The 70,697-nt window shown below is 49.7% G+C and overlaps 1 protein-coding gene across 1 annotated transcript; it reads right to left on the bottom strand.

Annotated features, from left to right (window-relative positions):
- Nucleotides 1-43,367: 43,367 nt before the first annotated feature.
- On the bottom strand, nt 43,368-65,202 carry MEOX1 (mesenchyme homeobox 1). Its single transcript, XM_033182840.1, has 4 exons — nt 65,140-65,202; nt 64,336-64,829; nt 46,475-46,647; nt 43,368-45,003 (listed from the first exon to the last, which is right to left on the bottom strand). Exons 2-4 carry the CDS (start codon nt 64,802-64,804, stop codon nt 44,881-44,883), a joined length of 765 nt encoding a protein of 254 aa, XP_033038731.1. The 5' UTR covers nt 64,805-64,829; nt 65,140-65,202; the 3' UTR covers nt 43,368-44,880.
- Nucleotides 65,203-70,697: the final 5,495 nt, after the last annotated feature.

Here is a 70,697-nt window from a genome sequence, read left to right as displayed (position 1 = left end):
AGATGCCAGAAGGAGAAATGGGGAATCAGGATTTTAACTTGATTTTCTTCCTCCGAAACTTGGAAATGCCAAATGATGAAAGGATACCAGGGATACCAGGGACCCCGGCATTTCCTTTGAATTAGGTCTGGACCCCAGCCCCCTTTCCTGCCATCTTCTGCTCTGGCCACCCAGTAGGGCGAGATCTCAATCTCTGCCCAAACTATGAACTCCTTGACACAACCTAAGTCTTAATAATCTTGGGAACTACTCCTTCATCTTCCACATAAGGATCTGTGTTTTCTTCCCCCCTCTTTTTTTTTTTTGAGACAGGATTTCACTCTGTCCCCCAGTCTGGAGTGCAGTGGCCTGATCATGGCTCACTGCAGCCTTGACCTTTTTGAACTCACGTGATTCTTCCACCTCAGCCACCCAGGTATCTGGGACTACAGGCACGCACCACCATTCCCAGCTAATTTTTGTATTTTTTGTAGAGACAGGGTTTCGCCATGTTGGTCCCAAATTCCTGGTCTCAAATTCCTGGGCTCAAATAATCTGCCCACCTTGGCCTCCCAAGGTGCTGGGATTACAGGTGTGAGCCACCACACCCCACTGTCTGGATCTGTTTTCTATAGTTCCTTCAATGTATCATTTTGTTCACACCTCCACGCCTTTGATCATGCTGTTTCCCCTGCCCAGCATTCCTGTGTTGCTTCTTTGCAGGTGGACATCCAACTCACTGACTTCAGACCGAGTCCAAATGTGGCCACTTCTGGGCAGGCCTCAGAGGCTCGTTTGCCTCTCTGGGCTCTCACAGAGTAGCAGCTTTACTGCCATGGGTCTGGTTCCTGTACTAGACGGGTTGTCTCATTCATTCTTTGTGCCTGTTCTCCAGCCTCTAGCGCTGTGCCTGGTTGACAGTGGGTGTTCAGTTAGGGCATTTGGAAGTGAATCACATCTGCTCATCTTCCTTAGCAGCTCTTGTTTGAGGTAGATCAGGTTGGGGCATTGCTCCCACTCTGACTGCCGGAGCTGCTTGGCTGAGTAAGGAGTCTCCTTCCCCACTCCCCATTCCTGTCTACTAGCCACATGCTCAGCTGGAAGGGATAACTGGTTGGGGTGAAAGAGGGAAGAGCCAGGTAGTTGATGTTGCTCAGGGAGTGAGGCCTCTAGACCCCAGCCAGAGAGGGTTCAAAGCCTGGTTCTACTTCTGACCACCTGTGTCAATTTGAGCAAGTCATTTGTTGTTATTACCCTGAGTTTCTTCTTGTGTAAAACGGGGATAATTATGTGGCTTCCAAGGCTGTAGGAAGGAATAAAGATGACATACACGAAGCTTCAGGTACAGGCCTTGGCATAGGCCGCCTTTCCCTCTTCATCAAAGCTTCCGAACAAGGACTTTCAGCTTTCTCTTGTAAGTCTCAGCAGTGGTCAGCTTTTTTTTCTTTTCTTTTTTTTTTTTTTTTTTTTTTGAGATGGAGTCTTGCTCTGTCACCCAGACTGGAGTGCAGTGGTGCGATCTCAGCTCACTGTAAGCTCCACCTCCCGGATTCATGCCATTCTCCTGCCTCAGCCTCCCTAGCAGCTGGGACTACAGGTGCCCACCATCACGCCCGGCTAATTTTTTTGTGTTTTTAGTAGAGACGAGGTTTCACCGTGTTAGCCAGGATGGTCTCGATCTCCTGACCTCGTGATCTGCCCACCTCGGCCTCCCAAAGTGCTGGGATTACAGGTGTGAGCCACTGCGCCCGGCCAACTGCAATGGTCAGCTTTACACAGGGCCCTTCTTTAATTTTCTAGGAGTGACAGAGAACAGCCGTCTGAGAGGGGAGTCCATCAGGGCTAGAAACAAGCGGCTCCACCCAGGCCGAGTTCAGCTGGAAAACCAGACCTTAGATAGGAGGGAGGAAAAATTATTAAAGGATTAAATCCAAAATAATCCTATAAGCCCCAGGAGGCTCAGAAAGCAATAAGCCACAGACTTAAAATCTGATCTGTGAAATCACGGGGGCAGAATCAGCATCCGAAGGCAGGGACTGGGTTTCGAGTGTACACTGTGGTCAGATCTTTGCTAAAATATGGCCTCATTTTGGCCACTTGGACAGCGTTTTGTTGTTTTTTTTTCCCCCTCATCTTGTCATGGTTTTTAATAACAATGAGTGAGCTGCAGGAGTGGGGGAACTCTTGCTAAAATTACATAAAAATAAAAATTTAATTAAAATACACAAGTCGTGAAATTCCATCCTTGTAAAGTGAGACATCTCAAGACTCTGCCCTGAGCCGATCTCGGTCCCTGGGGCCCCAGGTTCACGCTGGCTCCTCCTTGGGCCCTGTTAGAGAAGACACAGCCTCACCCAGGATCCTTGTTGCCAGTAAAGGGAGGAGGCATCTTCCAGTTTCTCCTCGAAACTCTCTCCTGGGTGAAAGAGATCCCCAGTGTCCTGCCCGTAAAGGCCAGGAGGGTCACAGGGCTGAGATGAGGGGTATTTCATGGGACTGGAGGCAGACTCCTGCATGTGGGCTGTGGGAAGGACTGAGCACCTAGCCTTTAGGGGAGAAAGTGTGGTTTTCACCTTTTCCTAAGCAGAAGGAAGAGTGTAGACCTGGCCACTGGAGCCCAGGAGTCTTGCATTTCAGTCTCAATGTCATCACAATTAACTGGGCAACATGAGCAACTCACTTCTTCGTGGGCCTCACTTTCTCCATCTGTAAAATGGGTTAATTAGGCTAGCCCAGGGATTTTCCAAGGTGTACATTGAGGAGTTTTAAGGATTTCACAAAAGCCTCCTTAGCGCCTCCCAGGAGTCTTGGAGAGTCAAGGCTCTCCTCCTCCTGCCTCCTTCCCTGCCTCCTTTCTTCTGTTTCACAGATTGGGGTTTCCTGCAAGACTTTGTTTGAACAAAGGGTGCTGAGGCTGAAAACGCTCGAACACCTCCGAGGATCCTTCTGGCTGGAAGGATCTGTGATCTGCCCTTTAGTGTCTGAGGCTGCTTGTACCTGGCAGCTGTTTCCTGTTAGTGCAGGAGGGCCTCGCCCCTCCCACTCCCATCTTTTTTTTTGGTCTACTATTCTGAGCCATGGAACTCTGAGAATCTGATGAAAGCTACCAATCCTCTCCCTGGAAAAATATACACAGGAAAATATATATGCATACTGTGAAAATATAACTATTGGAGCATCGAGATCCCTTTTGAGTAAGAACCTGTCTTTGTGTGGGAAAATTACCTGATGGGGCTATGGGCCCCAGGGCAGGGTATGAAAGGCAGGAGCAGAACCAAGGGAGGACCCTGCTGCTCTGCGAAAGAAAACGGTTCACTTCACGGATTATCTCACCACCCTGCAGGCACTGCCCTTGCTCTGCTCTGGTTGGCCTAGACAGAAATCAGCTCCTCTCCATGACATCAATACCAGAAGCTGTGTTGTAGACTTGGCTAAAGGTTTGAGGGCCAGCAAGGCAGAGTAGACGGAACCTCCTCAGTATTTAGTCTTCTGGTAGTGAGTGATTGAATCTCAACTCGAATTTCTTGCAAGAGGCTGGGCGTGATGGCTCACACCTGTATCCCAAGCACTTTGGGAGGCTGAGGTGAGAGGATCACTTGAGCCCAGCAGTTTGAGGCCATCCTGGGCAAAATGGCAAAACTCCATCTCTACAGAAAAACAAATTTAAAAATTAGCAAGGCATGGTGGCATATACTTGTCCCAGCTACTTGGGAGGCTGAGGCAGGAGGATGGCTTGAGCCTGGGAGGTTGGGGCTGCAGTGAGCCATGATTGTGCTTACTGCACTCCAGCTTGGATGATAGCGTGAAACCCTGTATCTTAAAAAAAAAAAAAAGAAAGAAAGAAAGAAAAAAAAAAGAGGGCCGGGCGCGGTGGCTCAAGCCTGTAATCCCAGCACTTTGGGAGGCCGAGACGGGCGGATCACGAGGTCAGGAGATCGAGACCATCCTGGCTAACACGGTGAAACCCCGTCTCTACTAAAAAATACAAAAAAACTAGCCGGGCGAGGTGGCGGGCGCCTGTAGTCCCAGCTACTCCAGAGGCTGAGGCAGGAGAATAGCGTGAACCCGGGAGGCGGAGCTTGCAGTGAGCTGAGATCCGGCCACAGCACTCCAGCCTGGGCGACAGAGCAAGACTCCGTCTCAAAAAAAAAAAAAAAAAAAAAAAAAGAGGCCTGGTGCGGTGGCTCACGTCTGTGATCCCAGCACTTTGGGAGGCCGAGGAGGGTGGATCACCTGAGGTCAGGAGTTTGAGACCAGCCTGAGCAACATGGTGAAATCCCATCTCTACTAAAAATACAAAAATTAGCAGGGCGTGGTGGTGGGCGCCTGCTACTCAGGAGGCTAAGGTGGGAGAATTGCTTGAACCCGAGAGGCAGAGGTTACAGTGAGCCGAGATCACACCATTGCACTCCAGCCTGGGTGACAGAGCAAGACTCCATCTCAAAAGGAAAAAAAAAAGAAAGAAAGGCAGATGGAATAAGTTGACTTATCTAACTGGGAAATTGCCAGTGGAGCCATTATCGTGAGTTGCACAACTCAAAGGGAGCACCATTCCCATTTTGGCAGCACTCACATCTGGCTCAAGTGGATCTAGTGACTCAAAGGACACTTCTCTTCTTGTCCCCCCGTCTCTCTTGGCTCAGCTTCTTTTGGTCTTGGCTTCAGTCTCTTTCCCTGTAGAGAAGCCTCTTCTCTACAGTTGAGAAGATGGCCCCAATAACTCTAGGCCTACTGCACACCAGCCTAGTAACCCCTGTGGCTGGGTGGGCTCGGATATCATAGATGGCAAAACTTCCAGAAACATGGAATTGGGGAAAGGCAGTTCTCTGTTTTTACCAGATGGTGAAAGGGACACTGGGCAGGAAAAACAAACAAACACATCACACAAACACACACACACACACAAATGCAACATGAACGTCGACTCTGTCTTACTGATCTTGAACATTTGACCAAATCCTCAACACACTTGTATATGAGTGATTTTTTTTTTTTTCCCCCAAGGGAGTCATGGAGAAGAGAACAGAACACGAGTAGTACCTGCAAGGTGACAAGATGATTCACAAACTGAATTACTTTGGAAGATGGTAGAGCCAGTGGTAACCAGGAAGTCATTAGCCAGATCCCAAAATCCTGGGGGCCTGAGAGTGGGGTGCATGTGGGATGGAGTACATGCTGATTTTATTTGAACTCAAAGGATCAGGTGTAGGTGGCTTATGCTTGTAATCCCAGCACTTTGGGAGATCGAGGGGAGAGGATCAATCATTTGAGGCCAGGAGTTTGAGAACAGCCTGGGCAACATAAGGAGACCCTGTTTCTACAAAAATTAAAAAAAAAAAAAAAAACTAGCCAGTGTGGTGGCACATGCCTATAGTCTCAGATATTCAAGAGACTGAGGCGATATGATTGCTTGAGCCCAGGAGTTCAAAGCTGCAGTGAGCTATGGTTGCACCACTGCAATCCAACTTCGGTGACAGAATGAGACCCTTTCTTAAAAAAAAAAAAAGAAAAAAGGTTGGATGTTGTAGCTGATGTCTGGATTATACACACAGAATACTGCATACAATTCTGGGACTTCAGGATCTCCCAAAACTCATGCAGTGGAGAGCCCCCATCTTGGATCCTGTCTCTTTTTTTGGTTCTCACTTTTTTTTTTAACCACTCTCATCGGTGTACTTCCTCTCACGCCACAGATTCCAGGGCTGAGGTCCCCACCCCTAACACTCAGGCCCCTCTAGTTCTACTCTGAGATGTGATACATACACTCCCGTGGGAATTTTCTGGACTGTCCTCAAAGGACCACCGGGCAACCCTGGCATTCTGCATTTGTACCAGTTCTCCTCCCCCTCAGGATGATGCAGCAGGCCCAAGAGAATCAAAAGTCTCCTGCTACCCCTACTCCTCCCGTCCCCACTGCTGAGAACCTGTCCTTCCCGATGATGTCATATCTGGCACAATGGGCCTTAGCTAGAGCTAGCAGCTGTGGGTCACCCACTGCAGGCCGCTCCTGGCAGGGGAGCAGCAACAACTTGGTCCTGAGCCTGAGCTGCTGCAGGATTTACTACTACCTGCTTTTCTTGGATCTGACAACTGCAGAAAGGGTTGGAGAAAAGATTTTGAATTTGTCCCAAGAAAATAATTCAAAAGAAGAAAAGCACTACAGGCAAGAAGGTATCCACTAGTAGGGTAGTGACACTAATCCCAACAACCTAGAAGTCCAGTAATGAGAATAACCAACATTTGCCCTGCATTTCACATTACTCCGCCTGACTCCTTGCAATTACCCCGTGAGCTAGGTAGGCACTTGGTTCAAGTTTACACCATGAGTGAGTAGCCAAGCTAGACTTTAAGCCTGAGCTCTCTCAACTACGATACTCTGATGATATTCTCTCCCTCTGATTTAACCACTTGTTTTATGCAAGTTAAGTTAGTTACAAATGTCTTCTACTGATTGCTGGCTTACTCTGTGCAGGGCATTGTACCAGATGTGCTACAAACGGGCTCTCATCAAGTCTTTATCCAAACCCTGTGAGATGGATATTATTTTAAAGATGAAGAAACTGAGGCTCAGAGTGGATAAATTATTTGCCCAGATCACAGATGTGTTTTAGGTTTTGTCTGATTATTTTAACTATCACAATGATGATTACATTTTGATTCCACCTTTTTTCTTTTTCTTTCTTTCTTTCTTTTTTTTTTTTTTGAGGCGGAGTCTTGCTCTGTCGCCCAGGCTGGAGTGCAGTGGTGCGATCTTGGCTCACTGCAAGCTCTGCCTCCCAGGTTCACGCCATTGTCCTGCCTCAGCCTCCCAAATAACTGGGACTACAGGCATCCGCCACCAAGCCTGGCTAATTTTTTGTATTTTTAGTGGAGACGGGGTTTCACCGTGTTAGCCAGGATGGTCTCAATCTCCTGACCTCGTGACCTTCGGCCTCCCAAAGTGCTGGGATTACAAGTGTGAGCCACCAAGCTGGACCCTCTTTTTTTTTTGAGACAGAGTTTCGCTCTTGTTGCCCAGGCTGGAGTGCAATGGCACGATATCGGTTCACGGCAACCTCTGCCTCCCAGGTTCAAGCGATTCTCCTGCCTCAGCTTCCCGAGTAGCTGGGATTACAGGCATGCACCATCACTCCCAGTTAATTTTGTATGTTTAGTAGAGATGAGGCTTCTCCATGTTGGTCAGGCTGGTCTTGAACTCCAGACCTCAGGTGATCCACCTGCCTCAGCCTCCCAAAGTGCTGGGATTATAGGCATGAGCCACTGTGCCCCACCTCCAGCTTTTTTCTTTTCTTTTCTTTCTTTTTTTTTTTTTTTTGAGATGGACTCTCACTCTGTCGCCCAAGCTGCAGTGCGGTGTTGTGATCTCAGCTCACCGCAACATCTAACTCCCAGGTTCAAGTGATTATCCTGCCTAGCCTTCCAAGTAGCTGGGATTACAGGCACGTGCCGCCACACCCAGCTAATTTTTTTTTTTAGTAGAGACCAGGTTTCACCATGTTGGTCAGGCTGGTCTTGAACTCCTGACCTCAAGTGATCTGCCCGTCTTGGCTTCCCAAAGTGCTGGGATTACAGGTGTGAGCCACCGCACCTGGCTGGCTTTTTTCTTTTTAAAAATTATTTCTTTGGAATAAATGAAAATTATTTCTCCTCTCTGAGCCTCAGTCTATCTGCAAATTGTGACTACTCTGTAGGATTATAGTGAGAATGAGGTGAGGTACCCTATGTAAAAGGACCAGGGAAAGATTGGCATTTAATGAGTCTCCATCAGTGCGGGGTTCCTGCCTTCCTTTTGGGACCCTTGAGAGCAGCTTCTGTATTTGCTCATCATTTTAGTCAACAAGATAGTTCAGGGTTGGGTGGATGCTTGACCACGTATGCAGATGGCTCGGAGTTGGGAGAGTAAATGAATACAGCAGATGCAAAATAGAGTCTGCAGGGTCCTCACTTGGCCAGGGCAGGCAGAATGACTGCTTTCTAGAGCTACTGTAAAGTCCTACATTTGGGTTTTGAAAATCAGTGGCACCGCTGGGCAAGGTGGCTCACCCCTATAATCCCAACATTTTGGGAGGCCAAGGCAGGAGAATCACTTGAGGCCAAGAGTTTGAGACCAGCCTCGCCAACATGGTGAAACCCCATCTTTACTAAAAATACAAAAATTAGCTAGGTATGGTGGTGCACACCTGTAGTCCCAGCTACTGGGGAGGCTGAGGCAGGAGGATTGCTTGAATCTGGGAGGCGGAGGTTGCAGTGAGCTGAGATGGTGCCACTGCACTCCAGCCTGGGTAACAGAGAGAGACTCTGTCTTAAAAAAAAAAAAAAAAAAAAAGGGCTGGGCATGGTGGCTCACGCCTGTAATCCCAGTACTTTGGGAGGCTGAGGCGGGTGGATCACAAGGTCAGGAGATCGAGACCATCCTGGCTAACGCAGTGAAACCCCATCGCTACTAAAAATACAAAAAATTAGCCGGGCACAGTGGCGGGCGCCTGTAGTCCCAGCTACTCAGGAGGCTGAGGCAGGAGAATGGCGTGAACCCGGGAGGCGGAACTTGCAGTGAGCCGAGATCGCGCCACCGCACTCCAGCCTGGGTGACAGAGCAAGACTCCGTCTCAAAAAAAAAAAAAAAAAAGGCACAATTATGCAATGGTAGGTGACTAGGCTTTCCTTACAGTTCATGGGGCATAGACCTAGGGGTTTTAGTCAACCACAAGATCAAAAGAAAATCATCTGTGAGATACATCCATTAAAATGCTAATGGCATCTTGGGCAGGAATCAGGGTACAATGTCCATCATACAGGCAGAAATAGTCCTACTGCACAACCACATCTAGAGTGTTGTGACCCATTCTAGGGCCCATATTTTAGGAAGGACACTGATATATTGGAGTATATACAGAGAAAGGATGGGAAAGGTGACAGAGCAGGAGCACCGTCATTCTCAGACAAACACCATCACTTTAAGTTCCAGCTCCCTTTCTAGCCTCATGCATTTCAAGGAAATCACTTCTTTTCTAACTACAAACAGCCAGAAAGAGCAGACAGCAAAACAGATAAGACAGCTCGGGCACAGAGGAAGGTGGGGGAAAGTCTCTTGGGTAACTGCCAAACTTCACCCTCATACAATGGGACCCCAGTAAAACAGTGGGCCCTAATAAGCACATTCCTTTCCCTTCAGGTGTACTAAGATAGGGAAGTTAAAAGCAGACTCGGGGGTGTGCCTGCAGGTGCAGAAAGATATATGGGAACAGACACACAACTCTCCATCCAAGATAAGCACAACGAGACACAGAAGCAGTCCAAGCCTCTGATAAACTCTTCCACCCTGAATTCTTAAAAACTCTTGGTCTGTAAGAGAGTGTGTCTCCAACCTAACTCAGCCAGAAGCTTCTCTCAGGTTTGTTTTCTCTAAAATAAACCTGCCTTGACTGGTGAGCCACCTTTCATGTTGCCTTCTTCTTTCTTTAATTCTTACAGAAGGCTCTGGAAATAAATGGAGGCTGAAGGAACTGAGATGCTGAGCTGTGTATTAGTTATCAATTGCTGTGTAATGGATTATCCCCAAACTTAGTGGCTTAAGAAACCATACACATTTATTATCTCACAATGTCTGTGGGTCAGGATTCTGGTATGAGTGCTCTGCTCAGTGTCTCACAAGGCTGCAGTCAGGGCTTTGGTCAGGGCTTTGGTTCAGGGGAAGGATTCGCTTTGAAGCTCATTCTCGTGGCTGTTGACCAGAGACATTAGTTCCTGCCCTGTGCTCTCCATAGGGCAGCTCGACATGACAGTTGACTTCTTCCAGAGTGATGGCTCCGAGGGACAGGAAGAGAGAGTAAGCAAGATGGAAGTCACAGACTTCTGGTCACCTAATCTTGGCAGTGACAGCCCATCACTTTTACCCTGTTGTTTGTCAGAAGTGAGTCACTATGTCCAGCCCACACTCAAGAGGAGGGGGTACAAGAGGTTGGACTCCTTGGAAGCCACCTTAGAGGCTGCCTACCACAGGGGAGGAGGGAATACGAGGTGGGAGGGGAGGACAGAGAATAGACATGCTCTTTATTAAGAAGGGGCGCCTGTTGAATTGAATGTGGTTTGTGGACATAGAGGGGAGAACTCATGAGTGAGAAATGGCAAGGAGGCCTATTCAGCTGGTGTGTCAGTTAGAGCTGCCCAATAATGGAAAGGACTGCCTAGGTAGATAGTGAGCTCCCTGTTACTGGTTGTATCCAAGCAGAAGCCGATGCCCTGTCAGGGAAGTGGTGGAGAAGGTTCTGCTTTGGGTGGCAGGCCGGACTGTCAGGCAGGCCTCTGAATCAGGCAGGCCTCTAATTTTCTGCCGTTTGAACTTTCAGCTATTTGGAATTTAGGAATGATTACTGAAGCAATCTCTACCTAATCGTAGCAGAAGCTACTTAAATAGTAAGCTCTTTAACATGTTAAAAGTAGGATTTTCTACAAAGTGGTAGAAAGTGGGTGGGACTATCTTTTGAGCCTCTGTAATAGACCAGGTACTGTGTCACTTACTCCTGCTAACAACTCTCCCATCTCACAGTCAAGCTCCTGGGATTAACATGGTGGCTCCAGAGCGATGGGGCCCCAGGCTCCTTTTCTCTTGTTGCTCGGTCAGCCTTAGAGCATTGCCTTTGTCTGCATGGCCCAGGACAGCTCTCTACCACTTCTGTATTCCCACGCAAGGATAAAAGAAGGGTGTAGGAAAAAGTCTGACTCTATTTTTTTGTATTTGACTGCTGACAGCTCTTTTTTTTTTGAGATGAAGTCTCACTTTATCACCTAGGCTAGAGTGCAGTGGCACGATCTTGGCTCACTGCAACCACTGCCCTCCGAGTTCAAGTGATTCTCCTGCCTCAGCCTCCCAAGTAATTGGGATTACAGGCGCCTGCCACTGTACCCAGCTAATTTTTTCATATTTTTAGTAGAGATGGGGTTTCATCATCTAGGCCAGGCTGGTCTTGAACTCCTGACCTCGTGATCCACCCTCCTCGGCCTCCCAAAGTGCTGAGATTACAGGAATGAGCCATTGCACCCAGCCTTGGATAGCAACTTTTATTGAAGTGGTGGTGTACAGCAGCGGCAGAGAGACTGCTCCTTGCAGAGTAAGGCTACCCCGTAGGTAGTGTGCCCAGAGTGACAGCTCAAAGGCAGTTCTGCAGTCATATTTATAGCCACCTTAGTCATATGCAAATTAAGGGGCAGATTATGCAGAAATTTCTGGAAAATGGGTGGTAACTTCTAAGTTGTCAAGTTGTTACCATGGAAAGGGGCAGTAACTTCTGGGTGTTGCCATGGCAGTGGTAAAGTAACATGGCACAGTGGAGGCCATATCTTAAAGAGAGGTGCTTTCTCCTCCTTCCCTGTTTTAGCTAAATATTACTCAGTCTGATCCATCGCTGAGCCCCACCTCTGGAGTCAAGTCCCACCTCCTACCTCAACATGACCAAACCTAACTGCAAGCAAGGCTGGGAAATGTAGTCTGTCTTGGGCAGCCACATGCTCAGCTGAAATTCTAGTCTGTCGTTAATGGAAGAAGGGGAGGATGGATATTTAGGGGCCACATCACCCTTCTGTTTAGGCAGAAACTGAGACACAGAAAGGCTAAATAGGCTGGGCACAGTGGCTCACACCTGTAATCCCAGCACTTTGGGAGGTGGAAGTGGGCAGATCACTTGAGGCCAGGAGTTCAAGACCAGCGCAGCCACCATGGTGAAATCCCATCTCTATAAAAATACAGAAATTAGATGGATGTGGTGGTGTGCACCTGTAGTCCCAGTTACTCAGGAGACTGAGGCACAAGAATTTCTTGAACCTGGGAGGTGGAGGTTGCAGTGAGCTGAGATCACCCCAGCCTGGGTGACAGAGCAAGATGCTGTCTCCAAAAAAAAAAGAAAGAAAGAAAAGAAAAAGCCAGGTGCGGTGGCTCATGCCTGTAACTCCAGCACTTTGGGAGGCCAGGGTGGGTGGATCAGCTGAGATCAGGAGTTCGAAACCAGCCTGGCCTACATGGTGAAACCTCATCTCTACTAAAAATACAAAAAAAGGTAGCCAGGCGTGGTGGCGCATGCCTGTAGTCCCAGCTACTTGGGAGGCTGATGCAGGAGGATCACTTGAACCTGGGAGGCAGAGGTTGCAGTGAGCCAAGATCGTACCACTGCTCTCTAGCCTGGGTGACAGAGTGCGACTTTGTCTCAAAAAAAAAGCTAAATGAATTGCCCAAGGCCACAGAGTCAGAACTCCATGCCATCAGCCCTGGTGCCATTGCAGAGAGAAGTGCCACTGTTACCAAAACAACAGGCATTTCGTCTCGGTCCTGCTGTTCACCACACAGAAAGCCCATGACTGAGATGATGAGTATTACCAAGGAAGAAAGCTACAATCCACTGGAGTGCTACAGCTGAGAAGTTGAGAGCTCAGTCTCAAATCCATCTCCCTGGTGGACTAAAACTAGGGGTTTTTATAGCAGGGAAGAAATGTAACAATGTGCAAGATAACAGGAACTAGGGAGGAGCAAGGAAGCAATCATAATGAATAAGGGATAAGTATCTATCTCAATGTCTGGATGTGGCAATCTGGCAAGTTTCAGTTCTTTGATACTTTTTCTTTAGAGGCCTGAAGGTCTTTTCCTGAGGAAGGAACTCAGATAAAAACAAATGTAAGTTTCAGGTTTTAAAACCAGAAGGGGCAATTTCTATGTTTATCCAAAAAAACTGTTTATTGGGTAGGTCTCACCACTTTTTCTCCTGAATGTCTCCCCCAGGAGACTCTGATCTCCTTGAGGGCAGGGCATGTACCTTTCCTTTCTGGAAGGCACCTAGTAAATGCCCAATAAGCATTGATTGTTATTGTGAAAAAGCAGTAACTGATTCACAGCTGCTTCCATAGCACTTCCTGGAGTCCAGCACTCACTTGGAACCAGACTCAAGTTTCTGGATGGGTAGGAGCACTGGCTGGGAACAAAAGAAAACAAAGGGGCCGGGCGCGGTGGCTCAAGCCTGTAATCCCAGCACTTTGGGAGGCCGAGACGGGCGGATCACGAGGTCAGGAGATCGAGACCATCCTGGCGAACACAGTGAAACCCCGTCTCTACTAAAAATACAAAAAACTAGCCGGGCGAGGTGGCGGGCGCCTGTAGTCCCAGCTACTCGGGAGGCTGAGGCAGGAGAATGGCGTAAACCCGGGAGGCGGAGCTTGCAGTGAGCTGAGATCCGGCCACTGCACTCCAGCCTGGGCGACAGAGCAAGACTCCGTCTCAACAAAAAAAAAAAAAAAAAAAAAAAAAAACAAAGGAAAGCTGATTTGGTTCTTTGTTCTGTGTAGCCCTGTGCTAAGCTTCCCCCTCCCCCAGCAGCTTGCACAGACCCTGGTTCCAGCATTTGCTGTGTTAGAGTATTATTATGCATTTCCATGTCTGTCCCTCCCCCTAGACTGGAAATGCTTTAAGGTTCTTTAGTCCCAGCACCTAGATCAGTGCCTGGCACATAACAGGTGTCTTGTAAATGACCATTGACTTCATGAGTGGGTATTTTATCTTATTATTTTATTTTATTTTATTTTTGAGACAGCCTCACTCTGTCACCCAGGCTGGAGTGCAGTGGCATGATCTGAGCTCACTGCAACCTCCGCCTCCCAGGTTTAAGCGATTCTTGTGCCTCAGCTTCCCAACATAGCTGGGATTACAGGCGTGCACCACCACGCCCAGCTAATTTTTGTAAGTTTAGTAGAGATGGGGTTTCACCATGTTGGCCAGGCTGATCTCGAACTCCTGGCCTCAAGCAATCTGTCTGCCTCAGCCTCCCAAAGTGCTGGGATTGCAGGCATGAGCCACTACGCCCAGCCAAATTTTTGCATTTTTATAGAGATGGGGTTTTGCCATGTTGACAAGGCTGGGCTTGAACTCCTGGCCTGAAATGATCCACCTGCCTCGGCTTCCCAGAGTGCTGTGATTACAGGCATAAGCAACTGCACCCGGCCTGCCTGAGTGAAGGACTAAAGAAGTGAGGACAGAAGGAAGAATGGGGACAGGATCAAGGTTTAGCAGGGTATCAGAACCACCGTACTAGCCAGTTTTACTGCAATAATGCTCCATGACGAGCCCTCCCAAAACACTGGCTTACATCAACCAGTGTTTATTCACATATTTTCCCCACTCATGAATCTGTGAGTGGGGAGTCGCCACTTATAAGGCTGACTCTGCTGCAGCTCAGCTGTACTTGGCTCTGGGCTTAAGCTCAGGTATGCTCCGTGTGTTTCTTCCCTTTCTTGGGCAAGTTGCTGTTTGGCATGTGCCCTTCTCATGGTGAATGGCAGGAGTGGAAACAGAGTGCCGCTTCAGGCTTTACCTTGGAACTGGCATGCTATTGCTTCTCACATCCCATTGGCCCAAACTGGTCACATGGCCAAGCCCAGTGCTGCTGAGTGGGGAAGTATATTCCACCCACTCTCCTGCCCCAAGGTCACAAGGTAAGTCACATAAAGAGCTGAAGAACAATCTACCGCAGCTTCCCTGAAACAAAACCCAGAACCTCTTCTGTTCCTCCAGTGAGAATCTCTAGAAGAGTGGCTGCTGGTCCCTGAGTGCCACTTGTCCTGATAGCCCTTTCCTCCTGGGGTTTATGGCAGAAAGTGACAATTGTCCCCATTGCCCATTGCCCCTTTCTTCTTTTTAGTAATAGAACACCCCAGGTTTTAGTTGGGCATGTGGTGCCCACTAGGGGCCACATTTCCCAGACTCCTTTGCAGCTAGATGTGATCATGTGACTAAGCTGTGGCCAATGGGATGATGCACAAATGCCACAGGCACCTCCTGATGACAATTTGTATGAGGAAGCTGCATGTCTTCCTCTCCTCTGTCCTCCTTGCCTTGGGCTGGAATGTGGGCTCACACGGATGGTGAGGTAGCCTCAGCCATGAAGACAAGGACAATGCTCTAGGATGACAGAGTAAGACAGCAGAAGGAATCTGGGTGTCCACACAAGCTCTTGGTGTTTGCTCTGGTTGCCTGCCTAACTCTGGTCCCTAATGTGAGAGGAAAATAAAATTCTCTTCTGTGTTATATTTTTGTTTGTTTCAGCATCTTAGGCTGTATCTTAACTCACATAAAGTCCCTCACTTGTCATCCCTTTGCCGCCCCTGCTCTGGCACCTAAAGACCCCTTGCCTACCTTTTATCTCCTATTCACCAAAGTGTGGACCCAAATCTCTTTTCTTGATTTTCCTTAGCAAAATGGGGAAAGCATGGAGTTTTTAAAACATCGTGAACTACAAAGAGTAGTCAACGGAGAAATAGAACCCAAGAAATGAAGCAGAAAACAATCAAATTTCCATCACAGAGATACCTCGCCCCATCATGGCCATTACCCAGGGCAGTCCGATTGGGCTTTGCCCAGGAGGCTGGAAATTTAGAGGATATGGAATTTGAAACAATAATTGCAGAAAGTGATGAAAGTGAAATTGTTATGACATTTTTAACATTTTGACAGCACATGCACCCCTGCATGACACAGAAACAAAGGGATTTGGCCCTTCCATAGGAAGCTTCCAGAAGGTCTGTGGTTAATAACACCTTCTTTGTGATTCCTAGATGGAAAACCAAAGTTGGCTTGAGGGTGTGTTTCAGACCCTTGCCTGAGGCAGCCAAAGTGCCAGTTAGAGCTCTGTGTCTTACCACAGATGACTCACCCCATGGACTCTGCACCTTTTCACTTTCACCTTTCAGAATTTCCAACTATTCCGATTTCATGGCCACCTTATGGAGCTTCTTGATCCCCAAACCTCAGGCTACTTCCCTCCGACCCGCATCATCTTATTTCCTGCCCTCTCTGACCTGGGCTTCTGGCCATGCCATTTCTTTCTTGGCCAAGACCAAGAAAGTTCCCCCTAAGTCTCTGGAATCCTTCTTCATCATTCCGGGTTCCATTCACAGTGACTTGTGTCATCCCTAGGCCATTGCCAGGAATCTGATGATGAGTCCAGGAAATAACCTGTGACCCATATTTTCCAGAGTCCTGCAGGAATTTGACATTTGTAGATCCCAGAGTCTCTCATTTTTTTTCTTTTTTTTTTTTCTTTTTTTGTCTTTTTGAGACGGTCTTGCCCTGTCGCCCAGGCTGGAGTGCAGTGGTGCAATCTTGATTTACTGCAGTCTTAAGTCTTAACCTCCTGAGCTCAAATGATCCTCCTGCCCAGCCTCCCAAAGTGCTGGGATTGCATGCATGAGCCCCCCTGCCCAGCCCAACAATTTCTTAATTATACTATAGCCTTTGCTTCCACAGGAAGGAAAGGAGGAAGAAATATTAAGGGAACATCTATTATGTGCTAGAAATTTTCCTATTTTCTTTCTCATCTAGCTGCAAGATCATATGGTAATGTGAGACAGCAGGGAGGAGAAGACCCCTGTCTCACAGCCAGTAAGTGGTGAGGCTGAGATTTGAACTCTAGTTTCTCCAACCCCAAAGCCTGGGCTCTTTCCTTCATACAGTCTCCACACAAGAACTTGCACAGGTGCTTAAGGGTGCTGAGGGGGAGTGTTGCGTTGGAGATGCAAGAAGAGAGAAGGATTAAATGGGAGTGAGCTCAGATGAGGGAGGAAGGAGATGATGGGGAAGGAAGGTGGCAGACGGACTGGCTGATGGAGAGGGGAGGTGGGGGAAGGAAGGGTCACAGGTTTCTGCTTTGATGGGGATTTGGGATCCCAAGAATGGAGCTTTTTTTTTCCACACTGTGCCTTGCTGGAATCACCTCACGTCCCCACATGCGATGAGCTCATCCTTCTCTTGGCACCAACTGCCTCTCATCTTGGCCCTGGCTGGGACGCACCAACATTTCTGCAGGAGGAATAAAGCAATAACAGGAATCTCATTTTTCTCCTTAAAATAATATCTCTCTATTCTGCCAGCAAGCAGGGAGCTACTCCTGCCAGCACTCCAGTGGGAAGCCTGTTCCCAGTCCGATAGAATTAGTGTGATACTGGCTTCCCAGGAGCCCCCAGCAGCCAAGGCAGCCCTCAGGTGACCTTGAGCTCCTGGCTACAGATCCCCTGATGTTCTTCTTAGCCCCTGGATAGTCACTCACCTCCATGTATGTCTCCATCCCAGGCTCTCCAGGGCAAAGGCATGCTATTCTCACCAGTCCCAGGCTCCCCTAGCTGGTGGCTGCTTCAGCATCTCTCTACGACCTAACCAATTTCCTACAAGGAAAGGATCACTGGAAAAACCATTTTGAACAGGAAGAATTTAATTTTTTTGCAATAGGCTTTCCCCTCTTTAAAGAAAAGAAAGAAAAAAGAGTCCTCATTTACTAAAGGTTTGAGCGCCTGGAAATTTCTTCCCTGTGTGCACATTACCCACTTCCTGGCTGCAGGGATGGAAGGACTCAGAGAATTCGAAGGATATTAAACAGATTCATAATGGACTCAGCAGTATAAACATGTCTCAAGTGCAGACAGAAATGCCACAAGCTCCTACTTAGTTTAATGAAAACATACACCAGTTGTGTCTGTGTTCCCATTTTACAAATAAACAAGGTGGGGAGATGGACTCAGAAATTGTCCCTGGGGAGCCAGGTGCCTCTGTTCATTGCAATTTCAATGGCTTCTCCTGCCCGCAAACAACTCGGAAAAGAACGCTTAATGTAGCCTTGCAGATCAGTGCCAAAAGGCACAGCAAATGGGAGATGCCTGGCCAAATGGTCCGCAGCCATTCCCGTTCTTTGTGGTGATGCCCCGAGTGGCTGGGGACTCAGGGGCCCCGAAGAGGGTGTTAGCAATCGAACGGCTCCAGGCAGCAGGATGTACACAGGACGGTGCACTGGGAGGCCTGCGTTCAAATCCAGCTTCTGTTCCCACTGCCAGAAAGCTATGCCATCCCAGGCACCTGACTCCACCCCTCTGCCTCCAGCTGAGTTTTCCTCATCTGTGAAACAGGGTAACAACCCCAGACCTGTGTCGCCTCATGATTGCGAGGGCTCTCTGAGACAAGGTGGGCCAATGTCCTGGGTTAATATGTAAATGACTTCAGGAATGGCCATTTTCCCCATTTTAATTCAAAATCAGTATTTCCTATTACTGGTTCTTTCAAATCTAGAGCTGGAGAGACTGTGTCACAGTCAGAAAGCCTAAACAAGTCAAGGCAGGACCATTGACTCAAAGGCAAGCATAACTAATTTGGCCCCATAACTAGTTAGTTCGGTGCTAGGAACATCCACCAAACCAGAGAGCTGGCTGGGTTGACCCGTGAGTTTGGTCAAAACGGCTGCCCAGTTGTTCCAGCAGGGGCACGGCCTACATCTGGAGAGAGAAGAAAGATAGATGTGGACATTGGAACCAGAGGCAAATTCTTGAACCCTCCTGTGTCCTGGGTTCCTCATCTGCCAAATAGAGACTAATAGAAGGCCCTCAAAGGGAACTTGGAGTATGAAATGGTGGATTGTGTGAAGCGCTCTGGATAGTACCAGCCCCCAGCAAGCGCTCTGCAAGTGTTAGGTAATATTTGTGTCAGGGGAATTCTAGGCATTAACAGCAAGATGTTTCTAAAGAATAAAAGCAATTCTCAGATAAGGAAACCGAGGCTCCTAAGTGGGGCACGATCTGAGGAAGTTCACACAAGTTCAGCTCGCGCTCAACTGACATTTACCAGGCACTGCGATCATAGTAATCATCCCACGGTTAACATTCAGGGATCCTTTTCTCCATTCCAGGAACAGGGCAAAAAGTATCTTGTGCTTTAAATCAAATCCTCACCTCTACTCTGTAGGGAAAACACCACTATCCCCATTTTACAGTTGAGGATATTGAGGCCCAGAGAAGGAAAGGACTTGTCCTGACCTTAGGTAGCTGGTAGCTGGGATTAGTCCACTTTTCTTCCCCAGAATGCTCGCCAGGCCCTCTTTGGCCAGGCTTGGGGACCTGGTTCTTTATTCTTGGCCCAGACTCCAGTGCTCCCTGCATCACTCCCTGCGGCTTCTTCCTCTATACTTCAGGCTTCCCAGGGCCTGGGTGTGCAGTCTCACCCAGTATGGGGACATGGGACAGGACGACTTTGAGCTCAGCCTGGGGCCTGGATCTGTGTCCAGGTGGGCGTCACTGTGTCTGTCTTACTCTCCTTGTCCAGCACTACATTTTTCATTGTGCTTGGTGAGTGCTTGCAGCATTCCCACCCCCAGGTTTTTGGCCATGCTCATGTCCAGGGCTCTAAGGATTCTCTGTTCTCAGATAATAAATAATAAGTTCCTAAGACTTCCAGAGAGTTGGGAAGGCAGATGCTCAGCAGCTCCAAGGCCTGAAGAGGCCTTGGATCTAACCCAAGAGTTCCTGGCATCCTGGTTCATCTGTCCCCGAAGAAACCTACTTTCCCACCTCTCTGACTGGCTGGTGTGTACATTATCCCCAAATTCTACCCGAGGAAAATAAAAAAGAGAAGTGGAGAATAGAGAGAGAGAAAGAGAGGAAAGAAATACCAAACCCTTGGGAAGAGAATAACTATTCCTCCTGCTCATCATCACTTTATAGTGTAGAGCAGAACCTACTGTCCTAGACCAGACAAGAGAGGCCCCTGGCCTGAGTCTTCGCTTTATAACTCCTCTTGCTTTTGCCAGTCACGTCTCTCTCCATGGTGCGAGGAGTCCTCGGGGAAGGGATGTGCCCATCTGGAGCCAGCACCCACTGATACACCGTGCTGGATGTGCCTGAACCCTGGAATGTCCTGCCCCAATGGCCCTGAGCCCACTTCCAGGATCTGCATGGGCTTCTTCCCGGAATCCATCCTCCCCAGGCACACCCCCAGTGTGTGCACCTCTGGACTGAGGGGTGTGTGTGTGTGTGTGTGTGTGTATTAGACATTAGGACTAGGGCATCCTCATGCATCTGCCTGAAGCCCTTGCTGTGTAGTTCGGAGCTGGCAGGAGGAAGGGAAGGGGAGAATGGGCCGTGAGTAAGGGCCAAAAGCTGGCGTCTCCCCATGCTGGGGTGTTCTACATTGAATTCCAAAGAGTCCAGGAACTCCAGATTCAAACCTGGCCTTCCAGGGTGTTGTGATAGAATATTTGTGAGAGTTGGAGGATAAGATATTTCATTTACGAGTTTACTAAAGTTGATTTTCTTTTTAGCTCTTTAAGTGTTTAGACATATGTAGCTGAACTTCATCTACACTTTTGCCCCAAGCCCTGCAGTTGTTAGGAGTTGGTCTGGTTTCCACATCCCTTGTCATCTCCCTACAGACACAGTCTCCTTTAGTCACCATAGCTGGGTATAATCACTTGCACTTACAAATGAAGAAGGCTCTGAGGCTCAGGGAGGTTAAGAACTTGCCTGATTTTGCATAGGTGAGAAGTGGCAGAAATTGGGCCCAAAACCAAACCCCCCAACCCCACATCTTGTTCTTTGCACCCCCCTGACCCCCGCCTCCTGCTTTGGAGACTCTTTCCCCTCTAGGAGGTGGTACCTTCCTCCTCTGTGGGTGCCCAGGCCGAGTGACCAGTCAAGTGGAAGGGGCACATGCAGGCTTGGGGGTGGATATAATAAAACACACTCACTCCAGCACGGGGGGAGAGAAACAAGGCTCTTGTTTTTCTTTCTTCTAAGTAGGTGCTCTTCCCCTGTCTTAACTGGGGGCAACCGAGAAGAGCACCTACTTAGAAGAAAGAAAAACGACAGCCTGTTGCTCCTTAGACTGGTGATTCCTGACAGCTCCTGTTTCAAAACCATAACCTCATCAGGCCCCGCTTTCCAAAGCTCCCCTCTCCCAACAAACAGAGTTTTCCATTGTAGAGAAGGGAAGAAATGCGGCTCTAATCCCCTTCGTTCCATGATTTCATCTCTTTCTCTCTGTCTTCCCTGGGGACTCCAGGCAATCGCTTGGAGGAGGGAAGGTGGGGCAGGGAGGGGAGCCAACACTTTCTTCGCATGATCTCGGGGGTCATCCGGGGCTTTGGGCAGAAGTGGGGAGCTGGAAGGTATAATCTATCCCCTCCCCAGCAGCCAAGAGAGCTGGAAAACAGGGAGGCTTCCATGAGGCCACCCTCCCCTTCCCTCCGCACTGGCCCACATGCCACTGATTTCACCTCCTTGACTCTGTCCCCAGTCATGTATCATGAATACATGTGTCATGGATACTCTTGCTGCCTGAGCGCAGACCTCATCATTTCTCACTGAATTTTGCAATAGCTGCCTCAGTGGGCCTCTCAGACTTCAGTGCTGTCCGCCTTGGGCCCGTCCTCCACCCAGCTGTCTCTGATTCTCCAGGTCATGCCTCAGGAGTTCTGCAGCACCCGCAGGGTGAAGCCCATACTCCAAATGGTGCCCAAGGCTGTCCTTGTCCTCTCCTCACCTTCTCTCCAACTCAGTCATCACAATCTCCTCTTGCCGCTTTCTTTTTTTGGAAACAGGTTCTCACTTTGTCACCCAGGCTGGAGTGCAGTGGCACGATCATGGCTCACTACAGCCTCAACCTCCACATGGAGGGTTCAAGCAATCCTCCATCCTCATCCTCCCGCATAGCTGGGATTACAGGCGCATGACACCACGGCCAGCTAATTTTTTAAATTTTTTATAGAAATGGAGTTTTGCAATATTGCCCAGGCTGGTCTCAAACTCCTGGGCTCAAGTAATCCACCCACCTTGGCCCAAAGTGCTGGAATTACAGGCATGCGCCACCGTGCCTGGCCTTCCTTTTGGCATTTTATGATCAGTAACCCCAGATTCCATAAGGTGCTGTCCTGGTCTCTACAAGGCTGCTCCTGTTGCTTTCTCTTCTCCAGGAAACCTTCATGCGCACATGCACACACACATGCACACATACACACATTCACATGTATGCACAAGCGGGACCACCACTTCTCCTTGGGGCTTCTGTAGAGTCCCCTGTGCTTCTCTCTCTCGTGTGCACTGACTACGTTTTCCTCCAATCATCCTCTTGTCTTTCACCCACTAAACTCCTTGAGGGATACATGGTTTCTGCATTTTTACATTTTTGCTTTCCCAGGTCCTAGCAAAGCTCTTGACCGATCAGCCTTACCCCATGCTCCCACACACTTCAGGGAAGCAGGCAGACTCTCTGCTCTTAACCCTGTGCTTCCTATCCACACCTCCCAGCCTATCCTGCTGCCTGGCATGACCCCATTTGCAGAGCCCTTCATTTCTTCCATCTAAAGATGACTCTGACCCTATCCCTTCTCCGGTCCCACCTCTTTCTGCCTTGTTCTGCCTGGGGCCTCCTCCAGCCCGCTGCCCGCCAACTCTGGCTCTGCTGACACAGGGCTGCTGTGTGTTTTACAGACTTGCACTCCTGGTTTGAGGTAATAGACAGTTTCCAGGAAAGAGCCACATAGAATTGAATATCAAATATATATGTATATTATTTCTTATTTTTTATTTTTTATTTTTTGAGACAAGGTCTCACTTTGTCACACAGGCTGGAGTTTTGCAGTGGCACGATCTTGGCTCACGGCAGCCTCTAGCTCCTGGGCTCAAGCGATCCTCCCACCTCAGTTCCCAAGTAGCTGGGACTCCAGGCGCATGCTACTACACCCAGCTAGTTTTTTTGTGTGTGTGTGTTTCGTAGAGATGGGGTTTCACCATGTTATCTAGGCTGGTCTCGATCTCCTGAGTTCAAGGGATCCACCCGCCTCAACCTCCCAAACTGTTGGAATTACAGGCATGAGCCACCATGCCCGGCCTGGATACTATCTATTGTTAGACCGAGAGTCAACAAACTCTTTCTGGAAAGGGCCAAATAGTAAATATTTTAGGCTTTGTGGGCCAAGAGCAAAATTAAGACGTATATGACAACACAGAAAATAAATTTTCACAAGTCTTATTAACAATTCAAAACAATAATGATAATAGAAAGACACAGTTATTTTGGGGAAATGATATTTGGCTTAACTGGGATTCAAAGTTGGTGTTCCTTCTCATCAAATTGCTTGCAAATGTTCATCTGTAAAAACCATTCTTAGCTCACGGACCCTACAGAAACGGGTGTGGGTCGGATTTGGCTGGTGAACCACAGTTTGCTGAGTTTCATAGTTTCTTCAGCCATCCGCAGCCTCTCTAACCCTCCAGTGCTGGCCTTGGCCTTTCCTCTCATTGCCTCTCCAGACCTTTCCTCTCATCTGCTGTCCACCTGTCCTGTCACTCCAACCCCAGGCTTCCCTGCAGACTCTAAAACTGTTTTTTTGTTTTGTTTTCTGAGTACTAAGTATTTAAATCCTGTTAGGCTAAGTTTTTCCTATTTAGGCCAGCAGTCAGCAAGCTACAGTTTGTGAGCCAAATCTTAGTCTCCTATCTGGGTACATTCGGTGAGCTTAGAATTTTTTTTTTTTTTTTTTGAGATGGAGTTTCGCTCTTTTGCCCAGGCTGAAGTGCAGTGGTGTGATCTCGGCTCACTGCAACCTCTGCCCCCCGGGTTCAAGCAATTCTCCTGCCTCAGCCTCCGAAGTAGCTGAGATTATAGGCAACCCCCCACCACGCCTGGCTAATTTTTTTATTTTATTTTTTTTTGAGACGGAGTCTCTCTCTGTTGCCCAGGCTGAAGTGCAGTGGCACAGTCTCGGCTCACTGCAGCCTCTGCCTCCCGGGTTCAAGTTATTCTCCTGCCTCAGCCTCCCGAGTAGCTGGGACTACAGGCACGCGCCACCACACCTGGCTAATTTTTTTTTTTTTTGTATTTTCAGTAGAGACAGGGTTTCACCATACTAAGCCAGGATGGTCTTAAACTTCTGACCTCGTAATCTGCCTGCCTCGGCCTCCCAAAGTACTGGGATTACAGGCGTGAGCCACTGTAGTTTTTGTATTTTTAGTAGAGACAGGGTTTCACCATATTGGCCAGGCTGGTCTTGAACTCCTGGCCTCAGGTGTTCTTACCTCAGATTGGGCTACATCCTGTGTGGGATTAGGGAGGACAGAGGAGGAAGCTTTTCTTTCCTAGCCTAATATACCCATTAGTAGGGCATTTCTCACCTGTGAGCCAATGTCTTAGACCCCAGTCCAGGGAGCTTGGCTCTAATGCTGATTCCTGGGCCTCATTCCCAGAGAGTCTGGTTTAGATGGGTCCCCAGTGCACATTAAGCACTGTCCTCTGCCAAGGTGCTCAGACTGCAGCTCCTGTCATGGGGATGAGGATGTCTTCTTCCTGTTCCAGAGTCAGTGACTTCATGGTGTGACAGATGCCACAGGGCCACATGTGTGCAGTGGAGTGGGAGCCCAGAGGAGAGGTACCAAGTGGTTCTGAAGGAGTCCTGTGCGAGCATCGCCAGGAAACGGGGGTTTCTGAAGTGACCCATCTGGTTTCCAGAATGAATGTGTCAGAGGTAAGGACCAGAGATGCCCAGAGTTTTCTGTGAGTCTGCACCCAGGCAGGTGAAGGTGGTAGAAGGATCTGATCAGATGCTAGCAACGTGGCTGAGCGCTGACCTGGAAAGCACTTTGTTAATCCTGTGGGCCACGGATGTGAGGGTGGGAGATCGCACCTACTTGGGTCTCTGGCAGAACGGCTGCCTTCCTCTATGCTCTCAGGGGAGAGGGTCTAGCGTTTCTGAGGGCCATACAGAGCCAGACTGACCCTTCAGGAGCAATTCTCCTCCTTCTTTGTATTATGAAAAATGTCAAATGTACAGAAAAGCAGAAAGATGAGTATGCCATATACCCACAAATTAGACCCAACAAGAGGCTACATTTTGACATTCACTTCTCTCTCTCTGTCTTTAAAATCATATATTAAGATGGGCGCAGTGGCTCATGCCTGTAATCCAAGCACTTTGGGAGGCTGAGGCGGGCAGAACACTTGAACTCAGGAGTTTGAGACCAGCCTGGCCAACATGGCAAAACCCTGACCCTACTAAAAATACAAAAATTAGCCAGGTGTGGTGGCTCACACTTGTAATCCCAGCTATTTGGGAGACCGAGGCAGGAAAATTGCTTGAACCCAAGAGGTGGAGACTGCAGTGAGCCAAGATCTTGCTACTACACTCTAGCCTCAGTGACAGAGTGAGACTCTGTCTCAATAAAATAAAATAAAATAAAATAAAATAAAACAATATATTAAAGTTGGTTATTTTTTCTTTTGGCATACAGTTCTATGAATTTTAATGCATGTATTGATTTGCAGAACCACACCATAATCAGGATTCAGAACATGTCCATTGCTGCCCCAACAACTTCCTGGTGCTACCTCTTTATAGACATGCCCTGCTCTCATTGGTAATTCCTGGCAGCCACCGATCTGTTCACCATCCCTACGGGTCCCCACTCACACCCGTTTTTTTGATACAGGGTCTCATTCTGTCACCCAGACTGGAGTGTAGTGGCACAATCATGGTTCACCGCAGCCTCGACTATCATGGCTCACTGCAGCCTCGACTTCCCCATCTCAGGTGATCCTCTCACCTCAGCCTCCCAATTAGCTGGAATTACAGGTACACACCACCATGTCCCACCAATCTTTTTGTAGAGATGAGGTTTTCACCATTTTTCCCAGGCTGGTCTCAAACTTCTTGGCTCAAGCGATCCACTACCTTGGCTTCCCACAGTGCTGGGATTACAGGCGTGAGCCACCGTGCCCAGCCAGTTTTCTCTTTTGGAGAGTATCATATAAATGGAACCATACAGTATGTAAATTTTTAACACTGGCTCCTTGTACTCAGCATGATACCCTTGCCCTTTATCCAAGTGATTGCTTGCATCAATAGCCTTTTCCTTTTTGTTGCCAAGTAGTATTTCATTATATGGATGTACCACAGTTTCTTTGTTCATTCACCTCCTGAAGGACATTTGGGTTGTTTCCAGTTTTTGATAATTATGAATAGAGTTGGTATAAACATTTGTGTACAGGTTTTCATGTGAACATAAGATTTCAGTTCTCTAGGGTAGAAACCCAAGTATGCAATTGCTGGTTCATATGGTGTGTGCGTGTTTAACTTCATAAGAAATTGCCAACATGACATGTCCCTCCTAAATGTTTGGACATACATTTACAAACACGAGAATTTCTCCCTCAAATCACAATGCTATTATCATAAGCTAACAAGGGTTTCTGAAACCTATTTAAAAACAAAAGGTCGGGTGTGGTGGCTTGGCTGGGTGTGGTGGCTCACGCCTGTAATCCCAGCACTTTGGGAGCCTGAGGTGGGTGGATCACCTGAGGTCAGGAGTTCGAGACCAGCCTGCCAACATGGTGAAACCCCATCTCTATTAAAAATACAAAAATTAGCTGGGCATGGCGGCGCACACCTATAATCTCAGCTACTCAGGAGGCTGAGGCAGGAGGCAGGAGAATCGCTTGAACCTGGGAAGCAGAGGTTGCAGTGAGCTGAGATTGCACCATTGTACTCTAGCCTGAGCAACAAGAGCAAAATTCTGTCTTTAAAAAAAAAAAAAAAAAAAAGGGGCGGGCACGGTGGTTCATGCCTGTAATCCCAGCACTTTGGGAGGCCGAGGCAGGCGGATCACGAGGTCAGGAGATCAAGACCATCCTGGCTAACACAGTGAAACCCCGTCTCTACTAAAAAATGCAAAAAATTAGCCAGGCATGGTGGTGGGCGCCTGTAGTCCCAGCTACTTGGAAGGCTGAGGCAGGAGAATGGCGTGAACCCAGGAGGTGGAGCTTGCAGTGAGCTGAGATCGCGCCACTGCACTCCAGCCTGGGAGACAGAGCGAGACTCTGTCTCAAAAATCAAAAAACAAACAAACAAAAAACATGGAATTATACTTTAGCAAAGTTTCAGGGTATAAGATCAGCAAAAATCAATTGTGTTTCTGTACTCCAGCAATGAATAATCATAAATATAACCCAGGAGATGAGAAACGTGTACATTGAAAACTGCAGTACATTGCTGAAGGAAATTAAAGATCGAATTAAATGGAAAGACATCTCATGTTCATGGATTGGGAGACTTAATATTGTGGTTTTTTTTTTTTTTTTTTTGAGACAGAGTCTCGCTCTGTCACCCAGGCTGGAGTGCAGTGGCTGGATCTCAGCTCACTGCAAGCTCCGCCTCCCAGGTTTATGCCATTCTCCTGCCTCAGCCTCCCGAGTAGCTGGGACTATAGGCGCCCGCCACTTCGCCCGGCTAGTTTTTTGTATTTTTTAGTAGAGACGGGGTTTCACCGTGTTAGCCAGGATGGTCTCGATCTCCTGACCTCGTGATCTGCCCGTCTCGGCCTCCCAAAGTGCTGGGATTACAGGCTTGAGCCACCGCGCCCGGCCATGACTTAATATTGTTAAGACGGCAATACTTCTCAGAATGATCTACTAACTTACGATGATTACTTTTAGTTGTCAACTTGACTGGATTAAAGGACACCCAGAGAGCTGATAAAGCATTATTTCTGGGTATGTTTGTGATAGTGTCTCTGGAAGAGAATGACATTTGAATCAAGTGGATTGAGGAAGCAACATCTGCCCTCACCTAATGTGGGCAGGCACCATCCAATTGGCTAAGGACCCAGATAGAACAAAAAGGCAGAGGAAAGGTGGATTTAGTTTCTCTCTTCTGGAGCTTTTTGTCCTGCCCTTGAACATCAGAACTCCAGATTCTTAGGCTTTTTGGCATTCCTGGTTCTGAGACCTTCAGACTTGGACTAAGTCATGCTACTGAGTTCCTTGGTTTTGCAGTTTGCAGATGGCGTATTCTCAGCCTCTTATCCTAATAAATCCCCTCTCATCCATCTCTCTCTCTCTCTCTCTTCTATTTATTATCTATCTCTGGAGAACCTGACTAATACAAGATTCATTGTAGTCTCTATCAACATTCTAATGTTTTTTTTTTTTTTGTAGAAATGCAAAATTCCATTCTCAAATTCATATGGAATTGCAATGGGCCTGAATAGTCAAAACAATATTGGAAAAGAGAAAGTTAAAAGACTTACACTTAGCCGAGCACAGTGGCTCTTGCCTGTAATCCCAGCACTTTGGGAGGCCAAGGCAGGTGAATTACCTGAGGTCAGGAGTTCGAGACCAGCCTGGCCAACATGGTGAAACCCCATCTGTACTAAAAATACAATAATTAGCTGGGCATGGTGGCACACACCTGTAGTCCCAGCTACTTGGGAGGCTGAGGCAAGAGAATCGCTCGAATCTGGGAGGCAGAGGTTGCAGTGAGCTGAGATTGCACCATTGCATTCCAGCCTGGGCAATAAGAGCAAAATTCTGTCTCAAAGAAAACACAACAACAACAACAACCCACAATGAGGTACCACTTCACACCCACTAGGATGGCTATCATTTAAAACAATGGAAAGTGGGCCGGGCGCGGTGGCTCAAGCCTGTAATCCCAGCACTTTGGGAGGCCGAGATGGGCGGATCACGAGGTCAGGAGATCGAGACCATCCTGGCTAATATTGTGAAACCCCGTCTCTACTAAAAATACAAAAAACTAGCCGGGCGAGGTGGCGGGCGCCTGTAGTCCCAGCTACTCGGGAGGCTGAGGCAGGAGAATGGCGTGAACCCGGGAGGCGGAGCTTGCAGTGAGCTGAGATCCGGCCACTGCACTCCAGCCTGGGCGACAGAGCGAGACTCCGTCTCAATAAAAAAAAAAAATAATAAATAAAATAAAATAAAATAAAATAAAACAATGGAAAGTGGCAAAAGTTGGCAAGGCTAGGAAGAAATAAGAATCTTCATACATTGCAGGTGGGAAAGTAAATGTAACAGCTGCTTTGGAAAACATTTTGATGATTCCTCAAAAAGTTAAACATAGACTTAGCATGTGACTCAACAATTCCTCTTCTAGGCATATACCCAAGAGAAATGAAAACATGCCCACACAGAAACTTGTACACAAATGCTTATAGCAGCATTATTCATATTAGACAAAAGGTGGAAACAACTCAAATGTGCATTAATGAATGAATGGATAAACAAACTGTGGTATACTAATGCAATGGAATATTATTTTCCACAAAATGGAATGAAGTATCAGAACACGCTCAAGTGGATGAACCTCAGAAACATGCTAAGCCAAAGAAGCCAAGTACAAAATGTCACACATTTTATGATTCATTTTATATGAATATTTAGAATAGGCAAATGTGTAAAGATAAGAAACAGATTCGTGATTGCTAGAGGGTGGGGGAAGGGAGTAATGGGTGTGATTACTTAAATAGTATGGGATTTTTTTTTTTTCCCCAAGTAGAGATAGGATCTCACTCTGTCACCCAGGCTGGAGTGCAGTGACACAATCATAGCTTACTGCAGCCTCCACCTCCTGGGCTCAAGTGATCCACCTCAACCTCCAAAGAAGCCGAGACCACAGGTGCATGCCGCCATGATCAGCTAATTTATTTTTATTTCTTGTAGAGATGGGGGTCTCACTATGTTGCCTAGGTTGATCTCAAACGCCTGGGCTCAAGTGATCTCCCTTGGCCTCCCAGAGTGTTGGGATTACAGGCTTGAGCCACTGTGCCCAGCCTTTTATTTTCTTGACATTAACTTTTTCAAGTGACCAAGCTAGTCATCCTGTAGGAATTGTCTATTGTTTCCTCGCCTTGTTTAGCTCGATCCCCCATTCTCCGCCCTTGTAAACTGGAAGTTAGAGCTAAAGACCTGAGTTAGGTTCCTTACCACTTTTGTCAAGCACACTTCTGAGCCATGTAGGGTACATAAGGAGGCAGATCACATGGCTACCCTGCCATTTGTGATGCTAAATTAATCACTGGATTAAGACTGGGAAAGCTAGATTTTTCCATGGGCAATGTACTTTTTTTCTTTCTTTCTTTCTTTTTTTTTTTTCTTTGAGATGGAGTCTCACTCTGTCACCCAGGCTGGAGTGCAATGGTGTGGTCTCAGCTCACTGCAACCTCCACCTCCCAGGTTTAAGCAATTCTCCTGCCTCAGCCTCCTGAGTAGCTGGGACTACAGATGCATGTCACCACACCTGGCTAATTTTTGTATTTTTAGTAGAGACGGGGTTTCACTATGTTGGCCGGGCTGGTCTCGAACTCCTGACCTCGTGATCCGCCCACCTCAGCCTCCCAAAGTGCTGGGATTACAGAGCATGAGCCACCATGCCCAGCCAGCAATGTTCTTTTTTACCCTTTGTCACTGACCAACCTTCTAGGGTGATACTGGCAGTATAGGTGAATATCTAGTTTCCTGAATATCTAGTTCCCTGAATAATCTTCTTTGAGTCTCCCCAGCATCCCTGGCATGTAAATTATTATATCTCATTTTATGAATAAAGAAACTGGTTGGGCACGGTGGCTCACGCCTGTAATCTCAGCACTTTGGGAGGCTGAGGCGGGTGGATCACCTGAGGCTAAGAGTTCAGGATCAGCCTGGGCAACATGGCGAAGCTCCATCTCTACTGAAAATACAAAAAATTAACTGGGCATGGTGGCTCACACCTGTAATCCCAGCTACTGAGGAGGCTAAAGCACGAGAATCACTTGAACCCAGGAGGCAGAGGTTGTGCAGTGAGCCAAGATGGTGCCACTGCACTCCAGCTTGGGGGACAGAGTGAGACCCTGTCTCAAAAGCGGGGGGGCGGGGGGGTGGAGAAAGAAAGAAAGTGAGTTTCAGGGAGATTCAATAATTTGCCCAAAGCATAGAGAGATATTTTGAGATTTTCACTTGCATTGTTTTCCTTCACTTTAGTCTGCCCTTTTATGTGCTGCCCAATGCCAGCAGACAGCCTAGTGTACTTAGGTACCCTCACAGGGTGGACAGATTCCACCTTCCCAGATGCAAGCAGCACTGACTGCTGCTGCCTATTAGCACGGTCCTGTGAAGGCTGAGGACACAGCTTGAGACCCTGAGGACAATGGTAGCTGGAGAGAAATGGGCACGATGGGAAGAATGCCCCCTGCCCCCCTCCCCCCATCTCTCCCCAACCCTCCACTACCTAAGCCTTTTGTAAGCAAGAGGAGCAGACCAGATCTCCTGGAAAGGAGAAAAAAAAAAAAAAAAAAGGAAAAAATTCTCCCATCTGTTGAGTATTAACCTCTGAACCATTTAACCAAACATTGGCTTCTTCTGTCATTTGATAAGGTGTATCCAGCAAAGGGAGATGAGAAAATTGGGAGGTTATTCTTTTAAATTACATCAGCAGGGGGTTTGTTCCTGCCTGCAGAGCTCAGAGGGTCCCGTCTGGGACATCACATCACCACCAGCACACTCAAGGACAGGCTGAGTGCTTTCCTCTGCCTGGGAGTTCAGGCATTCACAGGGATATACACACATATATATATATATATAAAAAGCAAGAGGGTTTTGAAAATAAAGTCCATGCACGGCAGGCTGTCTGCCCTGAGCCAGCACTGTAGCAAGGGGTGATTATGGAGGAAGGAATGGTTTGTGTCACCGTCACACAGAAATGTCCGACGGCTTTTCTGCAGAGACAACACCTCTCAGTCTTCCAGAGACTCTCTGCTCAGATTTCCGGAGCTGTCGGGGACCTCCAAGGCCATTCTGCCTGTCCCAGCCCCACTTTGAGTTGGGTTTCTCGGCTGGATGGGCCAGGGAGCAGTCTAGACAGATAGGGACCTTCAGTGCTGGCCAGCTGGCTTCCGCTGGCAGGTCGGACCCGCTGTGAGGACATTAAGCCCTGGACAGAGGGCAGGAGCCCAGACTTTGGCTGCTGTCTTTGGTCCAGCCCTCCCTCCTGTCCCTCTTCTGACCTCCAACTGAAGCCTAGGGAGATAAGAGCAGCTTATCTCCCTAGGCTTAGGTCCTTCCTGAACTAGTCCTGTCTTTCTGGGCCTCAGTTTCCCCATGAGTGCAAGGAGCTGGATGGGAGGGTCTCCAAGGGCCTATCAACTCTGCTACATAGTGGTGTTTGTTCATAAGATTCCTTTGGCCGGGCACAGTGGCTCACACCTGTAATCCCAGCACTTTGGGAGGCTGAGGCAGGCAGATTGCCTGAGGTCAGAAGTTCAAGATCAGCCTGGACAACATGGTGAAACCCCATCTCTACTAAAAACACAAAAATTAGCTGGACGTGGTGGCAGGCACCTGTAATCCCGGCTACTTTGGAGGCTCAGGCAGGAGAATCGCTTGAACCCGGGAGGCGGAGGTTGCAGTGAGCCGAGATTGTGGGTGACAGAGTGAGACTCCGTCTCAAAAAAAAAAAAAAAAAACAGTAACCAGGCCCAGTGGCTCATGCCTGTAATCCCAGCACTTTGGGAGGCTGAAGCGGGCGGATCACGAGGTCAGGAGATTGACACCATCCTGGCTAACACTGTGAAAATTCATCTCTACTAAAAAATACAAAAAATTAGCCAGACGTGGTGGCGGGCGTCTGTAGTCCCAGCTACTCGGGAGGCTGAGGCAGGAGAAGGGCGTGAACCCGGTAGGCGGAGCTTGCAGTGAGCCGAGATCACGCTACTGCACTCCAGCCTGGGAAACAGAGCAAGACTCTGTCTCAAAAAAAAAATTTTTTTTTATTTGGTAGGGGGAAACACCTATTCTCTACCTTTCCCAGTGACTCACAGCCCATTTGTTGAAAGTCTTCCCTGCCATCTTTTCTAACCTCATTTCACTGAAACTTCACTCTTTTTTTTTTGTTTTGTTTTGTTTTTGAGACGAAGTCTTGCTCTGTCGCCCAGGCTGGAGTGCAGTGGAGCAATATCAGCTCACTGCAAGCTTAGCCTCCCAAGTTCATGCCATTCTCCTGCTTCTGCCCAGCCAAAACTTCACTCCTTTTATCTGGTCCTCGGCTTCCAGAGCCAGTGAGGTGTGGTGGTGAGCACCTGTAGCCACAGCTATTTGGGAGGCTGAGGTGGGAGGATCACTTGAGCCCAGGAGGTTGGGGCTACAGTGAGCTGTGGTTGTGCCACTGCACTCCAGCCTGGATGACAGAGGGAGATCCTGTCTCATAAAATTAAAAAATTGTTCTTTTTCTTATTCTCTCATAGTGCCCATCCCAAGTCTTACCTGTAGCAGACACTTGGCAGATGTTTACTGGATGTATATCAGCCACTAACCTTTGGACCACCTTTGAGAGCTTACTGAATCTTCTTCTTCTTTCTTCTTCTTCCTTCTTCTTCCTTCTTCTCCCTTCTTCTTCCTTCTTCTTTCTTCCTCCTCCTCCTCCTTCTTCTTCTTCTTTTTCTCCTTCTTCTTTTTTTCTCCTTCTCCTTCTTTTCCGTCTCCTTCTCCTCCTTCTCCTCCTCCTCTTCCTCCTCTTCCTCCTCCTTCTTCTCCTCCTCCTTCTTGTTCAGATGGAGTCTCACTCTGTTGCCCAGACTGGAGTGCAGTGGCACAATCTCAGCTCACTGCAACATCCGCTCACGGGTTCAAGCAATTCTCCTGCCTCAGCCTCCTGAGTAGCTGAGATTATAGGTGCGCACCACCATGCCCAGCTAAGTTTTGTATTTTTATAAAACAGATGGGGTTTCACCATGTTGGCCAGGCTGGTCTCAAACTCCTGACCTCAGGTGATCCACCCGCCTCGGCCTCCCAGAGTGCTGGGATTACAGGCGTGAGCCACCGCACCCGGCCCGTATATTCTTTAATTATCCCAACACCCTTTCAGAAGGCAGGTTGCTCTTGCTGTCATTTATAGATGTGGAAACTGAGGCTGATCCTTTGTGACTTCCAGCTTGCTGAGGGGTTAAGGTGCTTTTCGGAGCCCCCTGCTGACAGTTCTCTGTCTTCTTGTTCTTTGGAGAGAGCAGCCAGCTGCAGCCCAGATGTGGAGACCCGGCTGGCCGCAAAGGAGTTAGGTGGGTGGGAATAGCCTACCACTTCCTCTCTTGAAGACAAATGGTTCAGGGGCCACTGGAGGCTCTACAAGCTATGCTGTGGCTGGATTAGGAGCCTCTGTGGCGCGGGAGATGTGCTTGTCTTGAAAACAGTTCCTGCCTTGTGAGGTGGCCACTTGGAGGATGGAATCAGCAGACAGGGTGCTCAGTAAGCTCCCTCCCCTTCCCCTCGCACCACCAGTCTCTAAATAGCTTTGTTTAGGCCCTAGGCCCCAAAGGTCCTCATCCTGGCCTGTGAAAAGGAAGGGATGCTAAAGAGGGTGCCATCTTGGCCAACATTTTGTTTGTTTGGCCAGCATTTTGAGCCCTCTCCTCTGGCCATGGAGTGAGCAGATACACACATACAAACTCAGAAAACACACACACAATGCACACACCCACAGGCTCATAGATGTGTGCACACACAGGTACACACACGCACATACACATGTGTACACACATGCGCATACATTCACATCTCCAAGGAGCAGCCATGAGCTTCCCCAGGCTCTCAGAGCTGCGTTAAGCCCCTCAGGAGAGGAGGGAAGGAAGCTGGGTGTCATATATCATTTCTCTCCAAACAGGCAGTGTCCTCTCTGCCCAAAGCAGGGGTGGGGGTGGTCGGCAGCCATGAACTGGTCTCTGGAAGGAGCCCCTCTGGCCCATATTTCACAGACACCCCAGACAGAGCCTGCTGTCAGGAGCACTGTCTAATTTCCTCCCGACTGCCGGCCTGGCTCCCCCCAACAAAGAAGGGCATTGTGTCCTCCCCCAACCCCTGGCATCTGCTCCACAGAGATCCGTCAGAGGATGCACAGAGGGGATTTGTGGGATGAAGGCCCCGCATCCTGTGCCACAGCCCCCAGAAGGGCCACAAATTCTTGAGTAGAAAGAGCCTGGTCGGCCGGGCGCGGTGGCTCAAGCCTGTAATCCCAGCACTTTGGGAGGCCGAGACGGGCGGATCACGAGGTCAGGAGATCGAGACCATCCTGGCTAACACGGTGAAACCCCGTCTCTACTAAAAAAATACAAAAAATTAGCCGAGCGAGATGGCGGGCGCCTGTAGTCCTAGCTACTCGGGAGGCTGAGGCAAGAGAATGGCGTAAAACCCAGGAGGCGGAGCTTGCAGTGAGCTGAGATCCGGCCACTGCACCCCAAGCCTGGGCGACAGAGCGAGACTCCATCTCAAAAAAAAAAAAAAAAAAAAAAAAAAGAAAGAGCCTGGTCCTGGCTGAGGGGTCCCCCCAGGCTCATGGGCCTTGGCCACTCCAGTGACCCCACCAGCAGTCCTCTCGAGTAATAGCTTCTCCTCATGCCTGTCAGGGAAGAGGTGTGTGAACGGGAGCAGCTGAGAGTGAAAAGGCATTTGAAGGGGCCCAGGCCTTCCCCACCTTCTCTTAGAAGAAACACAGCCTTCAGCACTTGGTACCCGCTTCTGGAGGGGGATTTGCCCGCTTGGCAGGCCACCTGCAGGGCACCTTGCTGTGGGGATGAGACAGTTATACCTAGTTTTTCCGTACTCTGGATCTTTCATGGGCTGGTAATGCTGGGAAGGAGAAGTGGGGTCCTAGGGGGCAGAGCCATGGGAAGACAGGATGAAGGGAGGGTGGACCGGCAAGCTTGACAATGGGCTGAGCACCCTGGGGACTTCCTGGGAGAACACAGCCAAGGAGTGCCCTGGGCTTTCACTTTCTGGTTCCTTCCTGAAGAGGCTGCTCCTCCCCAGCTGCCCCTGGGTGAAGATCTGAGCAATGCCTCCTATGGAGGGGCTGTGGGTGTGAGGGGGTTGATGCAGTGGCTGAATCGGTATTGTAAGATGTGCTTAGGGGCTGTCATGTGTGGCCACAGTGTGAAAAGTTCTGTTCTGGGTTAATGCATCAGAAGCAAATCTGGATCTGGCATCCTCCAAGCCCTTGACTTTCCCCACGATCCTCTACTGCCTCTCAGCAGCGCTTCTTTTTTGGTATAGCTGGGCGCTTTGAAAACATTTTGCCCATAGTGTCTGTTTAACCTTTGTACTCAAGGCAGAACAAGGTATTAGAATGCTCAGTTTTTTGCAGTTGGGAAATCAGTCCAGGGAAGATGGGTGGTTTGCTAAAAGCCACACAGCAAATGAGTAGAAAAGCAGGTACCAAAACCTAGGCCTACTGCTCCGGGCTCCATGCTTGTGCTGACACTGTGTTGCAGCCTCCCTGAAGAAGGGGAAGCGCACTCTGACTAGAATCTGGAGTGTGTGTGTGTGTGTGTGTGTGTGTGTGTGGACAGAGAGAGAGACAGAGTGACAGGGGGCGCTCACTTCCACTTGGAGGGCCCACTCTGAGCCAGGCACTGTGCGAGGTATTCTGTAGACCTTACCCCATTTTCCTGGGGACAGTCTGACCATCTCCACTCACCCTGCCTAGGACTTAACACATAGTTGGCACTCAAGTAATATTTTTGTGGAGTGAATGAATGAATCTAATCCTCCTATCAGCCTGTGAGTAAAATATGATCTGCATTTTGTAGGAGCATTTTTCAACAAGTGTTTATCAAGCACCACTACTTCTGCAGGACACTGGATGAGGAAACCGAAGCTCAGAGAAGATGAATGACTCCACGCAGGTCACACAGCTAATCTGTGGCACAGCCTGTGTCGGAACTGGAATCTGCTAGTGTCCAAAGCTGGTGTGTGTGTGTGTGTGTGTGTGTGTGTGTGTGTACATGGGGGTAGGGTGAAAGCCGTGGGGAGGGAAGGTGATAAGAAACACAGGATTTCTCCTCCTGCAAAGCAGATACTTTTTTCTTTTAAGAGACTGAGTCTTGCTCTGTCGCCCAGGCTGGAGTTCAGTGGCACCATCTTGGTTCACTGAAACCTCCGCCTCCTGGGTTCAAGCAATTCTCCTGCCTCAGCCTCCTGAGTAGCTGGGACTACAGGCACACACCACCACGCCCAGCTAACTTTTTGTATTTTAGTAGAGACAGGGTTTTACCATGTTGCCCAGGCTGGTCACGATCTCCTGAGCTCAGGCAATCCATCCCCCTCAGCCTCCCAAAGTGCTAGGATTACAGGCGTGAGCCACCGTGCCTGGCCAATGCAGAGAATATCTTAAAGGAAAATAACCTGAAGATAGCATGGTCCCACCAGGCAGTCAGCCAGCTTAGACAGAGGCCTGCAGCTCTCTAGCCAGGTGCACCGGGTGCTTTAGACAGGATTTGTGTTCCTGGAAAACTGGTTTTAAATCATTTTTTAAAACACAAATAAAACCATCTTTTACAGCCACTGGGGAAGCCTGCAGCTTGCTGGGAGGCTGCAGCAAGGTTTTTTGTATCAGGAGGAATTTTTTAGAGCCTTTGGATCTGCCCTACTGGATTTTCTCAAAGCAGGGTAAATCTGCTGGATGGTGGAGAAAGCCAACCACGAGGCTCTCGCCAAGATGAGCACAGACTCAGTGGACGTTCATCCTGGGGGTTCTCAGACCCTGGCTGAGCCTGTTCCCTTCCCACTAACGCTGGATTGAAGCCCAGCCGTGGGCCCCAGCTCTGGGGACAGGCTGGAGTCCTGAGCCAGCAACTCCAGTTAGGAAATTAATAAAGAAAGAGAAGCTCTCGCAGCCAGGCCCATGGCGAGAGACGAGTTAGGTCATGTCTCTTTTTGTTCAATCGGATATTAGTCCCAACCCTGATGTCACCTTGAAGTTATTAAGCATCACCCTCAGAGACGTGTGAGTGGCTCACAAACCTCTTATCAGGCACGCCTCTGAGTCTCGCTGTTGTCAGGCTTTAGAAACTGTTTCTTTGCCAACCACAGGTCAAAGAGGAGAGGCTTGTCCAGACTTCAGACAGAGCTCAGAGAGTAGGGGAGGGATTTGCAGAGAACCTTGGTCCCAGAGAGTTCCCTGGGGCTGTAGAAACAGGGTGACTACCAGACCTGGTGGTCTCTGAAGCCCTGACTGCATCAAGCCACCTAACCAGCTTCTGGACCAAGCTTCTCCTACACTGTCAACGTGTCCAGCAATGGGCAGTTTTGAACTGAGAAGTCAGTGATGTCAATAATTTAATGGCTCCCCCATCCATCCATCCATCCATCCTTCCATCCTTGTGTCCACTCATCCAATACTATCTATTGAGCATTTATGATGTGCCAGGCATCATGCTGGTAGCTGGGAATAAAATGGTCAGAGAAACATATCCCTTTCTCTTTCTTCCAGCCTATAAAGCAGACCATAAATGAATAAGGAAACAAAAAATAGAAGAATGACAAATTGTGGTAGAGGCCGTAAAGGAACACACACAAGGTGGGAAGACAGAGAATAAAGGGACAGTCGTGGCCACAGGCAGCATTCGAGAAGGGCATGGATTTAAGATTTTTTTTTAAAGACAGAGTCTCTCTCTGTTGCCCAGGCTGGAGTGCAGAGGCATGATCTCAGCTCACTGAAACCTCTGCTTCCCAGATTCAAGTGATTTTCATGCCTCAGCCTCCCAAGTAGCTGGGATTACAGATATGTGCCACCACGCCCAGCTAATTTTTGTATTTTTAGTAGAGACGGGGTTTCACCATGTTGGCCAGGCTGGTCTTGAACTCCCAACCTCAGGTGATCTGCCTGCCTCAGCCTCCTAAAGTTCTGGGATTACATGTGTGACCCACTACACCCAGCCGGATTTGAGATATTTTTCAAAGTGTTTCAAAAATATTCAGGTAGCCAGGGTTGGCAGCAAATGGGACTGAGAAGCGGCAGCCGGTGAGAGAAGGAACATGGTGACAGCCCAGCGCCGTGGTGGCCAAGAGATGACATGACTGACTAATGCCTCACTGGTGGTTGTGAGGGATTAGTGGGCACAGGCTCCTCTGTCTGGCCGGAGAATATATAACTCTTAAGGGCAATCATTTCCACTCAATGGAAGGAAAGAAAGCCACCCACTGTGGGCTTACCCAGTTACTGAGAAGTGTGGTGCTTTGGGGGTCTGGGCAGAAAAGAGTAAATCTCTCCCTGATACTGATTCTCATCTTTGAATAGAAGAACTATCAGAAATGCATGCATCCATCTCAGGACCTGGCCCAGGCAGGTGAGCAGATTTCTGAAGGCCTGAGCCCCTCCAGGCCTTTTCATTTGGAAATGGATTCCCTACTCGCTTGCTTCATCTCTCTCTTTTTTTTCATATCTCCTCACCTCTCTCAGCAGGTCAGTCACACACTCGGTCGTCCCTGATGCTCTCTCAAGGATGGAGAAAACTATTACTGAAAAGTTACTGTCAGGGAATTCTCAGCTGTTTGGATTCCTACCAAGGAATCTCTGGTCACACTCACTGGTTCCCATCAGGGAGTTGCCAGTGGGTGGCCTTGCTTCCTTCATGCAGCTTTGCCCTCAGGAGAAAGTAGAGGATTTTTACCTAACTTGAAGAACAGCTGGTCCCAGCTACTGCTCACCCAGCACTGGTCAAACACCAACGCTGAAGAGGGAGAGCAGTGCAGGGAGTGTTCAAAAGAACCCAGAAACCTCTTGATTGATGTGTGCATGTACTTTTAATGTCATGATCAAACTCTCCTCAGTGGGCTTATTAACTGGGTTTATTGGGGAAAGGAAAATTCTCACACTGAGGTTTTTTTCTGATGGTTTTAGAAATTGCTGAATGTTACTGCCTCATGTTAGGCATTGATCTACTATTGAAAGTTAGTTTGGGCTGGGTGCGGTGACTCATGCCTATAACCCCAGGCTTTGGGAGGTGAGGCAGGAGGATCTCTTGAGGCCAGAAGTTCAAGACCAGCCTGGGCAACATAGTGAGACCCCCCCCATCTCTACAAAGCAATTTAAAAATTAGCTGGGCGTGGTTTTTCACACCTGTAGTCCCAGCTAGCTACTCAGGAGGCTGAGGTGGGAGGATTGCTTGAGGCTACGAGTTTGAGGCTGCAGTGAGCCATGATCACACCACTGCACTCCAGGTTGGAAAATGAAGTCTCTTAAAAAAAAAAAAAAAAAAAAACTTGGGCCATATTTGTATTAAAACTTCCTACGTGTTCCTTTAGAGTGCTCCTAGAATGCATAAGTCCTTGGGGCTCCAGGTGTGGGAGGGCACTCCAGACAGAAGGGAATGAGCCAAGGAATGGAGAAGAGAAATCACATGGCCTGTGGCTGTGGAATGGAAGGTGGCTTGGTCTTGCTAGAGCCCAGGATTGGTGGCAGAGGTGGTAGGTTGCGGCTGTGGAGGTGGTCAGGGGCTGGATCATGGAGACCTGTGAAGGCTCTTGGACTTTATTTTGTGGGTGAGGGAAGCTACGGATAGATTTTAAATTGGGGGTGACAGGGTTGAATTTTTTTTGTGATCACTCTACAGTCTGAGAGGGGGTGGGATTTGAGCAGCCTCAGATCAGGAAGGCGGGCTCTCAGAGGCTCTAATTCAAGTGAGACGTCAACAGCCAGAAGGAAGGCAGTGGTGGTGGGAAGACAATGCCGTGGATGGGAGAAATATCTATATGGGAAGTAAAATGAGCAGGACCAGGTAGTGGATTGGTTCGGAAAAGCAGAGGTCAGTATCAAGGATGTGCCCCAGGTTTCCAGTGTGAATGAACAGGTAGGTTGTGGTGTTGCCAGCTAAAGTAGAGAAATCAGAATGCAGGCAGTGGTGCTCACCCAATTCCAGGAATGGTGATTTCCCCTTCAGATATCAGAGTTTGAGATGCTTATAGTCATCCTAGGTGGCAGAGGGCAGTAGGCAGCAGAATATAAAAGCTTAGGGACCCAGATCAGGCATAGGAAGTGTTGGCCTGGGGCCAGAATGACTCAATTCCAAACCCAGCTTCATCACTGGAGTGGTCAGTTTTTACGAGCTGGTGTGGCAGTGACAAATGACCCACAAATCCCAGTGGCTTACAACAACAAATGTTTATATCCTCACTGACATCTATGAAGGCTGTGGGGTCAGCTCTAGCTTTGTTCTACATTTTTCTCCTTCTGGAGCCCAGTTCCATTTTTTCTTCTTTTTTTTTTTTTGAGACGGAGTCTCGCTCTGTCGCCCAGGCTGGAGTGCAGTGGCCGAATCTCAGCTCACTGCAAGCTCCGCCCCCGGGTTTACGCCATTCTCCTGCCTCAGCCTCCCAAGTATCTGGGACTACAGGCGCCCGCCACCTCGCCCGGCCAGTTTTTTTTTTTTTTTTTTTTTGTATTTTTTAGTAGAGATGGGGTTTCACCGTATTAGCCAGGATGGTCTCGATCTCCTGACCTCGTGATCCACCCGTCTCGGCCTCCCAAAGTGCTGGGATTACAGGCTTGAGCCACCGCGCCCGGCCCAGTTCCATGTTTTTCTCCTTCTGGAACCCAGGGAACCTCCATTTCAGCCTTGTACAGAGGGAAAACAGCAGGAGCACAGCAGTGTGATGACCTGTAAAGCTTCTGCTTGGATACAACACATGTCCTTCTACTCACATTCTATTGGCCAAAGCAGGCCACAAGGACAAGCTGATGTCAATCAGGTGAGGAAGTGTGCCCTTACCGTGGCAGGTGTATCATATAGCAATGATCAGGGAGGCATTTCCCCAGTGGAGAGGGAAGAAGATACCTGGGCCAAATAATACAATCCACTCCAAACACTAACCACATAAAACCTCGGGAGTTTACTCAGCTTCTCTCCACCTTGGTTACCTCATGTGTGAAATGGGAATTACAGTAGTACTACCTCTTAGGATGGCTAAGAGAATTCACTTAGTTTGTACATGTAAAGCAGAACAGTGCTTAATAAGGCACAAATGCTATGTAAATGTAGGTGAATGGAGGGGAGGGGATAGGGGTTAGTAGTCCATAGGCACAGGGTTTCAGTCTGGGAAGATGAAAACATTCTAGAGATGGATAGTGGCAGTGGTTGCATAACAATGAGAAAATGCTTAATGCCACGGAACTGTGCACTTCAAAATGGTTAACATGATAACTCTTATTTTATGTTAGTGTATTTTACAACAATTTAAAAAAATGTAGGCCGGGCGCGGTGGCTCATGCCTGTAATCCCAGCACTTTGGGAGGCTGAGGCAGGAGGATCGCCTAGGTCAGGAGCTTGAGACAAACCTGACCAACATGGTGAAACCCTGTCTCTACTAAAAATACAAAAATTAGCCAGATCCCAGCTACTCAGGAGGCTGAGGCAGGAGAATCGCTTGAACCCAGGAGGCAGAGTTTGCGGCGAGCTGAGATCGTGTCACTGCACGCCAGCCTGGGCGACAGAGCGAGACTGTTTCAAAAAACAAAAACAAACAAAAAAAGTAGGTGGATGGGATCATCTGGGGAGAGACTGAAAAATAGGGAAGGTGGTAGTAGAAAGAGAAAACCCTGAGAACCAGCCATGAGAGCAGAAGCGTCGAGAAAGGGGCCTGCATGAGGGACAGAGAAGGAACATCTAGGACAGATGAGGAAAGCCAGAAAAGGATGATGTCCCCTGAAGCCACGGAGTTGAGTTTCCAGCAGGAGGGTGGACGGGGGTGACTGAGCGTGTCCATGTTGCTTGGCTGTGAACCTGAACCTGAGCCACTGAACCCACCTCTGTTTGGCACCTTGATTTTGGTAGGTCTGCCTGATTCCAGCTCCTGCTGATGTCACCTCCAGGCACTGCCCACACCTGGCCCAGGCTGCATCAATGCAAGATCCTGGCCAGGTCTCCTCTACTGCCTCCCTCTCTCACCTCGCCGTAGCCAGTCCTGTTTTGTCCGTTGTTGATCTCTTGGTGAGACAAATTGTTTTTTAGTTAAAAAGACATAGGGCCGGGCGCAGTGGCTCATGCCTGTAATCTCAGCATTTTGGGAGGCCAAGGCAGGTGGATCACAAGGTCAGAAGATCGAGACCATCCTGGCTAACATGGCGAAACCCAGTCTCTACTAAAAATACAAAATAATTAGCCGGGCATGGTGGCGGGCGCCTGTAGTCCCAGCTACTCAGGAGGCTAAGGCAGGGCTTGCAGTGACAGTGAGCTGAGATGGCACTACATTCCAGCCCGGGCGACAGAGTGAGACTCCGTCTCAAAAAAAGAAAAGAAAAGAAAAAAAAAGACATAGAGGCCAGGTGTGGTGGCTCATGCCTGTAATCCCAATACTTTGGGACGCCAAGGCGGGTGGATCACCTGAGGTCAGGAGCTGGAGACCAGACTGGCCAGCATGGAAACCCCATCTCTACTAAAAATACAAAAATTAGCTGGGCTTTGATGGCGCATGCCTGTAATTCTAGCTACTCAGGAGGCTGAGGCAGGAGAATCACTTGAACCCAGGAGGTGGAGGTTGCCGTGTGTCAAGATGGTGACATTGCGTCCCAGCCTGGGCAACAAGAGTGAAACTCTGTCTCAAAAAAAAAATGTCATTTTTTACTACTATTAATATACACTTTTCTACCTTGAAAAATAAAATCTCCAAACTTTGAATTTAAACATTAGGAATAGTTACTTTGTGGTCAAGATTCCTCTATTAACAAAAGAGTTCATCTTTCGTTTACAAAACATTGACTATTTGATAGGTCATAGTTTAGGGAAACTGAAAGCTAAACTTTTACAATGAGACATGAAGACCATGCATTTGCATGGGAGAAAAAAAAATTTTTTTGGCAACAATTATATTTGGTACCTACCTTTTGAAAAACTAAAGGGGGACAGCTCTGTCTAGATCATTTCTTCCCTTTTTCTCTTGCTTCTAGACATTGTCTGGTCAATCAGAAGGTTGCACACAAGAGCTGTGCTTGTTCGCTCTGCAAAGAAAAAGGCCTGGGAACTTTGCTTTTTATTGATTTTATTTCTCCAAGAGTTTTCTTACAAAGTGAATTGACCTTGCACAATTAGTTTGATGTAATCTTAAGAAAATATATGAAGTATGCTTTAGAAAAAGTCATGCTCTAACCAGCCATCTCATTTGGCAATCATTTTCCACAGCTCTTGCCCTTTTTGGGGTGGAGAGGTGGGGTTACATGTGAATGATTACATCTGCATACAAGAGATCCAAACTTGGGTTGACCTCCCTCTGCAACACCAGCTGGTGTTGCGAGACAGAGCGCTGAGGCAGCCAGGGCTTCAGTCCCTCATGCTCTTTGGCCAGCAGTCCTCAAGTGCCATCTCCAGAAGACCTGGCTGAGGTCTGGGCAGTCCACACACAAAAACCTAGCATTTCCTCCCACAATAACAGCATTTGTAGAACACACAGCAAGAGCTTAAATCCATGCCATGGAGGAAGAGGGATTTTCTCGTCCCCTTTTGCAGTCACAGGACACTGTAGCTAAAGAACCTTCTACGCCAGGGTTCTGCATCTCCAGGCACTCATCCGAGCCCTCCTTATTATCTCCCCTCCCCTCCAGAATGTAGGGGACACTTTCCAGCCTCTACGTTGTTTCCAGCCCATAGTTGTTCAGCCCAGCAACTGGGCATCTGGAGAGGTTTTCAATCCACAAATCGTGGATTTAAAGGGAGTAGCTGCTCCTTTTCTCTGGAGCACAGCCCAACAGCCCCTGCTATATCCCTAAATTGATTTTGATTTTGAAGCAGCAGGTGCTGTCATGGGTTCATTCTTGTCCACCCAGTCAAGCCTGTGTGGACAGGCCTATATGGGGACACAGAAACCTACATGAGGCTATTTTTCTGTCTTCTCTAGTCAGTGCTTAGAAGTGTCCCCACTTAGCCAACACATTTGGAGACAGTGATGGGTTTCTAGCTTGTAGCAGCTGAGTTGCTGTCCTTGACTCTCCACATTGTGATTCTTCTTCGGGTTTGGGGACAACTAAGGGGCCCCAAAGCCTCAGATGTACAGCTCACAGAGGAAGGTGGGCAAGAGCGTGTGTCTCCATCATTTCCTTCCTTTTGAAGCATTTACTATCCGAGTCGCCAGCTGGTTCCAAAGCGTCTCTCCCACCAGGCCAGGTGGTGTCCAGAGCAGAAGGAGGCCTGGCTGACACAGGAGAACGGCAGTAGGAGGAGGCATGGGTGGCAGCCAAGAGACCCTGAGAAGCAGTGTCTCTGAAGCTGTTTCCAGATTCATCCGGCCTGGTAGGATCTCTGTCTGATTCCATGAGCGTGTGGGAGCAAAGGCCCTAGGGAAGAGGCTGCTAAGAGGTTGGATAGAACTTCCTGGAAAACTCTAAGACTCCCAGGAATGCTGGGCAGTTTCATATCCAAGAGTCAGGGAAAGATGTGGAGAGGCTGCCCTGGCTGGGGAAGGAAGAGGGTGAAGGTGGGATTGGGGTGGGGGTAGTTGGGTAGGGGGCTCAGTCCTTAGTCATTTTTCCTCCACGCAGAATCTCACTCTGAACTTGGAGAGGCTGCAGAGTCCCCATCCTCGGGGTCCTGCCCACTGGGGGAGATGGGCTGACCTCCCTTCACACGCTTCCACTTCATCCTTCGGTTCTGGAACCACACTTTGACCTAGGGGAGGAAGCAAAGGAGCCTGGGCACTCCAGGGCTGGTGTGACCTCCTCCCCATGTCAATGCTCAGGCTAGCCAGGGTGTAACTCCAAGGACCTTAGCTTGAAACCATCACTTACCACTCTCTACTCCCTCAAACGCCCCAGGGACTAAGACCAAAGAGAGGACACACCAATCTGCCCAGAGGTCTGTCTTGTGTCTTGGGATAAAGCCCCAGACAGGGGAACATGTTCTAAAAGCACTCTGCATTAGCCCCACCCTCTTCACATGCCCTGCCCCGCCTGTGCCAGGTCCCCCTGCCCCCTACCTCCATTCCTCAAGGGTCTGGGAGTAGAGGTCATCAGCCTTATCCTTAGGCACATGTATAGAGCACTTTTTGGTTTAGATAGCTCTGGTCAGCACATTTTCTCATCTGAGCTTGAGTATTACCTGCAGGATTATGATCCCATTTTACAGATGGAGACCCAGAGGTCCCAGGGCTAGGAGAAGTGATAGAGGCAGGACTTGAATCTAAGTCTTCTGATTCAAAATCCAGCCCTCTGGCAGAGCGCTCTGTCAACTGAAATCTGCTATCAAATATTACTGTTATTATTACTGTTATTCCATATCAGAGCCTGGGTGTGGGGGTGTGGGGTGGCTCAAGGGAAAGTCCAAAACAAAGGGCCAGGGATGTTTTTCTCAAAGTGTGCCCAGGAACCAGCTGCATATCCAGATCACCTAGAGAACGTACTAGAAATACAGATTCTCAGGCCCACTCATTATGGTAAAATCTCTCTCCAGACCTCTGGAATCCATATTTTGAACAAGTGCCTTAGAGGATTCCAACATATACTCAAGTTTGGGAATAGCCAGACCAGAGCTCCCAACCTAGCTGCATATGAGAATCACCTAGGGGGCCTTTGAAAAATTCTGAGGCCTGTATCCCATCCCAGGCCAATTAAAATCATCCCTAGGGGTAGAGCCCAGACATCAGCACTATTAAAATCTCCCCAAGGGCTGGGCACGGTGGCTCATGCCTGTAATCCCAGCACTTTAGGAGGCTGAGGAGGGCGGATCACCTGAGGTCAGGAGTTTGAAACCATCCTGGTCAACATTGTGAAACCCCACCTCTACTAAAAAAAAAAAAAGACAAAAATTAGCCAGGCGTGATGGCGCATGCCCGTAGTCCCAGCTACTCGGGAGGCTAAGGCAGGAAAATTTCTTGAAGCCAGGAGGTGGAGGTTACAGTGAGCTGAGAACGCACCACTGTACTCCAGCCTGGGTGACAGAGCGAGACTCCGTCTCAAAAGACAAAAAACAAAAAACAGAAAAACCCAAAACTCCCCAGGCTATTCTCAGGTACGGCCACAGTTGAAAACCACTGGACTGGCTGGAGGAAGAAAAAGGAGAAGGTGAAGGGAGGGGTGATGGGAAAGGAGGGAAGGGAGGGAGATGAGAGAGCAAAGAAGAGGAGGGGCCGCTGGGGGCGCACCTGGCGCTCAGAGAGGTCCAGGTTTACCGCGATCTCATATCTGCGGAGCCGAGTCAGGTAGTTATGATGGGCAAATTCCGCCTCCAGCTCTCGCAGCTGCTCCTTGGTGAAGGCCGTCCTCTCCTTGCGGGCCTTGCTGCTGCCCTCCGGCTTCCCTCTGTTCTCCTGGTTGTCTGGGGAGAGAGGACCCCAAAACAGGAAGACATGGGCTGAAGGAGATTCCATTCCCTTTCTTTTGCCCTTGAGCAACTACGCAGTCTTTCCCAGTCTCCCTTAATTTTACAGGATGCTGAGAAAAAAGCTACTGTCCTTTTTATTCCTTCTGGTGTCTTACCCATATTAGAACTGGGAAGGTGTTTTTTGTTTGTTTGTTTGTTTGTTTTTTGGCTGTCCCCTGCCCCTCCTCCCTGAACTTTCTTTTATTCCCAGAGCACAAGAAGCTACTCTTGGCTGTTTAATGATCTCTACTCCCCAGCCCACCCCCCAGCATGACATTACTGGTGGCCGTAATCTTGAGGGGTGAGATGCTCTAAAATAAAGCCTCAAACTATGGTCCTCAGACCAGCAGCATCAGCATTACTTGAGAGATTGTTAGGAATGCAAATCCTAGTCTCACTCCAGACCTACTAAGTCAGAAACTCTGGGGATGGCGCTCAGCAGTCAATTTTTGCAAACCGTCCAGATGCCTCTGGTGCACCGTCAAGTCCGCTGCTCTAAGACCTCACCACTCAAAGGAGTGCCTGGGTGCCAGAAGCATCAGCAGCACCAGGGAGCTGTTCAGATCTGAAGGATCTCAGGCCGGCCCCATACCTACCTACCGAATCAGAATCTGCCCCAGAGGGCCAAATCTGGAAAACCATCTGGACCCCTCTGAAGGAGGCTGCATGTTAGATTCAGTGGGGCTCAGTCATAACTGCCAACAGGGTCAGGGGACACACTCTGTGCCAGGTGCTGTACCTGACGTATATTAGCCTCTTAATCCTCAATAGCCCAACCAAGTGGTTCTAGTATTAGTCTCACTTTATCCACCAGATAATGAACACAGAGAAGTTAAGCAAATTGTTCCAAGTTTATTCAGCCGGGGGTGTGGAAGACAAGAATCAAATTCAGGCGATTTGACACACACTTACTGTTCAAATGAAAAATATGTAGGGGCCAGGCGCGGTGGCTCACGCCTGTACTCCTAACAATTTGGGAGGCCAAGGTGGGCAGATCACGAGGTCAGGAGTTCGAGACCAGCCTGGTCAACATGATGAAACCCCATCTCTACTAAAAACACAAAAAGTTAGCTGAGCATGGTGACACGCGCCTGTAATCCCAGCTTCTTGGGAGGCTGAGACAGGAGAATCGCTTGAACCCAGGAGGCGGAGGCTGCAGTGAGCCGAGATCACGCCATTGCACTCCAGCCTGGGCGACAGAGCAAGACTCCGTCTTGGAAAAAAAAAAAAAATGTAGGAAGGGCTTACAAACGATAAGGTCCTGAACAAATAAAAGGGGCTGCATGGTTATCTCTTGAGCAGACGGGTGGGAGGCAGCTCTACCTTCACTTTAATGAATGGAGGTGGTGGGTGGAGAGGAGGTGGGAAGAAGACCACACACCTACACAATTAACTCGCGATGCATGCCACATGGCCAGGGAATGGCTGCAGGAGCCAACCGTGCGGGGCTTTAACATTTAAAAGTCGTTCGCTTCACCGTCCTCCTTTTTTTGTTGTTGTTTTTGAGACGGAATCTCGCTCTGTGGCCCAGGCTGGGGGTGCAGTGGCGCGATCTCGGCTCACTGCAAGCTCCGCCTCTCGGGTTCACGTCATACTTCTGCCTCAGCCTCCCGAGTAGCTGGGACTACAGGCGCTTGCCACCACGCCCAGCTAATTTTTTTTTTTTTTGTATTTTTAGTAGAGACGGGGTTTCACCGTGTTAGCCAGGATGGTCTCTATCTCCTGACCTCGTGATCCGCCCACCTCGGCCTCCCAAAATGCTGGGATTACAGGCGTGAGCCACCGCGCCTGGCCCATTGTCCTCATTTTATAGACACGGAGACCGTGGCTCCGAGTGAGGTGTTTACCGAAACCTGCGCCCCAACTTCCTGCTCCCTGAAAGACCCATCTCTGCCTTGCTGGCGAGGAGTGTTGGAAGGAGGGATCCGGTGTTTTCAGAGGCCGGGTCTAAGCTACCTGGGCGGCTGGGCTGGGGAATTCAGACCAGCTAGTGTAATGCAGAGAAGCCGCCTATGCAGTTGGCTAAGCAGCCGCATTGGGAGTGGGCGGCGAGGCAGGAACCCCACGTTAACCCGGCGATCCGCTTTGGAACTTTGAGCCTAGCTGGTTCCCCTCCCCGCACCTCCCTCTATTGCTTTCCACTCAATCCCTTTGTATTTCAGTTTCCGCGTCCTCCGCCTCCGCGCCCGTCTGCCTCGGGCTGGGCGGCTCTCGAGCAGTAGGCGCGAGGTAAAGTGATTTGGGCACCTGGCCCGGCCCACCTCGCGCTGCGCGTCCCTGGCCCCCGCCGAGGGATGGAAGGGGAGTGGGTGCCGCCGTCCGGGAACCCAAGAAAGCGGGGGAGGGGCCTGATAGTCCCGGTGCCCGGGTCAGGGGTGTCGTGGCGCCCTGGCCCGGGGGTCCGCGTCGGATCCGGGTTGGCCGCCCGCGGGGCGCGCCCGGGAAGCAGGGCAGGAAGCCGAGTTCCCGGCTCGGGCTGCCTGCCTGGCGGCCTCTAGCTCCAGGCCGGAGAAGGCAGGTCCAGACCCCTCCGGAAGCGGGAGCGTGGGCTGGAGGGAAGGACGCGCAGCCCCGGGCCGGGGTCCCCGAGGAGCCCTCCGGCCTTGGCCGCCGCCAGTCCCGCGCCCCCTCCTGGCAGCAGGCCCGGGAGGGTCGTTCACGAGCGAATGACGAGCTTCCCGTAGCACAGCCCGGCCCGCGGGCCCGGAGAGAGGCAGGAAACCCGGGCTTAGACGACGGGCGCGGTCGGGGACTGGTTTCCCAATCTCCTGCTGTCCCGAGGCTCAGTGTTTCCCAGCCCTTCCTTTCCACGGTTGCGAGGAGTGGACAGCCCAGAGGACTTGCGCAGAGGCTTGAATCCTGAATCTCCATGCTGGAGACTTTGAGGAAATCACTTAACCTCTCTGGGTGTCGGTCTCCTCATTAAGTAATTGAGGAAAACAATTTCACCTACCTCCTAGGGTTATTGGAAGACTGAACGAGTTACTATGTGTGTGCAAAATGCTATTAAAATTGAAAAGTGGTCAGGCACGGTGGCTCACGCCTGTAATCCCAGCACTTTGGGAGGCCGAGGCAGGCGGATCACCTGAGGTCAGGAGTTCAAGAGCAGCCTGGGCAACATGGTGAAACCCCCTCTCTACTAAAAATACAAAAATTAGCCGGGCGTGGTGACGGGCGCCTGTAATCCCAGCTACTCTGGAGGCTGAGGCGGGAGAATCACTTGAACCCGGAAGGCGGAGGTTGCAGTGAGCCGAGATTGCTCGCCACTGCACTCCAGCCTGGGTGACAGAGTGAGAATCCGTCTTAAAAACAAACAAACAAAAGAGCCAGGCTCAGTGGCTCACGCCTGTAATCCCAGCACTTTGGGAAGCCGAGGCGGGCGGATCACCTGAAGTCAGGAGTTCGTGACCAGCCTGACCAACACGGAGAAACACCGTCTCTACTAAAAATACAAACAAACAAAAAAATTAGCCCGGCTTAGTGGCGCATGCCTGTAATCCCAGCTACTCAGGAGGCTGAGGCAGGAGAATCGCTAGAACCTGGAAGCCGGAGGTTGCAGTGAGCCGAGACTGTGCCATTGCTCTCCAGCCTGGGCAACAAGAACAAAACTCCCTCTCAAAAAAAAAAAAAAAAATCCAAAAATGCTGGACAAATGTATTCTCCAATTTATCAGCTCCACGAGATGACACTGAAGGGCTGGGATAGAAACAGCTGCACTTCTTGAAGGCTTCTGAGTGTGCCCAGAGGCATCCGCAGCTTTAACCTCACCACACAGCAGCCTATGAGTGAATACTGTTCTTACCCCTTTTAGCACTCTTTCCTGGGTTTGTGTGATAATTTGATTAATAGCTGTCTCCCCAGGGAAACACTTTTTCTCACTCTAGCATCTAGCCATAGTTGCTTCTGTATCTGGCACAACTGCCCCCCCCCACCCCGCCCCCAACCAGTTCTGCACATAATTCTCCTAGAGAGAAGAGGAAAAAGTACTTGCTAAGTATTTGCTAAATCATCTTGTTATACAGCGGAGGCAGCCTCAGACAGGCCCAGGAACTTGCCCAGTGTGCCTGGCAGCTTTTAGGTGACAGAAGGGAGATTTGAACCCAGATCCATCTGATTAGAGGCAAGGCTCTCCACTGTCTCCTGGCTGGCTGGTCCAGGTTGGGTCCTGGAGCTGGACCATGGCTGCTCAGCTTGTCACCACTTCCAGAGGTCCTGGGGGCACTATCCTGTTTGCTACCCACACCTACCCTCCAAGGCCTGCTTAGGTGTGCACAGGTGCCCCATGGTGTCCCCCAAAACAATTTTCCCCGCCGCAGTTCTGCACATAGTCCTCCCTAGAGAGAAAAGGGAAAAGCAGGAGAGGACCCTTTTGGAGCTGGTCTTGGCCTGGTTTTGTGGGCAGGGCAGCTGACCACTGCCAGCCAAGCTATGCCCCATCCCTGGCCGCCTCTCCTTTCCTGTCTGTCATTGTCCTGATTTAGCCTCTGGGGCAGAGGAAACAGGAAGAAGCAGCCAGGGTGAGAACTGAGGGTCTCAGCTAACCCCCTGTGTGAACCTGGGGGCAATACCTACTAACGGTGGGTGGGATGGATATTGGCTCTGGGAGAGCGGTTGTTCCTTGTCAGCTTCCCAGAGTGGGATCAACGTTCACCACTGTTGGAAATGATGAAGGGACCAGAAGTATGGGAAGCAAGCTATGAAAGTTGAAGTGGAAGTTATGGCTCTCTTTGTTCTGCAACAGTATTATAAACTGCAATATATTCATCAAGATGGAAACACTAAGAGCACTTGCATACCGTTTCTGGGAGCTGTTCGGTCACCCTGCTCATGGGCACAGTTCCTGTGCACCCTGCCATATGAAAGTAACTCTTGCTAGGCCAGGCGTGGTGGCTCACGCTTGTAATCCCAGCACTTTGGGAGGCCGAGGCGGGTGGATCACAAGGTCAGGAGATAGAGACCATCCTGGCTAACACGGTGAAACGCCGTCTCTACTAAAAATACAAAAAATTAGCTGGGCATGGCCGTGGGCGCCTGTAGTCCCAGCTACTCAGGAGGCTGAGGCAGGAGAATGGCGTGAACCTGGGAGGTGGAGCTTGCAGTAAGCCGAGATGGCGCCACTGCACTCCATCCTAGGCAATAGAGTGAAACTCCGTCTCAAAAAAAAAAAAAAAAAAAACAAAAAAAAAGAAGGAAAGTAACTCATCCTTCCCAGGATGGTCTGTTCCCAGGATAGGATAGTACAGCTTTGTTAGGGAGCCTTCCTCGCCTCTGTGGGCCTCAGTTTCCCCATGTGTAGAAGTATGGCATTAGACTGGATTCTATTTCTGCCAGGGAGCTGGTGTCAGAGTTCCTTCCCAGGACATAAGCCCTGATGCCCTACACTCCCTACTCTCTTCTGTTGGGAACCCCTAGCCTTGATGAAGTCTGAGGCTCTTCCAACTTCACATATTCTTGTCTCAGCTCCTAGTTCTTCCCTTCAGTCAGATCTGAGGTCTTACTGTATGCTCTGTCCCAAAGCCCTCCCCAGCCTTCCCGTGGCTCAACAATCAGGGCTCTGCTGGGCCATTTCTCTCTCCCTGCCTCGAGCTGTGTGGAGGGAAGTTATATATGCAGAAGTGTAGGAGGACCTGTTGGTGAACCTGGGCCTTAGCACTCGTAGGTGAGTGAGGCACTGAGGAAGAGCTTTTGGACCTTGGGCAAGTCCTTTAGGTTCTTGGAGCTTCAATTTCCTCATTTGCAAAGCAAGAATAGCTACACCTGCTGTGCTTATCAGGCTGAGAAGTAACATGAGCTGGATAGCAGGCGTTAACACCTAGTGCAGTGCCTGGCATGTCATTGAAGCTCTGTTCACGAGAACCATCAGAAGGAGTTCTGTTGGAGATTATATCTGAGATGACTCATGGGCACAGTTAGAGCACTATGCTTCTTAAGGCACCACATCTCCAGACCTGTGTGAAAGGGTTATCTTTTAAATGTCTGGCCTTTCAACTGCTGCTGCTGCTGCTTCTTCCTTCTTCTTCTTCTTTTCTTTTCTTCTTCCTTCTTTCTTCTTCTTTCTTCTTTCTTCGCTGAGTCTCACTCTGGTCACCCAGGCTGGAGTACAATGGCATGATCTCGGCTCATTGCAACTTCTACCTCCTGGGTTCAAGCGATTCTCCTGCCTCAGCCTCCAGAGTAGCTGGGATTATGGGCGCCCGCCACCACGCCAGGCTAATTTTTGTATTTTTAGTAGAGATGGAGTTTCGCCATGTTGGCCAGGCTGGTCTTGAACTCCTGACCTCAGGTGATCCACCCACCTCAGCCTCCCAGAGGGCTGAGATGACAGGCATGAGCCACTGCACCTGGCCTAGGCCACTATTGCTGTAGCCTTTGGAGTCCCACGATTCCAGGCACAACACCTAGATGTGTCACATGGCAATTCACATCACTCCTCCCGCACTGCTTCTCCCTTGGGGGCCACAGCTGCCTCTTCCAGGATTGCGGAGGGAGGATGCTGGCCCTCAGTGGGCTGCCTCTGTGGTTAGGGAGGAACTGCCCTGCCCCAGCCCCTGCATGACCCTCACCCTCTGCTGGAGCAGGGCTGTGAGGGAACAGTCAACTGCCCAGAGAAATGCAAACAGTGTATGTGTGATTGCGGTTTCCACCATGAGCTTCCACACCCTCCAGGGCAAATTATTTCATACGTAGCTGCCACGTTTGGCAGGCCTTCCTAAAGTGAGCAGACAGCTTTATCAGAGCTACGGGGAGGTTCAGACAGACCCAGTGGAACATGCCTTTCTGGAGTTCTGTACTCTACAGTCCAACTCTGAGGGCACCAATTTACACAAATTCATATCCAAACCAGACAGGAGGCCAAATGCCTCATATTCAAATAGCACTTTGCAGTTGACAAGGGATTTCTTTCCTCCAAAGAGAACTTCTTTTAGGCTTTCACAGATACTATAGAATCATAGAAAGTAGAGGTGGGAGGGACTTAGAGATGATCAATGTCACCTTTTCATTTTATAGGTGAGCCTAGAGAAGGTAAGGAACTCATGTAAGGACACACAGCAAGCTAGGGGCAGAATTGGGCCTAGAACCCAGATTTTCTTGATAGGAAGCTGTTTCCACCCTATTGGGCTGTCTCCTATTGTATCCTCTTAATTATTCCATTAGGTAGGTAAGGTACACATTAGCCCATTGAACATATGAGCAATTAAGACTCAGAGACTAAATGACTTGCCCAAGGCCCCTGAGACCAGTCTAGGGCTATAGCCTCATGTCACACTGCCCTCGGGGGAGGATGAGTATGGAAGCTGTGCCTATCCTAGGGACATTGTCTGGGTCTGCGTTCAGATCTGTCTCCCTGGGACTCCCCAGAGAGGGAAGAAGAAGGGAATATTTGGAGCATGATATCAGTAGGTGAAACCTTGGCAAATCCTCTGAAAATGGTGTCTGTAGCTTCCTGCGCTGTCACAGCATAGACACTTTGATGTCCTCGTAAGCTCTCCTACTTTCAGCCTCAGAAGGAGCAGTCAAAGCCCATGGAAATAGACAAGACTTGGATGGAGTCAGCCCAAGACTGGTTGGATGTTCACATCCAGGATCTCCCTGGCTTCCTGGGGTTGGCCTGACTTTCTCACTGAGCCCTGCCCCACCCCAGTGTCCAGGCCCTTTTCCTCTCCTGTAGGTGCCTAAAGAGACATGGGCAGGGCTTCCAGCCTCTCTTAGGAGCCCAGGAGTGGGGCCAGGGAATTCAGGGGATGTTTCATGGGAGAGAGGCAGGTTCTTCTGGAATGAAAATGCCTAATGCTGGCCGGGCGCGGTGGCTCACTCCTGTAATCTCAGCACTTTGGGAGGCTGAGGCGGATGGATCATGAAGTCAGGAGATCGAGACCATCCTGGCTAATACGGCGAAACCCCATCTCCCCTAAAAATACAAAAAATTTGCCGGGCGTGGTGGCGGGTGCCTGTAGTCCCAGCTACTCGGGAGGGTGAGGCAGGAGAATGGCATGAACCCAGGAGGCAGAGCTTGCAGTGAGCCAAGATCGTGCCACTGCACTCCAGCCTGGGTGACACAGCGAGACTCCGTCAAAAAAAGAAAAAAAAAACAAAAAACAAAAAACCCTGGTGCTGTAGTCTTTGCTGAGAGTCCCAGGTGGGGTGGGTGGTGAGGGTTTCAAGAGCGGATGGGGAGGTTTCAAGAGGGGATGGGGAGAGGCATTGGTAGTTCTGGGTTTTGTTTATAAGTTCCATATGTCACCCTCAGCTGTCACCAAAGGAAGTGTGGGCTTGAGACCCAGGCCCACTGCTCACACTGTTCCTCTACCTTTGCATGCAAAAAACAAACAAAAAAAAAACTTGAAAAGGATGGGGGTGGGTCCTGGCCAGAGGCCAGGGAACCAAACTGGGTGAGAAGCCCAAGTTATGGGCAGAGAGGGAGTTGGGGAAAAGGGCCAGTTCTGGAGGTCTGCAGGGGCTGTGAGTCCTGCCTCTCAGGCAGAAAGGATTCTCTGCCTCTGAATTATCCCCCCTCCCTGGGCCCAAGTGCCCCTGATTTATTTAAGCCAGAGAAATAGGTGAGTGGGCAGGACTCCTGAGTCCCTAGCATGGGAGGGTGGTGGAGCACAGCTGAGGCAACTCCTGGACTGACCTGCTTACAGCTCACGGGCTCATTGGACCTTTCCCTCTTCGATGTTGGTCAGGATCCTGCTGCCTCAGCAGAAATGGACTTTCTCCAGAGCTTCCGACTGTACCTGATTAGGGGCCTGAGCAAGCCCAGGCCTGGGATTTGTGCTGGAGCCTCTGAGTTCAGATGGTGGCCAAGGCCTGAGTCCTGCTTTGGGCTCCGAGCTTTCTTTGCTTGTCAGAAGAGGAGGTCAGGAGCTCTAACCAGGAGGCCGGGGATGCCTCGAGGGATACTGGCTGAGTGTGGAATTGCTGTCTCCGCTCCCACGCTGGCCACTCTGGACCACAAGACTTCTTCCTCACTGGGGGTTCTGGGTATGGACTCGGGACAAGAGGGGCTGCTGCAGCTGTGCACCCCTCAAACCACATCCCACCCAGCACTGCCACAACCCTAGGCCAGTAGCATCATCAGTATCAGGCAGGCCCGGCTGACGGCAGGCAGCAAAGACTCCAGCAGAGCTCAGGACACTCTGGCCTGTCTTTGAGCGTGGGAAACCTGGTGCAGCCAGCTAGCATCAGGGGAGGACTTTAAAGAGAGAGGGGTGCTCATTTGCAGGTTTGGGAAAACTGGACCTAGGGGTTACCAAGTGTTGGCTGTGGACTCTGCATCTCTGATGTCATTTAGTCCCACAGTCACCCACCTTATGAAGTAGGTACTGCTATCCTCATTCCTCAGAGGAGACTGGGACTCAGGGAGGGTTAGGATTCACCCACGTCCACACAGCCAGGAAGTTGTGGATCAGGGACCTGAACCAGGCCTACCTGGTTAATGCACTTGACCTTAGTCTCTGACCACCCTTCCTCCTATTACTGTGCCGTATGGCCCAGCAAGGGGGTGAGCGTGGGCAAGAGGTCACTTGTATGGGACTTGGCATCACTCTGGTGACCCAGGTGACACTTACTGGGGTTGTCCACTTATTTCATTCTCATCTCTACCATTGCATTCTTTTTTTTTTTTTTTTTGAGACGGAGTCTCACTCTGTCGCCCAGGCTGAAGTGCAGTAGCCTGATCTTGGCTCACTGCAAGCTCCGCCTCCCGGGTTTACTCCATTCTCCTGCTTCAGCCTCTTGAGTAGCTGGGACTACAGGCATGAGCCACCACGCCCGGCTAATTTTTGTATTTTCAGTAGAGACAGGGTTTCACTATGTTGGCCAGGCGGGTCTCAAACTCCTGAAACTCAAGTGATCCACCCACCTCAGCTTCCCAAAGAGCTGGGATTACAGGCGTGAGCTACCGCACCCAGCCCCATTTGCCTCTTTTCTCCCTTCCTCTATCAAGCAGCCCCCATCTTTAGGGATTCACTCCTAAAACTGCCTCCGAGTTTTTTTTTTTTTTTTGAGATGGTGTCTGGCTCTGTCACCCAGGCTGGAGTGCAATGGCGCAATCCCGGCTCACTGCAACCTCCACCTCCCAGGTTCAAGTGATTCTCCTGCCTCAGCCTCCCAAGTAGCTGGGACTAACAGGCACATGCCACCACGCCCAGCTAATTTTTGTATTTTCAGTAGAGACAGGGTTTCACCATTTTGGCCAGGATGGTTTTGATCTCTTGAGCTCGTGATCCTTCCACCTTGGCCTCCCAAAGTGCTGGGATTACAGGTGTGAGCCACCATGCCTGGCCAACTGCCTCCACTTTTTATGTCTGTACTTGTTGGTGTAAGATAGGAATTCAGGTATCTGCTTGTGGCCAGAAACAACTTCCTGTCTCAGTGGAAAATCTCTACCAGCTGACAGGACCCTGAGCTAGGAAAGCTCTGGGGTCGGGCACACATCTGAGGTGCTGCTTTCACTAAGGGGGTTTTCAACTGAAAGGTCTGTGCCACAGCTTGAACCTTGTCCCTTGTTCCTGTCCTCATACAGTCCCTGTATGGACTGAATTGTGCTTCCCTCCCCAATCCTATGTTGAAGCCCTAACCCCAGTACCTTAGAGTGTGTCTGTATTTGGACATAGGGCCTTTAAAGAGGGGATTAAGTTAAAATGAGACTGTTGGGGTGGGTCCCAATCCAATCTGCCTGATGTCCTTATAAGAAGAGGAGATTAGGGGCCCATACCTGTAATCCCAGCACTTTGGGAGGCCAAGGTGGGCAGATCTCCTGAGGTCAGGAGTTCGAGACCAGCGTGGCCAACATGGTAAAACCCCTCTCTACTAAAAATACAAAAATTAGCCAGGCATGGTGGTGCACGCCTGTAATCCCAGCTGCTTGGGAGGCTGTGGCAAGAGAATCACTTGAACCCAGGAGGCAGACGTTGCAGTGAGCCGTGATGGTGTGCCATTGCACTCCAGCTGGAGCGACAGCAAGACTCCGTCTCAAAAAAAAGAAAGGCCAGGCGCGGTGGCTCATGCCTGTAATCCCAGCACTTTGGGAGGCGGAGGCGGGCGGATCACGAGGTCAGGAGATCGAGACCATCCTGGCTAACACAGTGAAACCCCGTCTCTACTAAAAATGCAAAAAATTAGCCAGGCATGGCGGCGGGCGCCTGTAGTCCCAGCTTACTTGGGAGGCTGAGGCAGGAGAATGGCGTGAACCTGGGAGGCGGAGCTTGCAGTGAGCGGGGATCTTGCCGCTGTACTCCAGCCTGGGCGACAGAGAGAGACTCCGTCTCAAAAAAAAAGAAAAAGGGAAAGGAAAAATTTAAAATATGGCCAGGTGTAATGGTTCACACCGGTAATTCTAGCACTTTGGGAGACTGAGGCAGGAGGATTGTTTGAAGCCAAGAGTTCAAGACCAATCTCGCCAATATAGCGAGACCCCGTCTCTATTTTTTGTATTAATAATAAATTTTTTTGAAAAATTAAAAATATGATTACTACATGATGTAGCAATTTCCCTTCTGGGTGTACACTCAAAAGAACTGAAAATACACTCTCCGGCCTGGCGTGGTAACTCACGCCTGTAATCCCAGCACTTTGGGAGGCTAAGGTCAGCGGATCACGAGGTCAGGAGATTAAGACCACCCTGGGTAACACGGTAAAACCCCGTCTCTACTAAAAACACAAAAAATTAGCCAGGCCTCGTGGCAGGTGCCTGTAGTCCCAGCTACCCGGGAGGCTGAGGCAGGAGAATCACTTGAACATGGGAGGCGGAGGTTGCAGTGAGCTGAGATCACGCCACTGCACTCCAGCCTGGGCAATAGAGCGAGACTCGGTCTCAAGAAAAGAAAGAGAAAGAAAATACACTCTCCAGGAGGTATTTGCACACTCATGTTCATTGCAGCATTATTCACAGTTGCCAAGAGGTGGAAGCAACCTAAATGTTCATCAACAGATGAATGGATAAAGAAATTTGGTGGCCGAGCACGGTGGCTCACGCCTGTAATCCCAGCACTTTGGGAGGCTGAGGCGGGCAGATCAGGAGGTCACGAGATTGAGGCCATCCTGGCGAACATGGTGAAACCCCGTGTCTACTAAAAATACAAAAACTAGCTGGGCATGGTGGCATGCGCCTATAGTCCCAGCAACTCGGGAGGCTGAGGCAGGAGAATCACTTGAACACGGGAGGCAGAGGTTGCAGTGAGCTGAGATGGCACCACTGCATTGTCAACCTGGCAACAGAGTGAGACTCCGTTTCAAAAAGAAAGAAAGAAAGAAGGGGGGGGGGGAGGAAGGGAGGGAGGGAGGGAGGGAGGGAGGGATGAATTTGGTATATCCATACAATGGAATGTTATGTCTTCAGAAAGGAGGAGGTCAGGCGTGGTGGCTCACACCTATAATTCCAACACTTTGGGAGGCCACGGTGGGAGGATTGCTAGAAGCCCAGAGTTGATCACCTGCCTGGGCAGCATAGCAAGGCCCCATCTTTCTAAAAAAAAAAGAAGAAAATCCTGTCACTTGCTACAACCTGGATGACACTTGAGGACATTATGCCACGTGAAATAAGCCAGTCACAAAAATGACAAATATTGCATTATTTCACTTATATAAGGTATCTGAAATAGTCAAACGCTTAGAAACAGAAAGAATGGTGATTGCTAGGGGGTGGGGGAAGGGAAAAGGGGGGTTGTTTAATGGATATAGAGTTTCAGTTTGACAAGATTAAAAGTCCTAGAAATCGATTGCACAACTACTGTACTGTGTCACTTAAAAACTGTTAAGATGGTAACTTTTATGTTATGTATATTTGACCACGATTTTTTAAAAAGGAGATTTCAAATATAAGATGTCCCAGGTAAGAAACCTTAGAAGAGTTGCTTTATGAAACAACTGCAAGCTAAAGTGAGAAAATCAACACAGACTCTAGCAGATACTAGACTTTGAAACTTCTTAACTGTAGCTTTCTTTGATACCATGTTATATACAAGTGTGGCTATAAATATTTGAAAAAGAAGGATAAAAATATTATTGGTAAGGGTTGTTTTTGAGCTGGTGATTTTTAAGTAGGATTTCAACAGGCAGAAGTATGGGGAAGGGGAGGGTACTCTAAGCAAGGAGAAACCACCAGAGCACAGTCAGAGAGGGGGAAGAAAACGCAGGATATGTTTGCAAGGTCAGTCCCCTGGTGTGGCTTTGTGGCAGGGGTAGTTGAGGGGAACTGGGGTGGGGAGGTGGCCTGTAAAGCGGCATCAGGAGGGAAGAGGAGAGAGAGGCCTATTTGTGGAGTTTTATACCTTAGGCAAATTTGTGGTTGGGCAGGGGCAGACAGAGAGCAGGTCTTGCAAAGAGAAATTGGGGCAGGACAGCTCTGGGAACACACGTGTTGGAGCTGAAGAAGGATGAGACAAATCACGTCTGATTAAAGGCACGTCTCAGCAGAGTGAGGACGTGAGAGCAAGAGGGAGCAGTGCTGAGTTCTAGCACCACAGCTTTCCCAGGCGGGCGATCGGATTCACCTGTAGTCACTCTAATCACATGCAACCTTCCCTTGAACCCCATCAGGAAACTACTGCAAAATCCCTCATTCCCATAAATTAAAGACAACCACAGTAGCAAGGACAGTTTGGGGGAAAACAACAGTGGCCTCACAGCTGTCCCTGCCAGCAGGGGTCTTTAACCCCCATTGGCCTAGGGCTGGGAGTGGTTTGGGTAAGATAACACCATGCTTGTCTCCAGGGTGGGGAAGTGCCAAGGGCCAGGGACCCTGCTTTCTTTCTTTCCTTTCCTTTCCTTTCTTTCTTTCTTTCAGATGGAGTCCCGCTCTGTCACCCAAGCTGAATGAAGTGCAGTGGCATGATCTCTCCTCACTGCAACCTCCACCTCCTGAGTTCAAGCTATTCTCCTGCCTCAGCCTCCCAAGTAGCTGGGATTACAGGTGCCTGCCACCACGCCTGGCTAATTTTTTCTTTTTTTTGTATTTTTAGTAGGAACAGGGTTTCACCATGTTGGCCAGGCCGGTCTTGAACTCCTGGCCTCAGGTGATCTGCCCAGCTCAGCCTCCCAAAGTGCTGGGATTTCAGGCGTGAGCCACTGTGTCGGGCCAACCCTTGCTTTCTTGATAATTTCTTTGAGTAGATCAGCTCCAGATTCCACTGGGAGTGAGCAGGGAGCAGTTGAAGAAGATGGCAGAGGAGGAAGGAAGAGCAGAGAACATTCCTTTTGCAACAAACTTTCCATTTCTGGGCGCTTCTCAGCCTCTCAATATGGGGTGCATTTGCCAGGCCCAACTCACCCCACAACCTCTCCAGCAGGTCTCTGAGCTCCATGCTCCTGATGACAACTGGACCAAAATGATTGCCAAAAGTTCCCTAGACTCAGGAATTTCTGAGACAGCATAATTGAAATATTCAATTCCACCATCCCCATAAATATAGAAATATTTGTCAGACCTTATCTTCTGAAGGCTGGTTCAGGAAATATGGGCCTAATACCATTCACAGCTGCTATTTATTGAACTCTCACTATGTGCCAGGCACAGAGTTAATCTCATGGATCACCGCATCTAACCTTCACAGAGAGACTCTATAGACGGTGCTACTGCTATATTCCCATTTTACAGCTAGGGAAACAAAGGCTGGAAGAAGTTAAGAACTTTTCCAAAGTCACACAGCCAAAAGTTGCCATGATGACACTGTAGCCTGTCTGTCTGGCCAGGAAGAACTATGGAAAATACGTTTCTGATCAATGATAGTTAACCTTCCAGGGACCACTCAGCCTGGACTTGGGGAGGCCCAAATGCAAGGGCACTCCCAAACCCTCTGTAATCAAGAACAATAATATTTTAAGGCAGGCCGGGCTCGGTAGCTCATGCCTGTAACCCCAGCACTTTAAGAGGCTGAGGCGGGCTGATCACGAGGTCAGGAGTTCAAGACCATCCTGACCAACATGGTGAAACCCCGACTCTACTAAAAATGCAAAAATTAGCCAGGAGTGGTGGCACACGCATGTAATCCCAGCTACTCAGGAGGCTGAGGCAGGAGAATCGCTTGAACCCAGGAGGCAGAGGTTGCAATGAGCTGAGATTATACCACTGCACTCCAGCCTGGGAGTTAGATTGAGACTCCATCTCAACAACAACAACAAAATGTATTTTAAGGCAATATTTGTAAAAATCAAAATTAATGCCAAAAATTGATAATGAACAAAATATCACAATTTTAGAGAGAGGATCCAATTACAGACTCAGGATTGGTAGGGTTGGGTGGGGAGCTCTCTGTGAGTTTCCCTTTTCTGAGCTAAATTCCAAATTCCTGGAGTAGGTCGTGAGCCTTGGGTCGCTTTCCCCCTTCTTTGGGCTCTTATGAAGCTGATATTTCTTGCCTCCTTCCTCCCCTTCAGTTAAATTCCAAAGGAGGACTCAAGCATCTGAGCAATAAAGATTTCCATGCTGAACAGCGAGTTTGTCTGGAATCACAGAGGGATGAGTGAGAGTCAGCTCTCTGGGCCCTGCCTCACCTGCTGCTGGTGCTCCCGAGGGGACCCTTAGGGAAGCCCAGGGCCTCTGTGGATGGGAACCTCCCTCCACCAAAGTCTGACTCTGAAGTGTACAGGCCATTCAGCAGAGGGTGTCCCTGTATTCCTGGGTGGCCAGCTGCTTAGCGTGAATGCTCTGTCTGCATTGCAGGGCCATCAGTCACTTGCCAAAAAGAGAACTGGTGCATTTGGGTTTTGCTGAGACTCGGAATGCTGGAAGATTCTGCCTGAGCCCAGCAGGCTCTTGGCTTTGCTATCCCTTTTCAATGCCCTTGGCTCTCAGTTCCCTGGAAAGTGGCAGAGAGGAAGGAGCCACAGTGCTGGGTGCCGCCACCAAGGGGAAAGCTCTTCAACCCAGCTCAGAGTCAAGTCGCTGAGAATTCCTTCTCATCCTTAGCACATTTCCTACCTGTGGTAGGATGAGTTAGTTTGCGGGATGGGGATCTAATTGGCTGGAGGTTTAAAGGGCCCCTCTATTTAGCAGCCGCAAGGGCTGCTAGGGTTCCTGTTACCCATTGTGAGCTCACTGAGGGGCTTCTTCAAGCAGGGAAACCAACCATCATTTCAAAATGAGGATTGCGTTTGAAATCTACTGAAGGGTGTGACATCGGGGGCCTGAAGTCTGGGGTTTGAGCTCACTTCTAGGGTGACCCATTCTCCTGTTTGCCTGGGACCATGGGGTTTCCCAGGACACAGGATTTTCAGTGCTAAAACTGGAAAAGTCCTGGGCAAATGGAGATGAGCTGCTCACTCTATTTTGACCCCATTCTTTCTGTGTTCTCACAAACTTTCAGTCTTTCATTTTGCAGACTGAGATAATCGAGATACTAATAAAACCTGCTGTCTCTATCTCCCAAACCCGTGGGACTCAAAAGAGCTGACGTCGGTATCCCATGGCACCTTAAGCTTCCCCATCAGGGCACATCCCACTGCTGACACACCTCTGCCGACCTCTTCTTCCTCTCAGCTTGAGCTTTTTTGGGTAAGACCCCTTTATTCACCTAGAGCATTCCTGGGCTTGGCTAAGAGCAGAAACTTGGGAAAGCTGTGCTGATAAAGCAAAGCACAAAGCATTCCCACCTGTTGATTGGTGCCCTTCTTTTCTGGCCTGTCCTTGTTAGCCCCATGGGAAGGTCCTCTACAAGCTCCGACAGACAGGCGTGCCCCTGAGGGCAGCTGTCAGGAGGAAAATAGGGCAGTGTGGGCAGGAGGCTTGGGCACTGCCTTGTTCTGAACAAGGCCGGGACGAGGAACCAGACAAAAGGTGAACAGACAGTGTGAGAAACCAGGGAGGGCCTGGTGGGGAGGTGAGGAAACAGCAGGTCCCCACCCTGGGGAAGAGAAGGGTTTTAGCTGGAATCTTAACAAACAGGCCAAGCTCATCCTCCAGCCTCTGGGACTCCAGCACGGACTCCCTTGGCTGCCTGACTGTCTCGGAGGCTGCCCATCCCTCACAGCTCCTTGCGGGGCTGCCTTCCCGGGGACTCAGCCAGATCTCAGCATGCTACGTTGTCCCCTTGGCCTGGACATGGCCCAGCTCCGCAGGGTGATACCCCAAACCTCAGTCCTCCATCTCCCCCTCACCCCTGGACTCTCCTATCCAGCTGCAGGCCTGCTTCTCTGCCTCTAGGCTCCTGGACACATAGAGTCTTGGCTTTGGGTGGCCACCCAGGGTCCCAGCTTCAGTCTTAGCTCTCAGAGCCTTAATCTCAGCTGACTTCCCTGGTAAACGAGCCCTGTGGCTCTAGCACCACTTGGGGCTGGCCAAAGCATGGTGGGGAGGAGCATGACTCAATGGCAACCTGATTCAGGAAAGCCCCTCACCAGCCCTCGCCAGGCTGCACCCAGAGGATCCATTTCACGTGTCCTCCAAATCCTTGCTGATCCTGTTTTATTCTCTCGCTAGGACACCATTCCTGGGGCCCAGGAGTGCTGGGACACAGACACGGTCCCCATCACCAGAGAATCCTAGAACTCTCAGTGGAAGAAACCCCAAAGGTAACTGGTCCAGTCTCCTGCATTTGGATAGGCTAGACAGAAATTCATGGACAGAGCATCTAGGCACAGAGAGGGTGAGTAACTTCCCCAAGGTCACACAGTAAAGGAATGATCAGCTGCTCCTGAGCCACCTACCTGAACTCTCCTTTCTCCGCCTGGATGATTTCTTCTCTGTCTCATTGGCAGTGCTCCCAAACACCCCGTAGTCCTCGCCTGGGCCTCCTGTGGTGTCCAGCAGGCCCAGGCTGCTGGTCCCCGTTTCCTTGGAACCCCCTGCCAGGCCTGAGTTGGGCCTGCGCCGGGCCTCTGAGACAGGGAAGTGCCAGTTAGGGGACTGTGGGAAAGCGGGGTGCTGCTCAGTGAAGATGCGCTCCTCCTGAGGCAGGCTGTGTGGGGTGGCTGCCAGGCAGGAGGCTGAGAAGTCGGGGTACGCTGCCGTCGCTGTCGCCGGGAAGTCTGGTTTCTGGTGGAAGGAGAACGGGGTGGGCGGGTAGTGGGGTAGCCCTGAGGCCCCATTGCCTTCTGAGTGGGGGTTTCGAAGGCAGCCCCAGACAGGAGCTGGGGGCTGGAGGCTCCTCATGCAGCTGCTGGCCGCGGGATCCATCTGCTGTCCGCTGCACGCCTCGGTCCTTTCAAAGATTTGATTCTTTATACTTTTTATGTTCAAATTTTTAAAAACGCAAAAGAAAAAAAATTAAATAGGAGGGAAAAATGTTCAACAGAAAATTTACCCCAGGAACCAAAAAAAAAAAAAAAAAAAAAAACTAAAGTCTTTCCTTAAAGTACACACACGTGGCCAGCTACTCCTATGTGTGTGTACACACCTATGTTGGGCTTGCTCCTGCCCCTCCAATGCACCAGCCTGCCTACTGGGGTCCCCTGTACGTGTATTTGTCGCCAGTGACACTAAACATTTTCACCGTCCCAACCCAGACGCACCAGCTGAGGAGGAGCTCGTCCTGGAGCCCAGAGCAAATGCCTGCAGAGGGCTGGACCAGGGCTGCTGGGACACACTTTTAAATCCTGCGGTGGGGAGAGAGTGACAAATTTCTGAAGTGAAATGTGAGAGAGGAGAGGGAGGGGTTAACCCGCACACACAAGATCCCCTCCAACCAAAACCCTAGCAGGCAACTATTAATCATCAGAAACCTTATATGTACATCTAATGGGATTTGCAGATGGAGACTTTTAAAGAAACATTGTCTGTATTTTTTTTTTTTTATTTTAAGGAAAGAGAGCAGCACTCACACACACACACACCGTCTTTAATGTGCCTCCTGTAACACTATGAAGTTATTTTTATTGCACTGTTAACAAAATTCCCCAAGTCTTGGATTTAGAAAAAGCCTTAAGTCAGATCCAGAATCCATCAAATGCCAAATTCCAGGGAGTGAAGTGAGGAATAAAAGCAAGAGACAAGCTTGGTGATTGCATTTGATTTAAAGGCCCTTCTACTGCTGCCTGCGAAAAAGGAAGGTGGATTAAAAGAAATCTTTTTTGCAAGTCTCAGCGGCCCACTATGGTCTGTAGTATAAAGAAAGGCACACTCTAGAAAAAAAGAATTTCTCTCTGCCCAGAGTGACATTCTCACTTTCTCAGTAACTTAAAAAAACAATCAGATTCTTCCTTCCGCTCTTTAACCTCCAACTTACATGCCAATTAGCCACAGTCTTCTCTAGAGAGGTTTCAAGTCATTTTTCTTCACAGCAATGGCAAGGCTCTTAAATAAGGTCCTTGAAGTTTCTTCGGGTCTCCTCCCACCTGCTCCCTGCCCCCTTCACCTCCACCCACCTGCTTCCCTTTCTCAACCCCTAGAGGCGGAGGCTTCCGAGGAATTTGGGGCAGAGAAATAGGAATCACGGGCTCCTCATTCCCCAAAGGAACCTCTTTGGCAAGCAGGCATGTGGGTCTCCGGGCTGGTGCACATCCCAGGGCAGCCAGCCCAAGTGCCATCTCGATGTCCAATCAGTCTTCCTCATGGCTGTGCCCTGCTGGTCTCTCAGAGGGTTAATGCAATTTCTTAACATTCCTAACACCCAGGGGCCAGAACTCCTTCCCCACTGGTTATTGCCACAACTCAGGGCAGCAGGATTGGGGCAGAAACAGGCATGGACCTTAACAGCAGCGTCTCTGCTGGCTGCTTCCAAAGACCGCCAGGGTTCCCTGAGGAGGGGCCCCTGGGTCTTAGCTCTGCAGCCTGGAGATGGGGCCCCAGGGGGGTAGGTGCAGGAGATGCTCCTAGGAAGAGCGGAAGGGCACCCAGGGATGTGGAATAAAGCCACGACTTGCCTTTAATATAGAAACTTCAGTCAGATACACATCCCCGGAGGAGGAACAGCTGTAAAAGATAGCGAGGGGTGTGCATATGAAAAGATGTGCCATCTTCTGAAACAACTGATCAGGTTGTTGTAGTCCAGTAAAGGGGATGGGGTCATAGCTGCCAATCAAACTCATCTCTCTGCTTTGCCCAGGTCTCAGCTGTGGCACACACAATTCTCTGAGCCTCACAACTTTCCTAGGATGGGTAAGATCCATTTTGCAGATGACAAAACTGAGGTTCAGATGGATGACTGGGCTGCCCAGACTCTCACAGCTAAGAAAGGGTGGAATCAGCATTTGGCCTCAGGTATCCTGCTGTTCAGTCTGCAGCAGGCCAGATGCAGAGGAAGCAACATGGGGTTTGAGGTTAGACGGGTCTGAGTTCAAACCCCAGGTCTGCCACTTCCTGGCTGTGTGCCCTGGAACAAGTCACCTTATCTCTCTGGCTTTTTTTTTTTTTTTTGAGACGGAGTCTCACTCTGTTGCCCAGGCTAGAGTGCAGTGGCGTGATCTGGGCTCACTGCAAGCTCCGCCTCCCGGGTTCACACCATTCTCCTGCCTCAGCCTCCCAAGTAACTGGGACTACAGGTGCCTGCCACCATGACCGGCTAATTTTTTGTATTTTTTAGTAGAGACGGGGTTTCACTGTGTTAGCCAGGATGGTCTCAATCTCCTGACCTCGTGATCCACCCGCCTTGGCCTCCCAAAGTGCTGGGATTCCAAGCGTGAGCCACCGCGCCCGGCCATCTCTCTGAATTTCTGTTTCCTCATCTGAGATGATAGAGTGGGATCTGTGTAAAGCACTTTGCACCTTACACATTTTTACCCACATGGATTCCCACAAAAGCCTTCTGAGGCAAGAGTCATTCTCATCAGTTCGGTTTTTCAGACGACTCTGGTGCAGAAAGACTGTGTAACCTGCACAAGGTCACGCAGCAGGGAAGTGGAGGACCCAGGATTCAAATCCAGGCAGCCCAGCCCACAGACATTTGTAAATTTTCAATGAAATCCTTTATGTAGGCCAGGTGCAGTGGCTCAAGCCTATAACCCCAGCACTTTGGGAGGCTGAGGTGGGCAGATCGTTTCAGGTCAGGAGTTCAAGACCAGCCTGGCCAACGTGGTGAAACCCCGTCTAGAAATACAAAAATTAGCCGGGTGTGGTGGCACACGCCTGTAATCCCAGTTACCCGGGAGGCTGAGGGCAGGAGAATTGCTTGAGCCTGGGAAGCGGAGCTTGCGGTAAGCCGAGATTGCACAACTGCACTCTAGCCTGGGCGACAGAGTGAGATGCTGTCTCAAAAAATAAAGAAAAAGAAAAGAAAAAAAGAAAGAAATCCTTTATGCAAAAGGCAGAGTAAGTAATGGACAAATGTGGCTCCTTTCACATCTATTTCTGGTTAACCTCGATGATCGCAAAGGGTGAACCTGGGAATGGGGAGTTCTAAGGAAATTCTACAGAAACAGCCTTGTGAGGTCCTTGGGTGGGGCGGGGGGCACTCTGTGCTGTGGGGTTTCTGGAAGGAATCCGTGGGAGGCTGGGAGGAAGATCTGGCTTGTCAGCTTCCCTAGGAAAACCTTCCCCTGGGCCGGCCACAGGCTGTAACCGGATTCCTGCTCCGCCTCTGCATCTGGCCCAGGGACCTCATGGCAGGGAGGCCCAGGGCCTGGCCCTTTGCCCCGGATGGGGTGGGCCCTGGGTCATGGCGGGGTGGGCGGGGAGGTCAGGAGGGCCATGGGGAGGGGACGCGGTGGGGTGCTTTGCCCTGAGAACATAGGCCCCTGGCACCCCGGAGCCCCCGGCAGCTGCTGGCGTCTGTCAGCCACCTCGCGGGGCGCGGCCGGGGGCCTGCTGGCCGCTACATCTTCCTGACAGGCCCCTCTTCTGAGGCCAGGAAAAAACAACAACAGTTCCTCCCCTCACGGCAACCCATTTGTTAGATGAAGGCCGGGCACCAGCACCTTTAACCTCCTCAAAGTCAGCATTTCCCTGTCAAGGCCCCGCAGGGCCAGAGACAGAGATGGATGGAAGGAGCTGTGTGTGGAAAAAGCCCTGTGGCCTCGCGAGGAGAGCCCTGTTTTCAGGAAGGGAGGGGACCTTGGTTTCTGATTGTTGTGGGGGAGAATAAGGGGAGGAAGAGGAAAAGTGTGAGTCACGAGGAGGTCCCCCAGGAGCGTGGGGGCACCCAGGAGGGCTTTCAGCCTGGCCACACCTGAGCCATCACTCGGAACTTGTGGAATGTCCCCCATTGTGTGTGGCAGGCAGGCGTGTACTTGGCGGGACAGGGCTGCTTCTGTTCGTGGCCACCCCACCCACCTGTGCTTGGAGAGGCAGGGGGTCCGGGAAGGGCCCTGGACCTGGAGGCAGAAGACATGGGTTCAAGGTGTGACCTTGGCCGGGTGCGGTGGCTCAAGCCTGTAATCCCAGCACTTTGGGAGGCCAAGATGGGTGGATCACGAGGTCAGGAGATCGAGACCATCCTGGCTAACACGATGAAACCCCGTCTCTACTAAAAAATACAAAAAACTAGCCGGGTGAGGTGGCGGGCGCCTGTAGTCCCAGCTACTCGGGAGGCTGAGGCGGGAGAATGGCGTAAACCCGGGAGGCGGAGCTTGCAGTGAGCTGAGATCTGGCCATTGCACTCCAGCCTGGGCGACAGAGGGAGACTCCGTCTCAAAAAAAAAAAAGGTGTGACCTTGCCTGATACCAGCTGTGTGTGGTCTCAGGCAAATCACACCCCTTCTCTGAGCCTCATTTTTCTCACTGGCGAAATGGAGTTGACAGTTCTGGCCTCACCTGGTGGTTAGGAGGATAAATGAACTGCATCTGAGAAGAGAGCTGGCTGACTATAAAGGGTGATGCACGTGAGGAATAGCTTCTTCTGTCCTTAACTATGCTGAACCACTGGGCAGGACACACTGCAATGTAGGTGAAAACGGCTCATCCCAGCCCCCAGATACCTTCTTCTATGGCAACATAACACAGGGGTCCAAATCATGGCCTTGGGAATTGGGGGCCTGTGGGTTCGAATCTCAGCTCTGTTTTTTTTTTTGTTTTGTTTTGAGATGGAGTCTTGCTGTGTTGCCCAGGCTGGAGTGCAGTGGTGTGATCTCGGCTCACTGCAACCTCTGCCTCCCAGGTTCAAGCGATTCTCCTGCCTCAGCCTCCCAAGTAGCTGGGATTACAGGTGCCTGGCACCATGCCTAACTAATTTTTGTATTTTTAGTAGAGATGAGGTCTTGCCATGTTGGCCAGGCTGGTTTCCAACTCCCCACCTCAGGTCATCTGCCCGCCTTGGTCTCTCAAATTGTTGGGATTACGGGCATGAGCCACTGTGCCTGACCTCAGCTCCGTTATTAATAAGCTAAATGGCTTCAAGCGACTTACTTTATCATTGAGCCTCAGTTTCCTCATCTGTAAAATGGGGATAAAGTTCTTCCTTCCGCATGGGGATGCTGAGAGACGTGAGTGAGGTGGTCTATGAAAGCTCTTGTCATAGCATGGCATGCAGGGGTAACATCTGGATGATGAGAATGATGATACCTGAGATTTTTGCCTTACAGATAACTCCAGAAGAGCTCTGTGAAATATTCATATGCCACCGAACAGGGAACAAGATGAAGCCATTAGCCTGCGCTTACATAATAGAATGTGTGAATCAGATGAGACGCCTGGTCTCTAGCAAGACCTTAAGGGATAGACAAAAGACAGGCAGATTTTGGATACGGTGTACATGGCTGTGGGCTAGCATGTTTACTAATGGGCCTGGGATTTATTTGGAGTGTACACATGTGTCCTTTGCTTCTCAGAAGACTTTGAGGCAGCAGAGTTACTACTGCCTGCCAGCGTGCCTGACAGGGTTTTTTTTTTCTTTGTTTTTGAGATGAAGATTCTCTCTTGTTGCCCAGGCTGGAGTGCAACGGTGTGATCTCGGCTCATCACAACCTCCATCTCCCAGGTTCAAGCGATTCTCCTGCCTCAGCCACCCAAGTCGCTGGGATTACAGGTGCATGCCACCATGCCCGGCTAATACTTTTTATTTATTTTTTATTTATTTTTATTTTTATTTTTATTTTTTTGAGGTGGAGTCTCGCTCTGTCGCCCGGACTGGAGTGCAGTGGCCAGATCTCAGCTCACTGCAAGCTCCGCCTCCCGGGTTTACGCCATTCTCCTGCCTCAG

This window comes from Trachypithecus francoisi, unplaced genomic scaffold, assembly GCF_009764315.1.
Source record: "Trachypithecus francoisi isolate TF-2019V2 unplaced genomic scaffold, Tfra_2.0 Lachesis_group20, whole genome shotgun sequence".
Taxonomy (NCBI): domain Eukaryota; kingdom Metazoa; phylum Chordata; class Mammalia; order Primates; family Cercopithecidae; genus Trachypithecus; species Trachypithecus francoisi.
The sequence above is the reverse complement of the archived record's forward strand: the minus strand, read 5'-3'. Positions and strand labels throughout refer to the sequence as shown.

Bases quoted from the DNA above. Each gene is read 5' to 3' on its own strand.
- MEOX1 (XM_033182840.1), bottom strand. From the start codon at position 64,804: ATGGATCCCGCGGCCAGCAGCTGCATGAGGAGCCTCCAGCCCCCAGCT. The intron at 46,648-64,335 runs GTAGGTGGCTCA...CTCTCTCCCCAG, and splicing joins GCGGAGAAAGGAGAGTTCAG to ACAACCAGGAGAACAGAGGG. The intron at 45,004-46,474 runs GTGCGCCCCCAG...TTCCTCCCCTAG, and splicing joins TGGACCTCTCTGAGCGCCAG to GTCAAAGTGTGGTTCCAGAA.